The following is a 72089-nucleotide window of genomic DNA, read 5'->3' on the forward strand; positions in this document are numbered from 1 at the left end:
CTTTGATGTATACTATTCTATGCCCTAGCTTACTTCACTATTTTCCAATATTATTGCATTTAAAGTATAATCTGCACATTAAAAGATCTTCACCTAAGTGCTCTCATTCAGACTCATTTTCAGCAGTTGTGTTATTAGTTACTGGAGAAAGGTTGTGGTACTTGCATTCAATCGAAATTTTCCATCTTTGTGAAAATGTCCCTTTTCTCTTTGTAAAACTGTCTTTAGAGAGAATTCTCAGGTTAAAACAGTAGATGTCAGGTATCAAACTGCAGCCTAGATAGTTAGGAAGAAACTCTGGTGGGATCAGAAGAGAGACTCATTTGGTGAAGAAATCCTAGTGTTTAAAAAAATAAATCCACGATGGGGTTCAATTTTGCAAACCTAGACACCAATAAACAAGTATGAGATAAATGTAAGTGCTGTCCTATTCTGCTGACCAAATGAATGTTACATGGCTTATTAACTTCATCATGGCAGCTTGGCACTTGAGGAGAGTGCCATTGTGTCTGTCTTTTCTAGGTATTAACCAAAATGTAATTGAGGATGAACGAAATGCTAGGCAGTCTCCAGATCCCATTTATAAGTAAGGCTACAGAAAAACAGATGACAACAACAAAACAGTTTTTGGCATTCTTAAATTCTTGAGATAGTCAGTTGTCGCTGTTAGATGTGTCATGGTTATTTGGTGCGTGTGTGTGTGTGTGTGTGTGTGTGTGTGTGTGTGTGTGTGTGTGTGTGTGTGTGTTAGAAGGTATTTTTCTTTTCTTGTTGTTGTTGCTAAGTCTCCATGTCAGGAGCAGCATAAACAAACTGAGAAACTCATGAATTTAGTACAGTGGTTCCGTGTGTTAAGCTTACTGCTGTGGCTTGGATTCTGGGGTAATCTTTCTTGGGATGAGGAAAGATACTTCTGTGCATGACATTGACAGTATGGAGCTATTGAACTGATATGTTATGACAATAATAATGATCACTGTTCTACTTTCTAAACATTTTCAATTTATCACTTTCCTTCAACATCATTAAAGATTTTTCAGTTTTAAAACCTATTAAAACTATAGGTGGATGTGAGATTTGCTTTGGACAACCAAGTAATGACCATGCACTTAATACTCATCTTACTTCCAAATAACTGTATTAGGCAAGAGTGTCTTAAGACCTGGGCTGAGTATATAATATAAGCAATCAAAAATGTTGAGTTACTGTTTGGGATACTTAGAATGATTATTATGAATTCTATTTTATTGCAATGCAACCTCCTACCTTCAAGCAAAATTGGATCAGTCTCTATACTTCAGTCTTCGTGACACTCTGTTTGTTACCTCTCCTTACATCCTTCAACATACTCCTGCAGTGTGTGCTTCAGTCTCATGCCTCATGCTTGTGACGGGTGAGTAGGCTTCAGGGTTCCCGAGTAATCAACACATAAATAGTCATTGCTATCTACTCTTAAGGTCAGCTCTGGCAGATGTCATGCTACTCAAAGGGAAATCATACTGACAATATGAATCATCTCTGTGTCATTTGAGAATGACTCATATTAGCTAATGACTAGCCTTCCAAGTACTGGCCATATGTTTTTGTTGTAAATACTATTAACTGATGGACTGCAGCCATTATCTAAATTAGCAGATATTTAAGCCTAGATGAGCAGTATGAAAGCTGGACAGTTGGCAGCGTGCTGTCGTTAGCTGCAGGGAAGGTGAACTGTCAGGGGCTTAGTGGCTTGTCATACTTTGATCTGTGGAATAGACATTTTCTCTTGGAAATCCCTTTGGAGAGTCCCATGCATTATTCACACAAAAAAGTTATCTAGGAAAAGATTAGTATTTCCCATCAGAATTACCAAATATTAGCTTGGTTTTCTTTACTTATTATGCAATATACTAAAATAGACAATGGCAGCTGAGATACCTATATTTTAAAATGAATTTAATTCTCACCATCTATTATGCTGTGGATGATATTGTTTTAGCAATTGTTTGACATAAAATGAAACTTGAACATTCAATAAAAATGAACAACATTTAATCTTATAATTTGTTAGTGAGAAGAAAGTTGAACCTGCAGGGAAAAATCGTTTAATGCCATAGAGTTGACCAAACACCAAGTATTTATTTATTTGTTTGTTTATTGAGAAGGAATTTTTCTGTGTAGCCCTGGCTGTCCTGGAATTCACCTGCAAAGAGAAATCGTTTAATGCCATAGAGTTGACCAAACACCAAGTATTTATTTGTTTGTTTGTTTATTGAGAAGGAATTTTTCTGTGTAGCCCTGGCTGTCCTGGAATTCACCTGCAAAGAGAAATCATTTAATGCCATAGAGTTGACCAAATGTAAAGGTTTTATTTATTTATTTATTTATTTATTTATTGAGACAGAATTTCTCTGTGTAGCACTGGCTGTCTCGGAACTCATCATGTAGACCTGTCTGGTCTCAAACTCACAAATCTGCCTGCTTCTCCCTCCTGAGTACTGAGATTAAAGGTGTGTGCCCCCACCGCTGTTTAAAAACCCCTTTTAAAACACAGGTTTTTTTAAAGTGACAAAAAGTTTTATACATTTAATCTCATATATTTTGAATGAAATAATCCCTGTAGGAGGCTTATTTGGCAATATTTTATTGACTTCAATAGTCTCCTATGATGTAGAAATTCTAGGGATGCTGTCACATAACTCACTAGAAGTCATAAAATGATAATGGCAGTATTCTCTGGACTGGGAGAAAATTGGAAATCCATTAGTGTCCATATGCTGAATGAATGAATGAATGAATGAACGAATGAATGAACTGTATTACATTCATTCAATTAAATGATCAAGAACTAAATATACTTATAGAATCAATATGTGTATGTATTGGGCATATAATATTGTGGTGATATATTGTGCACCCTAATAAAATCTGCCTGAAGATCAGAAAACAGAACAAGCCACTAGATTAAACATAGAAGTCAGGCAGTGATGGCACATACCTTTAATCCTAGCACTCTGGAGGCAGAGATCCATCTGGATCTCTATGAGTTCAAAGCTACCCTGGACTACATGAGATTGACTCAGTCTAGGAGAGAAACAGAGCCAGGCAGTGGTAGCACACACCTTTAATCCTAGCACTCCGGAGGCAGAGATCTTTCTGGATCTCTGTGAGTTCAAAGCTACCCTGGACTACATGAGATTGACTCAGTCTAGGAGAGAAACAGAGCCAGGCAGTGACACACACCTTTAATTCCAGTACTTGGGAATCACACGCCTTTAATTCCAGCTCTTAAGATCTCATGCCTTTGCTTGGGAAGTCACATGCCTTTAATCCCAGCACTAAGAACGAAGTGATATGTTGGGCAGAGAAAGGTATATAAGGCACGAGGAGACAGGAACTAAGGCTTTTTGGCAGAAGTGTCCTTTTCAGCTAGAGGTCTTTTCAGGCTGAGGAGTTGGTGAGGTAAGACATGGTGGCTGATCTTTCAGCTTTCACCCCAATATCTGGTTCAGGGTTTTTATTATAAGTTAACCTTTTAAAATTCAAGTAACATAATATTTCATGGGAAAAGTAAAAGAGGATTACTATAAAAATATCTTAAACATTCTAAATAATCATATTTTATGTAAATGTATTTGCACAGGTAGAGAATAATGCCTGAGAAGATACATAAATTCAAGAACGGCTTTCTCTGGGACAGCATATGGAATCTTAAAAAAGGATTTCAAGTTTATAATATTTTATTATTTTAAGAAAGCTTTAAGTAACAGAACAAAAATAAGGGGTAAATAGTAAAACAATCACTTGATTCAAAAGTAGAAACACAAAAAGTAAATAAAAGGAGAACCACAAATGACTGCTCAGATTTTTGTATAGAACAAGTTAAATTTGTGTTCTTTGTATGTTGCCTGTGTTTTAAACGTATATTTGAGAACTGTTTCCCGTAGTGTTGTGTAAATTTAGCCCTTCAATGGCTGTTGTGTGTTCTATTAAATGTGTGAATCTTCACCAGATTCCTCGACAGACTTGAACTGTCAGATGAAGTGACTCCAAACATCGTAAGAGCCCCAGTCTACGAAAGCCAGACAGCATTCTAGCCCCAAACAACCTGTCTTCCTGAAGCCCACTGTTCTCTTGGTACTGGGTCTACACTTCGCCTGTATCATAGTCTATATATTATAAGCATATAGAATTCTCAGGCTCATTTCTTTTGAAGACCCAATAGCACAGACAGTTAATAAATCAAAGATCAGTTTTTATTTCCGGACATATAGTCAGACTGATCCCTAGGCCCTCTTCTTAGTCTGGTTAGGGGTGTGATGTGATGTACTTTCGCCAGTGGACTCGGAGTGCTACTTGTGGGTAAAGTGTTGAGCATAGCTTCATCTGTGCTCTCTCTCCTTCACTATACCAGATGAAAATGAGGAGGACACAGGGGATGATGCAGCTCCAGAAGCGTAAATCCTGGTATTTGAATCAGTATATTAGAAAATCCACTTGATCAATCCCGTTTCATAGTGAGAAATAAACTTCTATAGCATTTAGATCAACTTATGTATTTGGGTCAGTGACCTAAAACTCTTTAGACTGGCCTGACCTGCACCATAGAGTTCATAATTAAATATTATGGATGCTTTAAAGATTCTTAATATATAATTTCAGGTTGATATATATATATATATATATATATATATATATATATATATATATATATATATATCACCAGAAATAAATGAGAGAATGTCTCATTCATTTATTAACACATATGTTTTAAACTGCTTTAGTATTTGATATGGTGTTGTAATCTGAACACATCTGTACAGCATTCTTAACACCAAATCTGAGCAAAGTAGAGAATGGATTTGGGGCAGTGAAAGAGAATGTGGTTCAGCACAAATAACATCAACCCAGGGAAAGCCATCAGTACAGAGCTGTCAGCAAGAAGCCCCAGCATATGGTGACAGACACAGGCTGTCTGATGAAGTAGTCTGACCTTAGCAAGAATAAGATGCACCGGGCAAAGGTTGGAGGGAATGGATGGCTTAGGGCTCCTCAGTCTAAAAGATGTGGACTTTCTGGTAAGAATTTTAGAAGTTTGGGGTCATAGGCCATGTAGTTTAGAAAATCCTTTTTAGAATCTAGGCCTGGCTAAAGAAGCTTTAAGAGGGCTGAGTATTAGGTTTGTGTTTATAAGTAAAAGCAGATAAAAAAAAACGGCTGCAAAGGCTCATTCACTGCCTGTTGCCAACTGAAACATGGCATGCTTTTGATGGATTGGCTAAAAGTCCATTAGTACTGCAAACACCTCAAGTGATACAGTTTATACAACACACACTTACCCTGCATTACTCTAAAAGCCCTGCACTTAAAGTGATTCTGTGTACAAGTCAGCAATAGAACAAGACGTCCTGCAAACGATGGGAAAGTAGTGGAATTCAATGCCCTCAAAGGATGGTTTAAAGAAGAAATTCTTTTCAGTTGATTTCTATTTTGGTGCAGTGTATGGGAATTCTTCTATCGAAACTAATGTGCTTTTCTTTTAAAAATGTACCCCCAGTGGCAGGTAGCTTTGAAGGTCACAGAGTTTCTGAGCTCAAATACAGACACTGCTGCTTACCAGAGTCATTTGCTCTTGAGTGAGTTTGATGATGATGCTCTGTGTCACTTTCCTCTTCAGCAAATAGGAATAACCACAATACCAATCCAGTGGCTGTTTGATTAACTGAGTTATAGCTATGGAGTACTAAAGCAGGCTGACTCTTATCTCCCCAAGACTGTTGTTTCTATGTGTTACTTCAGATGGCAAGACACATCTTTACAGAACTGGTCAAGTTCTAGATCTTCCAGTGGAGAGAATACTGAGAGAAGCAATTTCCTTTGTGTTAAGTTACCCAGATTGTAACATTGTATTCCAATTATAGAAAACTAATACTAACATGTGGATTTATGCCAGCAAAATCGTAACTGTTTGTTTTCTTCTTTCACTAAAGTGGCCAGAATTTCATTACCTTAAATACTGACATAGAAAAACTCATGGACTGTGTTTTCAGGGGACTTAACTACTAAAATATAGGAAGGTGTCCCAGATAGTTTATTGTGATAAGGGACACGAAAGGAACACACATGCCACTGTGATATTCCATCTTCCATTGGTAGACATTTTCATCAGATTAAGCAAGATCAAAGGACCATGGCAGTGTTAGAGGAACACAACAGCCTCTAAGTCCTTCTCCTCCTGCTTAATTAAGGAGTATGATTTGTAAGACAAACAATAATATCTCCTGGCAAGGTTATGCAAGACATTCTTGAAAACAACAGTACTAAATAGTATCTAGAGCTAGCATTGACTTCCCAAAGAATAGAACGTGAATGGGAGGGAAGGGAGTGTGCAAGAAAAGTCACAACAGCCTTTGGAATCAGGTAGGATGACTCCCGACTGAGTGTCTATAAAGCACTTCATGTTATATAAATGTAACTCCTCATGGGCCATTTTTAGCTTCAATCCATCTCCCTCCTCTTCCTCTTCATCTCCCTTCCTTCCCCTCCCCCCCCCCGTTCTGTGTGTGTGTGTGTGTGTGTGTGTGTGTGTGTGTGTATGCATGCATGCAGATGTATTTAAGATGTCACTATTGCCTCAGATTACTGTATGAATTAAATTGAATAATCCAGGAAGTTACTTAGACTCAAGCCTCCTTACTAGTAGGTCAATAAAGAACTTCCCAAAAAGATGAAACTAGAGGGCTAAGTTAGTTAGAAGCCTAGAGTATTTAGTAGGTAATTGGTTTAAAGGCCAAGGAATGCACAGATTTGTGCACAATGTGTTCTGTTGGGTTTTCTGTCTGCCCTGGCTCCCGAGACTATTTGCTCTTTACAGCTTAAAATCTCCAGCAGCACAAGGTTTGGGGCATCGTGTGATTGGCATGGCAGAGTTAGGGTGATTTCCTGAAACGAAAAATGATGGAGAATCAGGATGTTCCCATTAATTTTCAATAAACTTCAGTTTGGATGAAAAAACCTTGCCTATGAAAGTTAACTTTGGCATCAAAGACATATTAACAACAAGATCTTATTTTGCTAAGTTTAAACATAGAAAGGGAATGATCAGAAATCACTTAAACTCTTCATGGCAAAATTTTAACATTTAAATGAATGTGGCAGAATTAACTATAAAGAGTACCCACAGGGACCATGTGATCACTGGTCCTCCACTACTTCCAAGAACCAGGATGAACAGGTGACCTGCTTCTGGCTAAATGACACATGAGGAAAAGCTTGCAGAGACACTTATGGAAAAGATATTCTCAGTCAGTTCAGCAATGATGTGATGAAGAAAGGGTCTGTCCTGTGTGTTTTCCTGCCTCCAGACACAGAGTTCAGCTGTGTGATTCTTGGAGCTTCAGTGGGTACTGTGGGACTCAGAGAAAGAATGAGCTGCACTAGAGAGCTACTGACTTGGGAGTGTGACAACGCTGAACTGCTACTCTTTCCCCCAGGACACCTCGTTTTCTGGACTCTAATTAGAATCAAAATAACAAAATTTCATTCGCCAGAAATTCTGTTTCTGACAAAGAAATGTATGTGTAATTGATTCAATATGTACAAATAAATTCAGATTGTCAATGATGTTTGTTTACATGGAGGACAGTAAGAAATAACTATATCAGTATTTTATAGGAGTAGATATTATTTCAAATTACTCAACCCAGACACTTAAAACATTTGAAGTTGAAAGAAAAAAATGAACTGACTTTACATATGAATTCATTTGTTCAATGAACATTTGTTACATTCTTATTGGTTAACAGGCATGGTGCTGCTGGGAATACTTGGATGCAAGAGTTGGACAAGTTTTCCTTCCTATCCTGTGTACACACAAACAACTCATGAAAAAAGTTTAATAGTGAATGGCAAGGGCTTAAAGAAAATAAACATACTACTTTTCAGTGAAAGAATCTCCTCCAGAGAGACCTGAAGGCTGAGAAGGAGCCCAGCATAAGAAAATCTTGGGGAATGCCTTTCCGGACTCAGCACAGGGCTTGGGAACGGGGCAGTTCTTTGGGAATCCACTGTGGCTCAGCAATACCAGAGAAGGAGAGGAAGCGGGAGAAGAGGGAACGTGCAGCTGGACCCTGCATCACATTGCAGGTCCAAGATAAGGCAGTAGATTGCTTTCCATTTTAAACACAGTAGGAAGCAAAGGGGGGACCTGAAGGAGAGAAGTGAGATGCTCTCACTTGTGTTATCAACAGCTCGCTCTGCTGCGCTGAGTGTGGATTAAGAGACAGGGGTTCAAAGAGAAAACCTCTTAGCAGTAATCCAGAGGGGACAGCTAACTCGAGGACAGTGGCCACAATGGGTAGATGAAAAGCAATACCCGTGGAAAACTGGTGGGAAAAACAATGGAGTTGGCTGATGTATGGGATTTGAAAGGCATGAATGAAGGCTGACTTAGCACCTTCTAGCTGTTTCACATGTTATGGGCGGTACTATCTTCTAATGTGGAGGAAGACTTTTATGCTAAATATTCACAACTCTGCTTTGAACATGGTACACTCGAGACGTTCTAGAGAGATCCCAGAGGAACTGAAGGGTGAAGTCGGACATATGAGGATATGTGGTTGCTGTGGCAGGTGAGTTATGGGTCTCAGTTGTGTCATGGAAAGTTAGTGGGTTAAGAGAGAGGAAAAGATTCAATGTTGACATGAAAGGCAGACAATGGAAGAGCAGTGAGGTAAGCAAGAAAAGAAAAGCAGGTGAAAATCTTGCCATGGAAACTCAGAAGGCTACATACCGTACCATGGTGGCTGTGGTGTAGCCCATTCACAAAGTGTGAGTGTCCAGAGATGTGCTGGGTACATGTGAAAACCTTAAGAAGCTGGGTAGACAGATAGTCATCAGCCATGGACACGACCCTGAGGTCTGCAACTCAGTTACTCCCAGTTATGCACATGAGTGATGCAAGCGACCCAAAGAAGGCAGAAGTGGGGCTTGAGTGAGTTAATAGAAATAGAAAATGAAGCTGATCACTTTCTGAAAGTTTTCCCTTGAGGAGCTTAGAAATATGCTGAGACTTGTTGGAGAAGAGGACAAGATGCACTGTCACCTCCTCTAATCTAATACGAAGACTTCACTTTACAAGAGGTACCTGATGAGGAAAATCCAGTGGAGAATGAGACATTGGGTACAAAGGGACACAGTGGGGTGAGTGTGGAGCAAAGGCTGTGGGGAGGTGGGTAGTGGTGGTGGTGGTGGTGGGGGGGGGTGGTGATGGTGGTGATGGTGGGTGATGATGATGGTAGTGGTGGTAATGGTGGTGGTGGTGATGGTGGTGGTGGTGGTGGGGGGTGATGGTGGTGGTGGTAGTGGTATGGTGGTGGTAGTGATGGGGATGGTGGTGGTGGTGGTGGTGGTGGTAGTGCTTGTGGTGGTTGTTGCGACCACCCCGACCAGCAAGGAAGACACAACACCGAGCTCTTCTTTCTGCCATTTATTCAGGAACCTTGAACAATCTTCTGATCCCGGGGAAAGCCAGCCCACGCCCTTTATAGCCACTGGGCAACCAACCCCGTAGTGCCACGTGGACAATGCCGATAGGGTCAGACATACGCAAGCAAGCCAGATTCCACGCCCAAGCCAAATAAGGAGTTGTTTATCCCAGAGAACACCTGCCATCGGGAAGGCGGAAGCCGGACGCCGGCGCCATCTTTGAGGCGCGGCCGTGCATGGCTCTCTACAGGTGGTAAAAAGATCCATAGTGCAAATGGATTCTCCCTAGCATCAAGGTTGTTTCCTTTAACTTCTCAGGAGGGGGGATGTGGATATGGAGTGCTGTGCTGACTTCAAAGGCTCTGCCAATCTTGAACGACAAACACAAAATCCATTTGTCAAACGTGGCATGCCCACCCACATCTGAGCAATAACACAGTGACTCAGAATTGCAAGTAACAGCTGAAGCAGCAAAAGAAAGTCAGACATAGTGATTGAGGGGAGGTGTAATTAAACTGCCTGAAGGTGGGCGATTTCAAGATCTTAAGGTAAATTTCATAGACAATAACATGTTCCAGTGTAAGAAAGAGTTTATAAATTTGATTTTTTTTTTCTTCTCGTTCCAGGAGTCCACTTACTAAAAAGTGAACCAGACTCCACGCTGGACAGAAACATCCTGATGCAATACATGGAAATGCTGAAATTCAAAACACAATAAATTATACACATCTTTCTATCCTCAAAGGATGGTCCTGGAGAAGTGAATGTACTAAAATAGAAATGTGTCTCTGAAAGCAAATTCTTTGAAAGGAAAGTATGACAGCTAGGAATAGCAGAACAGGTCAGAATTATAGTCGCCTGAACACAGTGATGGATGACTAGGCCACACTGAGACAGGAGGACAGCTACATTTCAAATTAGTATACAGTTAATGTGTCACAGAAAGATACTAGGAAGTCAACGAACTCCTGTATTTCCTGATTTTAAGATCAGTAACCTGCTCCTATCTTTATGCACAGTCTATTAGTTACTTTTCTGTTGTTGGGACAAAATAGCACGGAGATTACTCACCTGCAGCCCTCCTATGGAGATTAGCTAACCCCTCCCCCATGCTGTGCCTAATAAGCACAAGCACACTAAGGTTCTGGGTCACAGTGAAAGCATAGAGAACCCCATTTTATCCTAGCTTCACTGTACGTGTGTCTGTGTGTCTGTCCGTTCTTCATTCCCTCTCTGCTCCTAGCCAGGGTTTCAGGATCCAAACGGAGCAGGACTCTGCATATATTGTTTTGTCCTCTTACTGTTTTAATGACTGTGAAGTAAAACATTTTGTACGCTTAATTTGTACCTTCCAGATATCTAGTGGTGTTAAGCACTTTTTGTGTGTGCTTTCTAGAAGTTTGTGTTTCTTTCGTCAAGTGTCTGAATCTTTAACTAGTTTCAATGGTATTGTTTGTTTCTACTATTGAATGACACGAGTTAGTCGTATACTCTGATCTTCTGTGGAAATAGTATGTTTTCTCTAGTAGTTTCCCTTTGGGGAGAATCACTTTGAAATATAAAAAAAAAAAAAAAAAAAAGTTGCTGTGTGTTGTGCTCATTCCCATGTGTGCACTCCCGTGCCTCTATTGCAGGTCTCCTTGGTTCCTTTCTGCTCTGGTGTCTGACTAGCTGGCCAAGCCATTTATCAGTGGCTGTATGCATCTCATATTCTCAGCTCAGGAAACCTCTTTCCCTATGAACTATGTGACCAGGTCACTACCCAAAGCCTTATTTACTGGGAGGAATGCCTCTCATTCCCATTTTTCAAGACTTACATAAACATACTGAGCCAATATATTTGTAAACCATGTCACATGTTTCCCATCAACTGGTGATAATACATCCCTTTGGGACCTTTGGGGGAGTGCTGGTGGGACAGTAGTGGTTGGCATGAATGTCTAGGTTACTTACTCATACGCTGCATATAGTCTATTTTTCCCCTGTGCTTGATGTCAAGTATACTACTTCTATTTTTTATGGACTTCTACATGCCTAGTCAACTTCATATCTTCTTGGTGCATCTGATGAAACTATCTCAGGACAGATGGCACCATTTGTTAGGTCATTTGATGGCCTATCAACACAATATAAATACCCTCCAAAGACAGATGACATGGTCTGGTTTCAAAACTAGTGGTACTGGATTGTGATTCATACATTAGGCTTGCCATAGATTTAATGATCTAGCAATACTACTCTTGGTCAAATATTGAAGAGATTAAAATCAGCATACCACAGAGATATTTGTACACCCAAGTCTATTGCTACAATATTCATAGCAGCCAAGCTATGGAACCAACCCAGATTTTTATCAAAAGATGAGCTAGTAGTATCTTATGAGCAGCATATATATATCATGCAGTGTGTGTGCATGCACACACATATACACACACACACACCACAACACACACAAAGCAATTTTATTCAGCTATAAAACAATGAAATTCTGACATCTGTAGGAAAACAAATGAAACTTTAGATCATTATGTTAAGAGAAATGATCGGACTCAGAAAGACAATTATTAAATATTTTCTCTTATGTGTGAACTCCAGAATTAAATTTAAATATACATCTGTGTGAATATATACATGTCTGTGTGGCAATGAAAACAGAGTGGGGACTTTTGGGGAGAGTCTAGACTTTAGAATCTAAAGGACAGGGAGAATGAGAAAGAAGAAAGAAGTACATAAAATGTGAAAGAAGGCGTGACTGTTTGGAAGGAAGGAGATCAGCAGGAGTGGGGAAAGAAGACACAGTGTGTGTGTGTGTGTGTGTGTGTGTGTGTGTGTGTGTGTGTGTGTGTGTGTGTGTAGGGGTGGTGAATAAGAGCTAAGTGTAATGATACACACACACACACACACACACACACACACACACACACATATGAAATGTCCCAGTGAAATCCATTAGCTTGCACGCTGATTTTATAGAATAATAAAATAGGAAAGCAAAGTGGGAGGGGATGGGGCTGGGATGCAGCTCAGTTGTAGAATTCTTACCTAAAGTGTGAAACCTTAGGTTCAATCCCCAGTACAGCCAAAAATAAATCCATTTATAGTAAGGATTTAATCTTTGAAACTCTGCTCCTAGCTGAGTTCCTGAGTTCCGGTCTTCATTCTCAGTTCCTTGTCTTTCCACAGCAGGACTTAGACTCCCAATGCTGCCAAAAAGGCCTCTGGCCCTTGGACTCTGCTTCTAATCACCAGTTTTCTTTTTTCCTAGTACATCAGTCAAGCTTTGAAATTGTCACTCAATTCTTTTAATTACGTGCCCCGTATTTTTCCATGCTTGGTACAACTACCATGGCATTCACTCCTGTTAATATGATCCCTGGGCACTGTTGGTAAAAGTTTGAACACTGCTGGGGCTGCTGGTTGTGCAGTGTTTATTTAGTGTTTGTTTATTGGTGGTGCTGTTCATTATCAGTCTGATGGTAATTCATCTTACTCCAAAACCCTACTGCATGAAAACTGGCAAGCAGAACACTTACTAGGAAGCACTGTTTGTCATTCTGTCTGCTTCTCTCTTGTGACTTCTAATGACACATGGCAAATTATTTCACATTGCCTCATGAGTGACCTAAACTGTCTTTGTACTCTTTAGCCTCTGTTCTTTACTTTAGATAATTTCTACTAGTCTTTTACTATGCCAGTGATCATTTTTCTGCAACCCATAACCTTACATTCAGACTACCCAGGGGCGTTTCATTCTAGACACTGGCTTTTGTTATTTATTTATTTATTTATTTATTTATTTATTTATTTATTTATTTTTTTTTTTTTTGGTTTTTCGAGACAGGGTTTCTCTGTGTAGCTTTGCGCCTTTCCTGGGACTCGCTTGGTAGCCCAGGCTGGCCTCGAACTCACAGAGATCCGCCTGGCTCTGCCTCCCGAGTGCTGGGATTAAAGGCGTGCGCCACCACCGCCCGGCTTATTTATTTATTTTTTTATGACCATTCTTGTTTCTCACATGTTGCTATCACTTTTCTCACGATCATCCTTTGTTGTGGAATAGGCCTTTTGTACACTGTGAAGATTTGTCACTCGGATTGGCTTAATAAAAAAATGGTTGGCTTGTAGCCAGGCAGGACTTATAGGCGGGACAACCAATCTAGGAGAATGATGGGGAAGAAGAAAGGCAGAGTCAGAGGGGACGCCAGCCAGCTGTTGAGGAAGCAGGACAGGCAGAAAATGAGGTAACAGGCCATGATCCACATGGCAAAGCCATAGATAAGAAATATAGGTTAATTGAAACCTAAGAGTTAGCTAGTAACAAGCCTGAGCTATTGGCAGATCATTTATAATTAATATTAAGCCTATGTGTCAACTGGCTGGTGGGACAGAAACTTCGGCCTACAATCCTTCCCTCCAGTTTCCTAAATTTGCTCATGACTTTTTAAAGTTTTGCTTTTTAAAGTTTTGCTCTCTTAATTTCATCTGCATTTCTTGAGGTCTATTTCTGTGTACTAGAGGATTTTGATCAGTGTTGCATGCAAACAAATGAAATGTGGTAACTGACATAAATAGGGCCACACAAGTCAAATAATGTCACCACTCGTGATGAGTTATAGTCAGAAAAGAATGATGATGGTGGTTTGGTCTGGGCCAGCAGCATTAATATGGATACAAAGTCTCGGGATGTGGGGCATCAGGTTTCACTGACAGAGGGGAGAGAAACAGGACAACATTAAATGATAACCTATGATTGAACTCTTTGAATACAACGGAATCGCTATTTTTTAGCTATAACAGGGGAAGGCAAATATTTAAGAAGCAGTAAAATCAAGAGTTCTGCCCATCATGTTCAGTGTGAGATATCTACTCAGTTCCCATCCAAGATGGTCAATAGATACTTTTTCATGAGTTGGAATTCAAGCCTGGGGGCAGGCACGATACTGGTTTAAAATTGCAGGGGTATGGGTGGTATTTAAAGGCTGGGGTCTGAAGAAGACAAGTAAGCCTTTGCGTATTTAAATAGAGCAGTGGTTCTCAACCTGTGGGTCTCAACCCTATGGAACCACATATCAGATATTTACATTACGATTCATAACAGTAGCAAAATTACAGTTATGAAGTAACAACGAAAATAATTTTATGGCTAGGGCGGTCACCACAACATGAGGAACTGTATTAAAGGGTTGCAGCATGAGGAAGGTTAAGGACCACTGGGTTAAGGACTACTGGGTTAGTGTTTTCAAGCAGTAAGAAGAATATAGGAAAAGAGCCTAAAACTAAGTCCGAGGGGAAAATATGAAGAGTATGGTATCTAAGAGACCGAATGGAGATTATGGCTCCAAAGAAAACAGCAATCAGTGCGTCAAGTGTTGTTGATTAATAGGAAAAGCAAGAATCAAGTAGTTAATGTATTAATTCACTGAGGGGGTTGTTTCAGAAGTACATTAACATATTAATCAAGGCCGTACAATCTAATTTCTTGAGTGGCTCAAAATTTGAATTCTGATAAAGTGTTTAACTTTTAATCAGCTATGTTCCCCAAAGTCTATCTGAGATCAGTGTGAGCATTTCCATAATAATGGTTTTGTCAGTTAGGATAATCGATCCTGTGCTGTGTGTCACTTGAGGGTCTGTTTAGTGGTCCCTGTTCACTGGCTCCTTCCAATGCCATTTATTTACGCTGACTTAGTTACTACTCTAACCTCTAACGATAGGTTATTGGGAATAATGTATCAGTGAAATGGGCATTCATGTTCTTTTTCCACGATAGTAAGGTACAGCTGACCACTGCTGCACCTCACTCAAGGTGATTGTGCCCAGTAGATATGGTGTTATTTACGTCATTTGATATATTATTGTTACGGAGACTGGATCACTACATTAGGCTGCCAAAAGCTAGATTCGGCACAATGGATATGAAAACTGATTTCCTTAGGGGGAGAAAAGAAGAAGAAAAGCAAAAGAAAACAAACAAAAACCATCTTATATATTTTATAAATGCACTTTATGTACTTTTTTTTAAATAAATGCCCTTAAGTTTCCTGAACAAACCGAACCAACAGTTCCAAATCAACAGCTGTAGTCGAGAAATCTTGTCAAAAAAAAAAAAAATCAACATATTTTATAAGGATTACTACCTCAAGTCTAATTTTATGCTTATATTCACCAGCCCTTCATCCCTAGGATCTGAGGTCAAGGATCCTGCTCTCAGGCTTGTGATTTGCAGCGACTTGTAGTGCCCACTACAAGTCGTCACTATTGTGAAGGTGATGATTTCTATCTACCTACTGACACAGGGAAACCTTCCGTTTCAGTAAGTTCCGATTTTGCTCTTCCCTTCCCAATTCCAAGCCTTCTCAGAAAACTAGCTGGAGATCCAGAAGGACCTGCTCTCGACCGTAGGTCTGGTCTGGTCCTCCGCGGAGGCCTTGAGACTGCACTCCTGGCTGTAGGGGCCACCCTAGCTGCAGTCCCGGCGCGCTGCACGCCACAGGTGACCACGGTGGCAGCAGCAGCGGCAGCAGCAGCAGCAGCAGCAGCGGCAGCGGCTGCAGGAGCAGCCCCCGGGGGCGGCGCGGGCGGGGTCTCCGGCGTCCAGGGCCCCGCCCCTCGGCCCGGCGCGCGGCGGCGGCGCGCACGCGCGGGGAACATGGCGGCGGCGGAGCCCTCGGTGGCCGCGCTGGCTGGCGGCGGGGTGGGCGCGGGGCCGCCGTCGGGCGGCGTGCCGGTGCTCTTCTGCTTCTCGGTGTTCGCGCGGCCCGCCTCGGTGCCCCACGGCGCCGGCTACGACGTGCTCATCCAGAAGTTCCTGAGCCTGTACGGCGACCAGCTCGACATGCACCGCAAATTCGTGGTGCAGCTCTTCGCCGAGGAGTGGGGCCAGTACGTGGACCTGCCCAAGGGCTTCGCGGTGAGCGAGCGCTGCAAGCTGCGCCTGGTGCCGCTGCAGATCCAGGTGGGTCCCGCCCCCGCCCGCCGAGCCGGGTCCCCGCCGAGCCGCTCACGCCCCCACGTGTGTGGTCCCCAGCTCCCCAGGGCTTCGTGCGGCAGCCTCCTGCGTTGCCGTGCGGCCGCCGCTGCTCTTATTTTTCATGGGTTGGTGCAGATCGTCGTGGTGGTGGTGGTGGTGGTGGTGGTGGTGGTGGTGGTGGTGGTGGTGGTGGTGGTGGTGGTGGGGTGTTAGCGTTAGGGCTTGTTCCGGGAGTTGTGGTAACCAGTTGCAGAAATGCAAACTTTGCCGCGGCTCTCCTCCTCCTTTCCTTTTCATTTTGGTGACAACCGGATCGCCTCCATAGGAAGGGAACTGCATGCAGTAGCCTCTTCAATAGCCAGCGTAACGCTGGCTAGTGAATCCCAGGCTGAGGAAGTTATACCTAAGGATTAGAGTTTATTAATTTCTGTATTGCTAAAAGCTGTCTTGCAATACGGGACAACCTCTTGTCCTAAGATCAGAGGATTCTCTGACAGTGTCTGCTTTTGAGAGGAAAGGCGGTAACTTAGGCACCACACCATCCATAGTTCTTTTGTTTTTGTTTTTGTTTTTTCTCTACGTGTAGAATTGCTAAGTTTTTTCTCTGGAAGATGAACTGAAATGTGACATTGGAGGTTAGAAGGAATGTTCATATCCAAGTGCCATTTTGAGAGGCATATCCCTGATGTTCGTTTCTTATCATCTGTAGTCGGAGACAGGCTGGATGGTGCTGCCCCTCCCCCCACACCTAAGGATCCAAAGGGAGTACTTTAACATGATTAAAGTTCGTGTGTTCAGAGGACAGAGTTCATGGGCTAACTGCCAGAGCTGGAGTGGGTGGAGTGATCTATCCTGCTGCCCAGATGGAGAGCTGCGTTCTTTAATGTCTAAGATTCTCCATTTTTTTTTTTTTATCTCTTTAAGAGTTCTAGATGACGGCTGTCTGCAGCCTTCCATCCATCCGTTTAGATTACCGCTGCCAAACATCCAATATGTTGGATGCACTTTTGACAACTCCATTATAAGGCCAGAATCAAAATACCGAGTGGGTCTGGAGCTATATTGAAGATACAGACTTCTTTGTCAACCATTTCCTGCTATTGAGAGAGAGAGGGGCGCCTACCTGTGACTGCTGAACTAAACTAGGCTTCCGATTTTTACGTATGCTTTTGCTTTTCTGTGTGCTACAATAGGAATTTTTATGTTTTGAAAATTTCAAGACGTGATTCAACATTTAGATTAAAGGGTCTGAAAATCAATTTTGTGTGTGTGTGTGTGTGTGTGTGTGTGTGTGTGTGTGTGAGAGAGAGAGAGAGAGAGAGAGAGAGAGAGAGAGAGAGAGAGAGAGAGAGAGGGAGAGAGACAAGGACAGAGAGAGACAGACAGACATTCATCCTGAAAAGGCAATATATAATTCAGGTCACTCAGGCTTTTGGAATAGTTTATGTATAACTGATTTTTTTGGAATGGTGTTTAAAACAATCATTATAACAATAGCAGTATTTTTTCCTAGCCACTAACAAATAGTATGGTTTTTTTCACTAAATAAACTAGGAATTCTTAAGCTTATCATACATAGGTATCTATATTTTGAAGTACTTGCAAATACTTTCATATTCTCACTTTAGTAATTGTGATACCTTCCTTCCATTGTGTGCCTCTCCCAGCATAGTTATAGATAATCTGAAAGACTTGTTTACATAGTATGTGACATGATATACATGTACACATGTGTATTTATGTGTGGGGATGTATTTTCAGAAAAGATACTTCTTTTCATTGCTGCTATATTTTCTGGAACCTGTCTGTATAACCCTATTGACTATGGGTGTTTTATGTCCAGAAGAGTTCATTCCACACTGAAGTGGCATCTTTGAGTACATGGCATGGTGGATACAAGCCTGGATTCAAGTTCTTGCTGGAGGTAGTAATGACATTCATTTCTCTGAGGAGCAGAGCGTAGAAAGGTAGGAAGGTTAGCAAATTGTCCTGGATTATATGCTCATAATGGCCGAGCTAGCAAAGCATGAACAAATCCTCATCAAATGTCTGGATATCTGCCATAGCTTGGCTGTTTTCTTTTCGTGGTTGATGGGAACATTGAGCAGTCTGGAGAGCAAGCCAGACTTGAGCTTCTGTCTGTCCATTTCTCTGGATGCTGTTCCCTGCTGTTTTACAGGGAACACCTGTCACTCGGGCAGACTCAAGGTGGCTTCTGGGGAGGTAGGAGTGATGGAGGTGGTTGGCCTCTCTGACTCAGGAGCAGGGACTGCTAGTTCTGTGTGCAGTCCTTTGTGTGGGCAGTGACCTTGTGGAAGGGTAGGTGGTTGTGCCACATTGCCCCTGCGGTTGGCAGCAGTTCTTTGGGAACTGATGATCTTGAAGACCTCTGTTGTCAGTACTGGTGTGGTCACTTTTTAGGGACGCCTTTTAAAAAATATCCTGTCAGAGTGACTGGATGTCTGCTTGACAGCTCAGGTAGCTGAAGGCATGGCTCATGTTTCATTCATGGTTTGTGTGCCCAGAGTCTGACAACTAGGAGACAGAATGTAAATGAAGGCATCCTGGGGTAGAAGTTTAGGTCTTTTGATGACGATTCACTTGTACTTTTCCAAAAGGTATTGTCCAAGTCTGCGTGATAGAGACGTGGGATGCTGAAGACCCATGTAAAGCCGGGACAGCGTCTCACACTTTGTCCAGGGCAGGAAGAGCCCAAGCAGAGGACAGGAAGAAATGGATGCTGGCAGGGGGATGCAGGCCAGACAGGAGAGAAGGTTTTGGCAGCTTTTGAGAACAGTAGAAATGAGCTTCCCTAGGCAGGTTATTGTGACATGTTCCTGGGGTGGTTAATTAGGAGAAGATTTCGGTCCAGCTTTCATGTTCTGGTAAGATTTTTTTTTTTGTTATGTGGGTGGAGCACAGGCATTTTACTAGAAGAGACAGTCAAGTTTGTGATCAGAAAGAAGGAAAATGCAGATATAGAAAGAGGAGGAAAGAACTGTGGGCTGCTGGTGGCTTCTGGTTGGAAGGTAGAGATCAGGATTGTTGGACCTTTGCTGTATCCTGTTGGGGCATAGCAGGAAAACGGCATGGATAACTTCACACTCAGACCGAGTGAGGAGACTGCAGGGTGTATCTGAGGTGCAGTGTGCTGTAGGGGGGACACTAAGAAGAGATGCCTAGATCCTGAATTCGGGGTGTTGCCTCCAGCCTGTTGGTTTGATAGACAGAGGGGGTTGTGGGATATGTGGTCATGAGGTATATGGGCCACTTACAAACTTGGAGTATTGCCAGGTAATGCCCAGACATTGTATCTTTTTGTTCCTTGTGAGTAAATTAGCTGCTACCTATAAATAAACTGTATTTGAGAGTGGGAGCTGCATGTGACCTGCATTTGATTTCTTTTCTTTCTTTCTTTCTTTTTTTTTATACATTTGGTTAGTCAAGGGGAATCTTAATGTAGATTTAAATGTCAGTGTGCTCTTGGCTCAGCCCAGCTTCGCTTTCATCCCAGGCTGAGGCACAGTCTCAAGAGATCCCTCAGGTCCTGCCTCTCAGTGGGTAGGCACAGCTGGCCTTCCTTGGAGAGTCAGAGAGCCCAGACTTCATTATAAGTTGCGGGTGTGATATTATACCAGGGACATCAATGCCTGGAGTAGGTACATATGTTCGAAAAGCAAAAGTGAAATATGCCTTTGCCAACTAAATGAACAGACTCAGAATCTGTTTTGCCAAAAATAAATCATGCGACGATGAGCCTTTTGGTGGTGTCTGGAAATGCACTTTATGAATGAGTTTCTTAATTCTGCACACTGAATTAGTACAGTGATGTTTCTAGAGAGAACTTAGTGGTAAATCATCTTTAACCTCATTAGAGAGCTTCCCAGCCTGTGCTGACTCAAATGTTTATTTTGCAGGATATCACCGCAGCCGAAGAAAAATGCTGTTTTTCTTAACTGTGTTAAAGATAAGGAAATTATATTGGAAGATGTTAATGATTTGACTATATTTATGTAACTGAACATAGTGAAGGTGAGATTTGAACTCAGAGTCTAATCCACAGGCCTAGACTGTGCCTGGAATCAATCCTTGAAGGATGTGTGGGTGGGGTGGGGTGGGGTGGGGTAGGGAAGCCTCTGTTTTAAATTAGTTGATACAGGGTTCTTTACCAAAGCTATGCAGTTGGATTGGAAACAGGACTTCAGTGCTGATAACCTAGATCCCCTTTAGACTCTTACTCAAGTAGATCGTGTTTATCTTGTGACTGTAATAGGTTATCGGTTCTCAAAGAAAAATCACCCCACTTAAAACGTTTCCCATCCCTAAGCATGTACAGATTCCTACCTGTGACACAGGGACTGTCATAAGCACTGCTAACCGAGGGGCTGAAACAACGCAGGCATTCTCATAGTTCTGGAGGCTACAGCCGCCCCAGGGTGTGGGCAGGGATGGTTCCTTCTGAGGAAGAGTCTTTTCATGACTTTCTCTACCTCTGGTTTGTAGAAGACTGGGTCTTGTAGGTACCCTCACTCCAGTCTCTGCTTTCATGGCCAAGGCATTCTTGTTGTATGTGTGTCTGTCTGTCCATCTCTCTTTATAAGCATCTCCTTTGCATACAGACACTAGTCATCTGTAGTTACTTACCCACCTTACTTTAGTGGATGACTTTATCTTAAGTCAAGTTATCTATAGTACTCCAGCTCCATGGAAGGTCATTCTCTAAGGTACTGGGGTTAGGAATTTCAAGTGTGACTTTACAGGAGGTGGGGGACACTGTTCAACAGTGTAACTCCATGTCTTACGTCCATTCCAGGAACTGCTATGTGTCATTAAGCTAGACCACCCACCCCTTTTTTGTGTTCCTGAGTGACCTGTGGCCAGTTTGTAAAATGATCAGAGTGCATGGCCAGGGTAGTATTCCAGCTTTTCTGTGAAAAGTTTATAGGTGAGAAATCTGCCACGCTGTGGTGGGTCTAAAGGAAGTGGACAAAGATTTTCCACCTAAATTCTATCTCTCAAACTCTTGTTTGAGGAAGTCGTTGATTAAAATAATCAGTCTTTTATATGTAAATGTGTATGTTCATGTGTAGGCATAGGTGACTTGGTTTTTGCATCTGCACTGATTGGCAAGTGCTACATTTTTGCTTCTGAAGATAATTGGTCAGCCTTGCTTGCTTCATGGCAGCGTTGGTCATCTTGCAGTTGTAAAATGTATATTTGGGGCCATTGGCTATAGTTTTTGGTACCTACAATTTAGTTTTAATTAAAATTTTTTTTGACTTAGGGTAGGGAATTCCTGAATTAGAATTGAATTGAATTGTAACAGCATCTTGTTGGACTCTGTGCATTTAGGGATAGGGAGGAGACAGGATTAGGTGGATAACATGGTTCGAATTTCTTGAGTTTTGTTTTTGTTTTTGTTCTTTTTCTGGCTTCGTGGATCTGGAGGTTATTTCTACAGTCACACCTTATCTTCAGCTACCATGTCCCAGGGAAGTCATTATTTTTATTTTAAATAAGGCTTGCATTTTAGAAGAGGTAGATTTATGCTGCAGTTGCTTAGATAGTACAGACTTTGTGTATTCCTCTGCTCAACTTATTCCTCTGTTGTTCAGATTGTACTTTCTTGTGGTTCATTTGTCACAACCAGTAGAATAGCATGGTGGATCCTTTTAAATTGCTTTTATTATTTTTAAATTTTTTAGTATACATGTACATCTCTAGAGTCACAGAACTTATGGAGTGAATCTCTCTCAATGTATAAAGGAAATTTGTTGGAATAATTTACAAGCTGTGGTCCAATTACTCCAACAATGGCTAGCCCTGAATGGAAAGTCCAAGAATCTAGTAGTTGCTTAGTCCCACAAGGCTAGATGTCTCAGCTGGTCTTCTGAATATGTTGGAATCCCGGACAAGTAGGCTTCAGTGGCAGTGAAGGAATGGACGTGCCGGCGAGGCGAGGGCAAGCAGGCAAAGAAGAAAGAAACCCTTCTTTTTCCCTTGTCCTTATATAGGCTTCCAGCAGAAAGTGTGGCCTACACTAAAGGTGTGTCTTCCCGCCTCAAGATCTGGATCAAAAGCTTGGGTCTTCCAGCCTCAAGATCCACATCAGAGGTGCGCCCTCCATTTCTAGATGGTAGTTTGCTCCAGATATGGTCAAGTTGACAACCAAGATTAGCCATCACTGTGGGATATGCATGTGAGTGCAGGTGCCTTTGGAGTTCAGAAGAGGGTGTCAGATCACCTGGATCTTGAGTTACAGGCAGTTGTGAGCTGCCCAGTGCATGCTGGGAACTAAACCTGGGCTTTTAACCAGTAAGCCATCTCTCCAGCCCCTGCACACTGGTTTTTACTAGCTTTCCCTTCTTGTCTTTTCTCTGTTTTGTGTTTCAGGATGACCTTATCCAAGATCTAGTCCAGGATGCAGTTAAATCCACTTGCCTTGCCCACTCTGTTTCCCCTGTGCTGTGACACTTTCCTCGATTTTAATGGTTATGAATGGCTTTGGCAGTATTGAAAAGCCCCAGTCAGATGTTTCGGTGGGGTGTCCTCAGTTTTTCTTAGGGGTAGACCGAGATTGTAGGACTGCGAGGACCCATGAAGGCCATTCCCATGTCAAGTGCTCAGACAGTTGGTGTGGCGTTGTTGAGTACACGAGTGAGGAGCTTCTAGCTCGTTTGTGTGTCAGCTTTCTCGGTGTGTCAGGGAGTTACTCTCCGGCCTCCACACTCTGCCTCCGGAAGATGTTTGCCAGATGCAGCTACATGCAAGGGTACAGGGAGGATTCACACAATCAGAAACTCCGTCTTTACAACAGAACATGTCACTATTCACTGTAGCAACTTCCTTTGTTTACTGAAAAGAGTTCTGTGGGGTGGAGATGGCTGTAGGGCCGTTTTTCTTCTGACCTCAGAACATATATTTAGATTTCTGGCTAGGTAAGTATTTATTCAAATATAGCTTAATATTTTGACAAATAATTTAACAAAATAACTTAGTATATTTTGACCATTTTTATCTTGTGGTCCCTCTAAAATAGTGTATTATTTGACATACTCTTTTTTTTTTTGACATATTCTTAATGAGTACTAGAATGACATTTTCCTAATTTAGAACAGTGTGTTACTACCTCAGCAGATGCCAGTGGACCTGAGCTTGGCCTGCTTTTCTTGTATTTTGGATCTCTTTTTCCATCTGTTCGTTCCTGACACTGCTAATTTTTCTGCCTCCGGTACTCTATTTCTGATTGTTTATATCTCTCTAATTTTCTGTGAATTTAGAATGTAGACTACCAGTCTTCTGTGGGACCCACAGTGTCAGACTATGTAGACTCCGTTGGTATGGGAGAGCTGCGGCCCTGATCATGTGTGTGAACTGTTGAGTATGTGTGAACTGTTGAGTATGTGTGAATTGTGAATGTGTGTGAACTGTGTGTGTGAACAGTGAGTATGTGTGAATAGTGAGTATGTGTGAATTGTGTGTGTGAACTGTTGAGTGTGTGTGAACTGTGAGTGTATGTGAACAGTGAGTATATGTGAACTGTTGAGTATGTGTGAACTGTATGTGTTAATTGTGAGTATGTGTGAACTGGGAGTATGTATGTGAACTGGGAGTATCTGTGAACAGTGAGTATATATGAACAGTGAGTGTATGTGAACGGTGAGTGAGCATGTCAGGGCTTGACTGTTGGCATACTTACGTACGTGCCAGAGGTGTCCTGTGCAAACTTGTTGGCTAGTGGAACGACAAGCTTGGCTGAGTTGTGTTAGTGTAATTTCAGAGAGGCCACTTGTAAGTAAATTGTTTCATATCATATACCTTAATCACAGTGGCACTGTGATACTACTTCATGTTTAAATTTATGAAAGAGAAACCATCATTTTGAGCATAGTGAACTAAGATTTAATGTTTACTGGGATTTTAAAATACGTGAGTCATTTGTAGTGATTGCTTTTTAAAAATAATATCCTAAGTACACACAAAAAACTGGTCTTCCTGGCTTCTGTGTAGAGGTCACATTCACTGCTTTGGAGATGACTGAAGTACAGGCAATGGGCAGGCACTTTGGCTCAGCTGGTAACCAAGGCTGATGACCTGAGGTCTAACCCCAGAGGCCAGGTGGCGGTAGGAGAGAAGAGTCTCCTGGTTGTCACCTGATTTCCTGGTGTAAATCCTGGAGCTTGCGCATACACAGACACACACACATTGAACAAATAAACGTTAAAACAAACCAACATTCAGGTAAAAGGTACCATTTAAAATCAGAGTGAGGGAACAGCCAAAGCACTTGAGCACTTATTTTAATAATAATGCTTTATTGGTAAAGGTAGAGTCTCTCCATAGGGTTAACTGACACGTGGCTCTCACCGCCTAGTGTAATCTGCTTCTGGATTGCCCATGGTGAATGAGTGTGCACGCTGTAGCCTCAGGCTCAGTGTGAGATGCAAGTACTAGAGTCTCCAGCCTGAACACAGGCAGAAGCCATCACAGAGCAGTTAGAGTAGCCACAGCTTTGGGCATAATAGATTTATTTCAGAGGCTCCTTTAATCCACGTAGGAATTGTTTCCTCTAGAGTCCACTGCATGCAGGGATGGTAAAGGCCGAGTCTAGAGCTGAGCTGCTGCCCCATGCAATCGGGACACAGACTTCTCCAGGGAATTCTTAATAATTGATATCTGTGGGTGGTTTTAGGGGATGCAAAACAGGATAAGTAGAGGGGTTTTAGTGGGTGACTAGGAAGTAATAACATCGGTTTCTTCAGGAGGAACATATTCTTTGCAGAGCTTTCTTTAATTTGCAAAGGTGGAAAGAAATTGGGCTTTTCAGTCTCCCGTGAAGTTGAAGTCCTGTATTCAGTGTGAATTTGACAGTTAGTGGCTCCATCACTGGGCCCTGCCTGTTGGAGTCAGATACCTGCAGCAGATGAGAAGGTTGGAAATTTGGTTCCCGGTTTTCCTCTTAACTCATTAGTTTCTCCACTTGTGATAATGTTTAGGAATTCACCCTCCGGTGTATTCCTTTCCCAGCCCAGGGCAGTTCCCATGTGTCATTTACTGCCCTCCAGAAGTCTCCCTTGCAAGTGGCAGCTTGGTCTTTTTATCTTGAGAACAGTGATTGTGTGTTTGCTGTGAATTGATCTGTTTTCTGCTTGTTGTTAGTTTTGTGTTTCATAGTCTCCAAATACAGACTGTTTTTTAAATTGTTACTTTACATGCAGTAGTTTAAAATTTAATTTCTGTGCCTGTCATACCACTACCAGATTTGTATTTTACTATTGTACATATTTTTTTCTGATTTGAAGATAACATATTCACAATAGCATTCAGCAAATGCTTTTAAATACTCTCAAAAATAGAGTATAAGAAAGATAATATTCAATATATATGTATATATATATAAAAAACTACCTGCTAACTTTTTGATTTTTTTCTTTTTCTTTTTTTTTTTATATTATTCAAATGTGCTGTTGTCAGAATTAACATTATATGGTAACTGTTTCTCCTTAGATGGAAGAAATTCTTTGAAACATGTACATATTTTTAATTGACTAAAATGCTTTTCTCTGAATATATTAAAAAGTTATTTAAACATTCAGATATTGTTAGTATTTGCTTTAATTTCCCCTTCCCTACCAAATGCAGTTTGGAGAATGTCTTTGTGGGTAACACCTTTTTTTTTTTGGTAATTCCTGTAGTATCAGATCTGTTAAGTTTGCTTACTAAGACAGAAAATAGGAACATTTTTCTTCTTGCACTGACCTCCACTGGAGTTAAATGTCATTGTGATACAAGTGCCAGATCATTCTTGTCTCTTTTTTCCACAGCTTACGACCCTGGGAAATCTCACACCTCCGAGCACTGTGTTTTTCTGCTGTGACATGCAGGAAAGGTTCCGACCAGCCATCAAGTACTTTGGAGACATTATTAGTGTGGGACAGAGACTGGTACGCTTGCGTGTTTTTGTCTGTTCCAATTTGCTGAGACACAACATGCGTTCATACTGCTACTCAACACATTTTTTGCACTTTTGTTTGGTACCCTTTTTTTTTTTTCAGTTGCAAGGAGCTCGGATATTAGGAATTCCGGTTATCATAACAGAACAGTACCCCAAAGGCCTTGGCAGCACGGTGCAAGAAATTGACCTAACAGGTGTGAAACTGGTTCTTCCGAAGACCAAGTTTTCTATGGTGTTACCAGAAGTTGAAGCAGCCTTAGCTGAGATTCCTGGCGTCCGGAGTGTTGTATTATTTGGAGTAGAAGTAAGTACCCTCTTGAGTTTGGGGCATGTGTGGTCTTGTTTATAGGATGCTAGTAGGTAAGTGGCACTGAGGGGAAATGGCCAGCACTTGTTACATGTCCTCCACCCTCATGGCACTGATTTAAATGCTACCTTGAGAGCTCACACCAGCCCTGTGAAGTGTGTATCCTTTGTCTCCCAGGATCACAGATGAGAAAGTGAAGTGTAGCGATGTTAGTGCCTTACCCACGGTCAGACACCAGGCAGCATTTGAATCCAGGCCAGTGATCTTCAGCTGTCTTAAAAACCACCTGCTTCCTGCTTTGGAAGACATTTTCCCCAAAGGCATTATTTTTATTTGTGTATTACTGGACTTCACTGGGGGCACATTTTCTGCTGTACCCCACCTCACCCCACCCCCAAGGTTATAGTTCATCATCCTTCAAATAGGTTTGTGTACGTGCTCTTATGAAAGAAAGCATACTCATGGATTCCTAGTGCCAATTTCAGTTGATTTATTACATTTTATTTTATTTATTTTTTGAGATATGACCTTGCTGTGTGGTACGGAGTGCACAATGTAACCTAAGCTGGCATTGAACTTGTAGCAGTCCTCCTGCATCTGCCTCCTAAGTGCAGAAATTACAGGGCTATGCCTCCATACTCAGCTCATTTCTAACTTTTAAACAACTATTATACTGAAATTTAAAAATTTCCCAACAAAATCATTAATGCAATAGAATAGCATTAATTTAACATGGTTATATTTTGATAATGAGGTTTTATCGTAATAGATTTTCAAAGCAGAAAAATATAATCTTAAATTTAGATGCCCATTAAGTATTTTTTATATTTTTAGTTTAGTCGTGACAATAGAGAGGAAGCTTGTTTGTGCAAATATGTACTATAAATGCAGTGGCTTCTGCACATATTTTATTCATCATACTTAACTCTCATGCGCAATGGGAATCTTTTCTGAGCAGTGGAGTGCTTTAGTACTATCTGAAGGAAGTAGTGGCTGGTTGCTCATCAAAGCTTTCTTGTCATGGAAGACAGTCAGTCAGCATTGTGGCAACATTAAAAACATAACTCTCGTTGGTTATGTGATGTAGTTACTGTGAGAGGGAGTTTTTGCTTTCTGTCCTCTGCTGAGGCAGTGCTACAAGTCAATGCCCATGAAGACGGGGTCTGTACAGTATAGTTGTTAGTAATGGACACTGGGTAAATCCTAGTTTTTTCAAATGAATAAACCGAAGCTAGATACTGCTGATTTACGCTCAAAACTACCTGGCTAGCTGGAGCCTAAACTAAATGGGAAAAGGGTCATTTGATTTTCAGTCCTTTCTGTTCTGCCCTAATGTATATTTGTAAAATGTTTTCATGGTTTTTGGCCTGTATTATAAATTATTTACCTTCGCCTGTCTTTACTTCTGTGTGACTCCATTTCCCCGGTGCTTTCTCGGTAATGTGACCTCATTCTTTTGAGTTATGTACCTGATGTGAATGTAGACATAAGCCCAAATACCAGTGGCCCCACAGCTGAGTGATAATAGTGAGCTTTCTCAAGGCCGCTCCTAGGACTTAGATGAAAGTCATTAGAAATTGCACAGAATTCTGAGAGTATGTTCAATGTGACCATGAGAAACATTGCTAAAAGCCAGTTCTTGGTCTGTAGAAATGCTGATGTGTTTGGAGCTTGCCTAGCTCAGGAGAGCCAGAACAGTGCTGTTAAATGTTACAGTGGCCTCTTTCATCCTTTTGAACATATATAAAGCACCAACAGTTTCCTGCATTCTTACATGTAATGCTTTGCTTTCCTGCAAGACACACGTATGTATTCAGCAAACTGCCCTGGAGCTGGTTGGCCGAGGCATTGAAGTTCACATCGTTGCGGATGCCACCTCCTCAAGAAGCATGATGGACAGGATGTTTGCTCTTGAGGTACTTGTTTTACTTAAAAATAAGTTGTTCATTGAGTTTTCTGAAAAATTAGAGTATTGGGTATTTAACAGTCCCTAAAACTTTGCCAAACTTAAACTTGCTCTCAGCATATCAGGACCATTTCTTTTCCGAGAAACAACTGTACCTACTTTTCCTATTTCACATTTTCCCCTTGGGATTAGAGTTCTAGAGATGCCAAAAATCCCTTGATAGTTTTGTGGTCACTTTACTGTAGTGTTCAACATGAACTGGACACTCCTCAAGTAGCCGGGACTGAATTTTACAGAACTGCACAGTAAAAACGGTTCACAGAGATTCAACGCACGTAATATGTAGCCCCAAACTCTGGCAGAATGGATCTAAGTCCGAGTCAGCCTTGTGTAGGTGACTGTAGACATGACCCACGTGCTGCGTCCTGGCTGACACGGGAGTTTGTGCTGTCAGACCAAGTCAGGGACTCAGCCAGTCTTTCTCAGTGTTGTCCTAATAATCATCTGAACTAAGTCCCTTCTGTTCCAGGACTGTTGAGGCTAGCAGGTCATCCTGGGGAAGTTTTACTCCAGAAGATTGTATGTGTGTGTATGTGTGTGGGTGTGTGTGTGTGTGTGTCCCTCTCATACTTAATTCTAATTCACCAGTAATTTGGAGTGTACATGTGGATTTAATTTCTGAATTGTTAAACTACTTATTTTTATTAAGACTGACAAATACCGGGGCTTGCAAGGTGACTCAGAGGGTGACGGACTTGCTGAAGAAGGCTGGTGACCTGAGTTCAGTTCCCGAATCCCACAGTGAAAGGGAAGAAGTGACTGCTGAATGGCATCCTCTGACCTCTACATGCACACCTAACACAGGAGAGGGCGTGCGTGTGTGTGTGTGTGTGTGTGCGCGCACACACGCACATATACACATACACACACACACACACACACACACACACACACACACACACACACATTGATAATAAATAAAAACTCGAAGCAATTTTAAAGAAATGCTGGAGGGTTTGTCGTTGCGAGATTATCCAGTACTGTGGGTACAGACTGGCTTGTGCATTGTTCTTTGTTGGGACTGTGTCAGCTCTGTAGCCTAGAGTGCCCTCAAGTGTGAGAAGGAATGGATGGAAGAGGAAAGGCCATGGGGAACAGGTCACAGGTAGTAAGAACTGGTTGGCCTCCCTTCTTGGCTTTCCCGTAAAGAGTGGAACCCCTGTTGTGATTACAGATAGAAGTCTGCTGTTTATTTATTGCAGTATTTATACTTACGCTTCTTTTTTTAAGTCCTTTCCTGTCTCAAGTCCAGTTTGTGTCGCTCCACTGGTCTTGGGTTTGAGTCCAGCCCTGCCGTGTGGTTGGTTAGCCTATCAGGCCTCATATTCTTAAGAAACCGACTCACCTTTCTCCTGGTAACTATCAATGCCAGTGGCTCCTCAGCTAGTTATGGAATGATGTGTCGACCTTCCCCTCTCGGGGCTGGGATTTTGTCTGTCTTGGGCATACACAGGTCTTGTGTGTGCTATTAAAATCGCTGAATTCGAATGTGCATTTGCCCTGTTGTGCCTCGAAAATGCTGCTTCCTGATGGTATCCACTACTTCCCACTCTTACAGTCTTTCCATCCCTTTTTCCTCAAAGACCCCAGAGCCTTGGGGTGGGGAGCATGAAACCGTTGTCCAATAGGTAGAAGTTTCTTTTGTTAAACCGCCCCATGCTCATTGAAAATGTTTGTTTTTCTGACTTGTAATAAATGGTGCTGCTTCTCATGCAGCAAAGATCTGTAAGCTCTTCTTCAGCCTTGAGTTCATTCCGATCCGCTCTTCAAGCTTCCTTCTAAACCAAGGCTTTACAGCTCCAGTCAGGTCAGTCTCCTCTCAGCCAGCAACTGTCTTCATGTACCTTCACGTGGAAACTTCATCGCCATGGTAATGCTCAGACTTTGAAGTATTTAAAAGGAACCAAGTGGTTGAAAGCCGTGCAAACAAAATAAAACCTTGTTCGCTGGGAAGATAGGTCAGGACCTTCCTTCTACATTCATATAAATTTTATTTTTTTATTTTTTCTTCTCTCATACGTTATATCCGACCAGAGTTTCCCCTCCCTCCATTCTTTCCAGTCCCTCCCCACCCCCTCCACTCTCCCAGACCTACTGCTCTTCCTGTTTTCTTTCAGAAAAGAGTAAGGCCTCCCAGGGTTATCAACTGAAAACAGCATAACAAGTTACAGTAAGACTAGGCGCAAGCACTCATGTCAAGGCTGGATGAGGCAACCCAGTAGGAAGAAAAGGGTCCCCAACAGAAAAAGGCAAAAGAATCAGAGACCTCCCCACTCCCACTGTTAGGACCAACGAAAGCCCCAAGCTAAACAACCACAGCATGTATGCAGAGGGCCTAGTGCGGATCCCAGCAGGCTCTGTGGTTGCGCTTCAGTCTGTGAGCCACCACGAGTCCTGTTTAGTTGATTCTGCCAGCCCTGAGACCTTCTAAAAAGGGACAGCAGAAGCCTGATCATTTGCATGAACACAGAAGAGTCAGAGTCTGCCTGGGTTAAAACATCAAGGTCGAAAGTGGGAAAGTGACCACAGCAGGTGAGGTGATGGTGTGCAGTGTCTGTAGGTGAGGTGAGGTGATGGTGTGCAGTGTCTGCAGGTGAGGTCAGGTGATGGTGTGCAGTGTCTGCAGGTGAGGTCAGGTGATGGTGTGCAGTGTCTGCAGGTGAGGTCAGGTGATGGTGTGCAGTGTCTGCAGGTGAGGTGAGGTGATGGTGTGCAGTGTCTGCAGGTGAGGTCAGGTGATGGTGTGCAGTGCCTGCAGGTGAGATGAGGTGATGGTGTGCAGTGTCTGCAGGTGAGGTCAGGTGATGGTGTGCAGTGTCTGCAGGTGAGGTCAGGTGATGGTGTGCAGTGTCTGCAGGTGAGGTCAGGTGATGGTGTGCAGTGTCTGCAGGTGAGGTCAGGTGATGGTGTGCAGTGTCTGCAGGTGAGGTGAGGTGATGGTGTGCAGTGTCTGCAGGTGAGGTCAGGTGATAGTGTGCAGTGCCTGCAGGTGAGATGAGGTGATGGTGTGCAGTGTCTGCAGGTGAGGTCAGGTGATGGTGTGCAGTGTCTGCAGGTGAGGTCAGGTGATGGTGTGCAGTGTCTGCAGGTGAGGTCAGGTGATGGTGTGCAGTGTCTGCAGGTGAGGTCAGGTGATGGTGTGCAGTGTCTGCAGGTGAGGTCAGGTGATGGTGTGCAGTGTCTGCAGGTGAGGTCAGGTGATGATGTACAGTGCCTTCCAGTTTGTAGGCTGCTCCTCTCTTTTGTATCTTGCTATAGAGATCATGCAGTTTGTCTCTAAAGATTTTGGGGAAATACTTTTGTGTTCTGTGAACTAGAAGTTAGCAGCAGCATGGCCAGCTCCTTTTCTTTTTATTCCCTCAGAGCAGAACTACTTCAGATCATCCTTATTCATATTGCCTGTTAAATTTATTTCACCTGCAAGATGTATGGTTAGTACACAAAAGGCCCGTGACCTGTACTTTATTCACTGGATGTTTCCTTGTATGTACTGGCCATCTTTTGAGCAGTGTCACCTTGAAGTAAATTATTGTTCATAATCGCATAATAAATTGCCGTGCCACCGTACACCTGCCTGATTTTGTCTGACCTCAGAAGAATTGCAGAATGGATGGAGTAAATCTTCTCTTGAACTTGATGCCCCTATAGCTTTTGGTGGTGTTTGGATATGAAGTGCATCAAGGAATCTTCCTTTATCATTGACCCAGTTGGACTGACTGTGCAGGTGTAAGGAGGAGCCTTCCATAGCCTAATGCCCCATTTTACCTCTGGAGAGAAAGTGGGCTGAGACTAAGCATGATCAGGATGTGGGCAGGAGCACCCACAGCTGTTGCTATTGTCTGCTCAGCTTCCTCCCGGATTGGGGAGGGCAGGCTCTATGCACACACCTAGAAGCCTATTCTAAAAGCTTTGCATTTTCTGTGCCACACCTTCCTTCTCACTTGGGTTCTTTGCTTGGTTATGTTTAAACCCCCAGTCTTGAGGTAAGTGGCACTGTACACCCCAGTGTGACCCAGCTTCCAGCACCACCAAAGATTATTAGGGTAGACAGACAAGACTCGGGTCCATACAGCACAAGAAAAAGCCCTGCCCTATTCCAAGGTTCCTGTAGCAGATGCTTCTTGGGATAGCCATTTGCCCTTTACCCTGGAGTTTGTGACTACTGACTGCTACAGAGAGTGAACCTCTGCTGTGGGATTCTCTCCTGGAGTCGGACACCCCCCACTCCCCTGCCTCCTTGAGAACAGTCCTGTTGGGGACCTTTACATAGTTACTGATTTTATAACCTTGTTTAATCATTCAAAAAAGTTTATAATGGCAGAGGAGGTGGTGGCTCCATTATTCCCTGGGGCAGATTCCCAAACCTTACATGAGGCCCTTCACTTCTGCCAATTGTAGCCGGAAGATTTCTCTGGTCCCACCAAGCCCCCACAGTTCCGTGACCCACTTATAAAATAATCACTCAGAAGCTTATATTAATTATAACTGCTTGGCCGTTAGCTCAGGCTTATTACTGACTAGCTCTTACACTTAAATTAACCCATAATTCTTGTTTATGTTTAGACACGTGGCTTGGTACCTTTTCTCAGTTCTGCCTTGTCATCTTGCTTCCTCTGTGTCTGGCTGGTGACTCCTGACTCAGCCCTTCCTCTTCCCAGAATTCTCCTCATCTCTGGCCCAGCCTATACTTCCTGCCTGGCTACTGGCCAATCAGCGTTTTATTAAACCAGTGTACAAGGGCATTATCCCACAGCACTCTAATATCAATCTTTAATCAAGAAAATGGCCTGCAGACTTGCCTAGAGACCAGTCTGATGGAAGCAACTTTCTTAATTAAGTTTTCTTCTTCTCAGAAGACCTCAGCTTGAGTGTCAAGTAGACAGAAATTTACGGGCTCAGATGGGGACAAAACTTATCCCACTCTCCTCTCTCTTTGGTCATGTTTTACATGATTAGCCTGGAAATCTAGCACCTACAGATCTTGACACCAACTCCCTGTCTCCCTTTATTTATTTCTAAACCATTATTAATATGGAGAAATACCCATGATGGGTTTGTGCTACATCTGGTTTTGAAACCTTTCTCTATCACTGAATTTATTGCTATGGCTGAGAACCATTGTTATAGATGAGGGCCCTAATTATTGCCCTGGCCCACTTCTGTTGTTTTTTAAATAATCTCCATTTTCTTGTTCACTTCTTGCTGTTTCTATTTTCTAGCGCCTTGCTCGAACTGGGATCATCGTAACCACTAGCGAGGCTGTTCTGCTACAGCTGGTGGCTGACAAAGACCATCCGAAATTCAAGGAAATTCAGAACCTAATTAAGGCGAGTGCCCCAGAGTCTGGTCTGCTCTCCAAAGTATAGAATACTTGAAGGATTGGGATCGTCGATGACGGGACTGCAAACCAGACAAGCTCTTGTCTCTACTAAAACTAAAATGTTAAGTCAATAGTAGTTCCTTCTTTGCAGCTCTTAGTAACTCTTAACTGGCTAGACCATTGGGTACAAGCATTTAGTTACGATGTCAAGGCTTCAGGTGCTGCTTATCTTCTTTGTTTCTTAATGGGCTTCTATTTATTAAGACAAATTACAATGGAGGTGCCTGTTTTGTCTACACCATATACTTCGACCGTATCTTTCCAAAGTGCACCCTCTGGTGAAGTTTTCTTAAATTGTGCACTTTACAGAAAAAAAAAAAAATCAAAAAAATCAAAAAAAATCTACCATAATGATTTGAGTTTTCTATTGTCGTGAAACATCCGTTGTAATGTCAGTGTAGACCCAATGTTTTCCCTTCACTGGTGAACGATTCCTGGGTGAGAATTGACACACAGGACTCTGTATTGTCGCCTACTTCTGTCACAGTATGGAATTGTTGACTGAGTGAGGTGCATTGATTTAACCAGAGCAAATTACCTTATATATTGTTGTATCTGTCTCGATTGTCCTGCTTTGCTTATTCCTGGTACCATCTTTGTGGATTTTCTTCCTCTGGCTAGTGGTCTGCGCTTATGTTTTTCCACTGAATGTTTTACATCCTCGTTGGTTGTTTTAATTTTGTGAAGAAGTGGGAGTGATTTGCTGTGCTGGGTGACTGACAGTGTTACCCTAACATAATGCCTTTACAGTCTTTTTGAGTGCATCTTTGGGTATACACGAGTGTTAGTGGAGAAGTAAACACTGTAAAATGTAGTTTTAAAATGCCCTATTGCCCTTTGCGTTTTCTCTCTCTGCCGTTCAAACATTGTTATTGCTGACGTCATCAACAGTGACTTGGTAGGGGTAATACTATGGTCATTGTCAACCCATCCATGAGTTTATTTTTCATTTAATACTTATTAGTGCTTAAAAATCTTTTTAAAGAGTGTTGTGATTTGTGCAACATTACTCTCTTTGTATTAAATTAAAGGAAATGTATTACCTGGGTGAAACTGTTTTTTTCCCCCATGGCTCCATGAGTACTAGTTAAGGAATTCTAATGACTTTTCAGAGGTAACAGATTTAATATTTATAATTTTAAAAGTCATGGGAACTTTCAAAGGAGGAGAATCCTTTGTAGTCTCAGACTGATGGAGTTGTTACAGGGCCTCCCTGTTGGAGCTGTAGAAATGTGTTTTGTTCTTTGAGCCTTGGTAAGACACCACAGCCTTGGTAAGACACCACAGCCTAGTGTTCTTGGTGTGCTCAGATGTTTGCTTTAGAATAATGGCTCTCAGTGTGTGGGTTGCCACCCCTTTGGGGGTCAAATGACCCTTTCACAGGGTTCACTTATCAGATATCCTGCATATCAGATATTTACATTACGATTCATAACAGTACCAAAATTACAGTTATGAAATAGCAACAAAAGTAATTTTTGGTTGAGGGTCACCCCAACATGAGGAACCAAAGGGTCGCAGCCTTAGGAAGGTTGAGAACCACTGCTCTAGAAAATGAGACTAGAAAGAAGCATCATATAGTTATCTACATTTTAAAATAATTTCTAACAAATGAAATCTAGTGCATTTCATACTTTTATTATTCGGAGAGCTTGTTAAAATACTGATTCTAGCTTTTTTCTTAATTTAAATAAAAAAAAGGCATTGCCACCAGTGACGCAAGGATTTAATTTAGAATGGTCTCCTTCCCTTGGACACACACACCTCTCCCATCTCAGTGAAACACCATGCCAGTGAACGCGTCTCACGGCTGAAGCCAGCCACGTGACCCTGGATTAGTGTCCTGAGGCTGCCCTAACAAAATGCCACAGACGCCATGTCTGAAAACAACAGACTGTTTTCTTCTCAATTCTGGAGCGGTCTGAGGCTCACTGTGCTGAGATCAAAGCGTGTATTGCAAAGCTGTGATCTTTTCTGGAGTCCACAAAAGGCCATATCTAACAGCTCCATGCTTCTAGAACCCACTCATGGCTTTTTGGGTTTGTTTTTAGGCTTTCTGTTTTGTTTTGTTTTATTTGTTTGTTTTGTCCCATTACTACCATCTTCTCAGTCCTTAGGTCCTGTCTGACTTTTCTTCCTTCTTCTGCCTGGCCTAAGATCTCATGTGATTTAAGGTCCCTAACTAGCAACCTTATTCCACCTGCAGCCTTAACACCCTTTGGCCATGTAGCAAGGTTCCAGGCTCCAGGGATAAAGACGTGGGTATCTTCAAAGACGGTTCTCATCACACAGATATCAGCTAGGAAATGTGAATTTAATTAATTGAATTGTATCAGGTCCAGGATTGGAAATACATGGAGACTCAGATTAATTGTGAACTCTGCCTTTTCTGTTTTGTGAATCATGCCAAGGTGGCAAGGCTTTTACTTTATGATTATAGGAAAACTGAACTGATTGTAATACATTAACTTTTGGAATGGAAGTGTCCATGACTCTGTAGGATACTAAAATCCTTTTCATTGACATAAATAAAGAACTTAAGGATGTAAGTAAGATGAGTCTGGTGTATTGAATCTCAAGGGGCCTGGGAGCAGCAAGAGGTTCCTTATGGAAATGCTCAACATATGTGCAAACTTAATCTAAAATTAAGCTGGTAACTTATTCCAGCCAGGAAACTGAATACTCTGTTATGTCCATTGAAATACCACATTTCTCTTCTTAAAGTGGATTACTTTCACTCTTTCAAAATTGATATTTGGGCAAGTATGACTTTATAACCGGGGAGAACGATAAAGATCCCACTCAGAAGTTCATTTTGGTTCTGTAACTGCAGATTTATAGAGACACGAGGTGTGGGCCACAGAGATGGCTTTTCCAAATTTGTACAGTAAGAGGAGAGTGTCTCCATGCCCTGTGCTTTTCATTCATTAGCAACACTGGGAGTTATGACTCGGCAATGGTGGGGGTTACCAGGGTGGATAACAATAGACAGGCACAGGAAGGGCCCACACTCCTCTGTGTAACCTCCTGTTTTGATGAGCAAAGCTCCTAGGATATGCTTGCCCGCTGAGAGCTTTGGGCAGGGGGATGCTCTCCCTCTAATGCTGTTTCTGCACTATGTATCCAGCAGTCTGTTCTCCATAGCTTTCTCTAAAGCATATTTTCCTAACTCATTCAAGGAAAAGAATAACAAATGGTCTGAAAATAGTGATTGTTTTCTTCATCAAATAATTGAATAGATTTCCCCATGAGTAAAACGATGATGACTGGTGTAGCCCTCACTGAACACTGCTGTTGCTGTTAAACTCTTGATTCGAAACAAAAAATCAACCCACTAGTTACCACAACATACAGCAGTTACATAGATAGAATTAAGATGAATTTTTACATACTTGGAATTGACTCCTAAAATTCTTACCTTTGTGTTATCTTTTATATTAATTAGTTTTATTTGCTATGTATGGCGAATAAAAAACTGTCTTAACAAGAATGTTTAGTTTTAGATCACAGAGGCTTGAAATTTGCTGAGAATAGATGGTAAATGAACTTACCACATGTACAAATGTGAGAAACACTGGGTATTCTATTTATTTTTCTTGCATGTGTATTTTGTCTGCCATGGGGCAGAGACTCCAAGGACCATTTGCAAAATCAGAGTCCAAATTTGAGAGTTTTTATTAAGCCAGCTGGAGACTGCCTGGAGAGCCAACTGTTCTCACAGAGGAATCCTGGCTGCTTTCTGAAGGGAGCTTTTAAAGGCAAAACCCATATCCTGGTTGGCAGTTGCAGGGGGACGTAAAGTAAGCAAGCTGTTTAACAGAAGCAAAAAGCAGCAGTTAGTTGGGGCTTCTTGACCTCGAGTCCCTGATATAGGGTTGGGTAATTTTGTAAGGGACTCTCCCATAAGAGAGAGTATAAGTGCGGTGGGAATTCAGCTCTGAGTCAGTCCTTAGATGGCGGCAGCAGGGACAAGATGGAGGAACCTAGTCCCTGTCACAGTGTCTGTGGTATGCACGCCTGTGTAAATGTGTTCAAATATGTGTCCATGCATGTGTGAAAGGGTGTATGTTGCTGTGTGTGTATGTGGAAGCCTGACATAGATTCCTGTCGTTTTCCTCTTGCTCAGTCATTGTCTGCTTTATCCTCTAAGGCAGAACCCTCCAGTTGTCCCCAGACCTCACTGATCGGACTGTTCTAGCTAGCTAGTTTACTCCTGGAATCCCACTCTGCCTTTCAAGAGCTGGAATTACAGGCAAGCCACTATGTCCGCCTAGAGTTTACTCAACTCAAAAGGCAAGCACTTTATCAACTGAACCATCTCCCCAGACCTGATGATCAATATATTAATCGCTTTGTGGTTTTATTTTACAGTGTAAACATTGATGAGGGAAGCATTAAATAAATCCTGCCTTTATTTGCCAACTGCAGCTCCCAATTGGAAAAACTCAGCATGCATTCAGCATGTATATGATGAAAGCTTCTTTTGACCTGAAGTGTATAACTGACCTGTTAATCCTTATGAAAAAGATAATTCCAATTTACTTGCTGTAGGGAACAGAATCCTGAAATAGCCCTTCAAATTTCCACTCTTGGTCTCTCAATTGCCAATGTAGGTTACTAAATACAGCTGAGGTTATTAAGCTCTCAGAGCCATTTAATGTGTGGACTTTGCCTTGCTGCTGCTCTCTTGATCCAATGAGACCTTGGTTTTTAAAAAGGAGCGGGCAGATCCTGCATTTCTATCTGGGCATTAGCTCAGTGTGTCTGCCTTCCATGTACCCTTCCCCAACCCACCAGATCTTGTCCAGATCCCATATCCAGTGCCCCTACCTAATTTGGCCACCCTTGCTGATGCCACAACCAAACTCTAGGAATCAACCAAGACCCATCCTGACTGCCCTGACCCACAGGCCCTTTTCATACCAAAAATCTATCCCTACACTCCAGGCTTGGAGCAGGCAAATATCTTGCCCAGCAGCCCAGTCCCCTCTGTCCACATGACATCATCTGATCTCAGCCATTTTCCAATCTCTAGACCTAAGACACCCACACATCCTTTCTTCTGCCCCACCCTCTGTCCATATCACACACACAAATAAGACGTTGTCAAATGCCTGGATCTCATTGCCAAAATACAGACAATATGAAAGATCAAGCCAGTATCTCCCCTTCCAAACCTACCAATCCTGTAGAAAGGTTTGCCAGTAAAAATTGCCTAGCTGAACCCCAGGGCACAGAATTTAAATTTCATCAAAGAATCCAAGGAGTTTAGAGGAAACACAAACAGCTTTGGGAAATTAATGAGAAAGAACTTAAGGAGTATAAATATGCTGATGAAAACGAAGACAGTACAGGACTTGAAAACAGAATTCAAGGAAGAGATAAACATGGAAGAACTCAAGCTGAAATGAAGATGGAATTGAAAAACCCAGTAACCCAACAAGAGAACTCAAAGCCTTATAAGTAGAGTGAATTAAGCAGAAGATAGAATATCAGGACTCACAGATAAAGTAGAGGATCTAGACAAAGCAATCAAGGAATGTGAAAAATTAAAAAAAAAAAAAAACAAAGGAAAGGAACGTACAAAAATGGAAGGACAGCATAAAAAGACCAAACTCTGAATTATAGGGAGAAGAATCTCAAGTCAGTGGCTTAGACAAGATCTTCAACAAGATCATGTTGGAAAAAATTAGCGAAAAACAAAGATATACATATGCAAAAAAAAAAATACACAGAACACCAAACAGACAAGATCAGAAAACAAAATCCCAAAGTATATAATAGTGAAGACACTTTAGTATACATAACAAAGAAAGTGTATTGAAAGCTGAAAGAGGAAAAAACACAAGTCACATATAAAGGAAAACCAATCAGAATAACAGCTGCTGACTTCTCAAGGAAACTTGGAGAGCCTGGAGCAATACAGTCACTCCTAAAAGACCCTGAATACCAACCCATGTTAATGTATGTGGTGAAACAGTTCATCATAGTTGAATGAGAAAGGAAATTTTTCCATGTTATAAAAAGCCTAAAAGTTTTATATCCAGCAAACAAAACCTAAAGTAAATACAGGAAGCAATTATTTCAGGCTGAAGAGAGTAGTGAACACAGCCAAGAGACTGGAAAGAAATATGGAACCATAATTAAAACACAAAGGACCTGTGAGAACATGGCCCAAAATCAACAGCACAATGACCACAATTCTCATTCTCTCTCTCTCTCTCTCTCTCTCTCTCTCTCTCTCTCTCTCTCTCTCTGTCTCTGTCTCTCTCTCTCTCACACACACACACACACACACCTTTTTTTTTAACCAACATAATAGTTTTACTGATTATTTGGGAATTTCACATAAAGCACCCATTTCCCAATCCTCTCAGGTCCAACCCACTCCCCACCCCTTGGGATCTCCCTCAAAAAAAAAAAAAAGAAAAGAAAAAGAAAGTACCAAGTTACCATGTAGAAGAATGCAAATAGATCCTTATTTATTGCCCTGCACAAAACTCAAGTCAAAGTGAATCAAAGACCTCAACAAATCCAGTTACATGGAAGCTAATAGAAGAGAAAGTGAGAAGTAGCCTTGAATGCATTGGCACAGGAGACAACTTCATGAATAGAACATCAGTAGCACAGACAGAGATTGATAGTTAATAAATGGGACCTCCTGAAATTGAAAAGCTTCTGTAAGGCAAAGGACACTGTCAATAAGACAAAATGGCAGCCTACAAAATGGGAAAAGATCTTCACCAACCCCACATCCGAAAGAGGGCTTTCAGATTCCAAAATATATAAAGAACTTAAGAACTAGACATCAAAATACCAAATATTCCAATTAAAAGAATGGGGTACAGATTTAAACAGAATTCTCAACAGAAGAATCTCAAATGGCCAAAAGATATTTAAGGAATTGCTCAATATCCTTATTCATCAGGGAAATACAAATCAAAATGACTCTGAGATACCATCTTACACTTTTCAGAATGGCTAAGATCAAAAACACTGATGATAGCTTATATTGGAGAGGATGTGGAGTAAGGGGAACACTCCTCCACTGCTGGTTGGAGTGCAAACTTGTATGGCCACTTTGGAAACCAATATGGCAGTTTTTCAGAAAATTGGGAATCAATCTTCCTCAAGACCCAGCTATACCACTCTTGGGCATATACCCAAAGGATGCTCAATGATACCACAAGGATACTTGCTCAACTATGTTCATAGCAGCAGCATTCATAATAGCCAGAACCTAGAACAGCCTAGATGCCCCCTCAACCAAAGAATGGATAAAGAAAATGTGGTATATTTACACAATGGAATATTACTCACCTGTAAAAGACAGACATGAAATTTGCAGGAAAATAGATGGAACTAGGAAAAAAAAAATCCTGAGTAACCCAGACCCAGAAAGACAAACATGGTATGTACTCACTCATAAGTGGATATTAGGTGTAAAGTAAAGGAGAATCAGGCTACAGTCCACAGCCCCAGAGAGGCTAGGTAACAAGGAGAGCCCACAAAGGGATGCATAGATTTCCCTGGGAAGGGGAGATAGAAAAGATCTCCTTGGTAAACTGGGGGTGGTGAGGGGGGATAGGAACTTGAGAGGTTAGGTTGGGTGGGTTGGGATCAGGACAGAAGCAGAGAGTTATGAAAGAGATGTCTTGATGGGGGGGAGTCGTTTTGGGATTAGGGAGAAACCAGGTGCCAGGGAAACTCCTAGGAATCCACAGGATGATTCCAGCTGAGACTCCTAGCAACAGTGGAGAGGATGCTTGAACTGGCCCTCTCTGTAATCAGATTGGTGAGACTACCCTAATTTTCATGAGAGAGTCTTCATTCAGTAATTGATGGAAGCAGATGCAGAGATCCCCAGCCAATGATTGGGGCTGAGTTCCGGGAGTCCTATTGAAGAGAAGGAGGAGGGATTATACGAGCCAGGGGGTCAAGGTCATAACAGAGGAACCCACAGAGACAACTGACCTGGGCTCATGGGAGCTTATGGACTCTGGACCCACAGCTAGGGAGCCTGCATGGGACCCACCTAGGCCCTCTACATGTGTGTGACAGTTGCATAGCTTGGTCTGTTTGTAGGGCAGTGGGATCAGGACCTGTCTCTGGCACTTTAACTGGCTTTTGGGAACCTATTCTCTATGCTGGGTTGCCTCACCCAGCCTTGATGCAGGGAGAGGAGCTTGGTCCTGCCTCACCTTGATGTGCCATGCTTTGTTGATGACCATGGGAGGCCTGCCCCTTTCTGATGGGAGAAGGAGGAGGAGTGGGGGTTGTAGGGATAGGGGGTGGGTGGGTGGGGGGTGGAATAGGAGGAGAGGAGGGAGGGAAAACTTTGGTCAGAATGTAAAATAAATGAAAAAAAATTAATAAATGTAACATAAAAAAGAAAAATCAAAAGAAATTTTTACTGATTATTTAGGAATTTAACATAAAGCAGCCTGATCACACTTACTTCCCAGTCCTCTTAGGTCCAACCCCTGACCCTTGTGGGCTCCTTCAAAAACAGAAAAAGAAAAAAAAAAGAAAATTCCAAGTCCTTTTGATGTTGCCCATGTACTCACTAGAGCATGATCAAACTCTCAGTGGCTAGCTCCTTAAAGAAAACTGAGTCCACCCCCGCCCCCATCAGAAGCCATCAACTATGGAGAGCTACACTTCAGCATCCGTGTCACAATTTTAAAGAATTCTCTTCATTGATTTCCTGACTGTATCATTCCTTTTTATTTGTAGGAGATGAGAGGGTAAGGGGGTTGGGTTTCGGGAGAGGTTGTCTCAGAAGCCTTCACATTCTCAACTGTGAGTCTGCAGTCATCAATACCACTGCAGAAGAAGCTTCCTTGCCCTTTACAGTCAGTGGCAGCATGGGTCATGGACTTCCACATGACCTCCAGCGTCAGCATGTGCCATGGACCTCAGTATGTTCTCCGGTGGCTGTACAGACCATAGACGTCAACATGGCCCTCAACATCAACATAGTCTCTGGCAGCAGCACAAGCCATGGACATTGACATGGCTTCAGGTGGCAGCACACATTTCAAAATGTCAAAAGACACACAAGCTAACTAGCAAGAAACAATCTGTCTCTATCTTGTCTACCAGAAACACATCTTAGCTTTAAAGATAGGCACTGTCCCAGTAGACGAAGTACTCCATTCAAAAAGGACCAGGAAGCAAGCTGACATTGACCTCAATATCTAACAAAATAGACTTCAAACTAAAGCTAATCAGAAGAGATAAAGAGAGACATTTCATTCTAGTTAAAGGAACAATTAACCAAGAAGACATTACCATCCTGAACATATATGCATCAAATTCTAGTGAACCCAGTTTCATAAAAAGTATACTACTAGACATAAAGATGACTTTGACACTCCACTTTTCAATAGACAGGTCACCTGTCAGAATTAAATGGCATCATATATCAAATGTACTTAACAGATACCTATAGAATATCCCTCCCAGACACCAAATAATAATATACCTTCTACTCAGCAGCATATAGAAGGTTCTCTAAAATAGACCACATCCTGATACACCAGAGAAATCTTTACAAATTCAGATTGAAATAGCTGCCTGTATTCTGTCTGAACACAATGTAATAAAACTTAAAGTTGATAGCAAACAAATCTCTAATAAGTTCACAAACTCATGGAAAGTAAACAATTCATTACTGTATAATGAGTGTCAAAGAGGAATTTCAGAAAGAAAAAAAAAGTCTCTTGGAACTGAACGAAAAGGAAAACAACACAACAAAACCCTCTAAGACGTATTGAAAGCATTTATGCCTCTCAGTGTCTGCATTGAAATTCAGAAAGAGCACAAATAAATGTAATGATGCAACTGAAAATTTGGAAAACAAATTGAAGCCCAGTTAACAACCGGGAAATAACAAAACCAGAACAGAAATTAATAAAATAGGGAAAAAAATCAATGAATCTAAGTGCTTGTTCTATGAGAAGATAAACATTATTCACAGACCCTTGGCCCAACTAAGCAAAAGAGAGAGAGGACCCACATGAACAGATTCAGAAATCAAGAGGAAACATTACAACAAACACCAGAGTAATTTAGAACATTATAAGGGAATAGTTTATAAATCCATGTAGCTGGAGTTTTCCTGCCTGGCTCATAGTCAGGATAAATCTCTCTCACCTGCCAGTCCCACAGCCGCTCAAGACCCGACCAAGTAAACACAGAGACTTATACTGGTTACAAACTGTATGGCCGTGGCAGGCTTCTTGCTAACTGTTCTTACAGCTTAAATTAATCCATTTCCATTAATCTATACCTTCCCACGTGGCTCGTGGCTTACCGGCATCTTCACATGCTGTTTCTCATCATGGCGGCTGGCACTGTCTCTCTGACTCAGCCTTCCACTTCCCAGCTTTATTCTCCTCCTTGTCCCACCTACACTTCCTGCCTAGCCAATGGCCAATCAGTGTTTTATTTATTGACTAATCAGCAACACATTTGCCATACAGAACATCCCACAGCAAATCCATACTCCCTTACGTTGGAAAACCTAAAAGAAATGGATGAATTTCTAATTCAGCCACACCATCAAAATTAAATCAAGAAAAGATCAACAATCTAAACAGCTCAATAAATGAGGATATTAAAATAGTAATAAAATGTCTTCTAACTAAAGAAATTCTGGGCCAGATGGACTCAGCAGAATTGTACAAAACTTTCAAAGAATATCTACAGCCAATCTTCATTAAACTATTCAGAAGCAGAAGGAGAAAAACAGAACTCCTTCCATGAAGCTGCTATTACTTTAATACCAAAACCAGGTAGTGACCCACATTAAAAAAAAAAAAAAAAAAAAAAAAAAAAAAACCCTACAGGTTAGTATCCCTGATGAACATAAATTCAAAATTGCTCAATAAAATACTTGTAAAAGATACAAACATACATCAACAAATATACACTGAGATGCAGGGGTAGTTCAATATACCATCAGTCAAGTCAATAAATGTAATAAACATATTTGGACTTAAAGACATAAGTTGACATAAGCACAAAAGTCACATGATGATCTTAATAGATGCAAAAAAAAGTCCTTTGACAAAATTCAACATACACTTATGATAATGGTCCTAGAAAATGTAGCACTAGAGAGAGCATACCTCAATAAAAATCTAGATAGGAGAAACTCATAACCAGCATCATTCTAAATGGGGAAAAACCTGAAGCAACCCCACTGAAATTAGAAAGAGACATTATCCACTCTCTTGACTCCTTTTCAATATTGTGCTGGAAGCACAGCTAGAGCAATAAAGTAAATGAAAAGAAAGAGAAACAGATAGGAAAAGATGTAAAACTATCCCTATTTACAGATGACATACTATACATTAGATATCCCCAAAATTTTAACAGAAAACTTCTAGAAATGATACTTCTCATAGTATTGGCACAAAACCAGACATGTGCATCAATGGAACATAATTGAAGACTTAAACATGAATGCACCTAACTTCAGTCAGTTAATATTTGACAAAGATGCCAAATTCATACTCTGGAGAAAAGAAAACATCTTCAACAAATGATGCTGGGATAGCTGGATGTTCACATTCTGGAGAATGAAATGATTCATATGTATCATATTGCATAAAATCTAAATCTAAACTGATCAAAGAGGTAAATGTGAAACCCTAGCCACTGAAACTGCTAGAGGAAAGCATATGCGGTTATATATATATATATATATATATATATATATATATATATATATATATATATATATATGTAGGAAAGGACTTCCTGAAAAGGGTTTGATTGCCCAAGAATTAAGGCCAACAGTTGACAAGTGGGGCTTCATAAAATTAAAAATTAAAAAGCTTCTCCACAGCTGATGAAACATTGGAGCAAACAGAAAGTCCACAGAATGGGAGAGAATGTTTTGTCATCTATACACCTGACAAATAAGTAACATCCAGAACATATAAACAATTAGAAAACAAAAAAATTAAACCAACCAAACAACAGCAACAAAAAAAAAAAATCAACAAAGACTCAAAAAAATGGCCTATTTAAAAAAAAATATGGGCCTCAGACCTCAGCAGAATTCTCAAAGGGGAAAAAATGGCTAAGAAATATCTGAAAAATGTCCATTAACCTTAGCTGTGATATTGTGACTCCTAGGAATAGCAGAAGCTTTATCTGCAAAGCCTCAGCAGCATGACTGCTTAAACATGAGCAGAAGAAGGACAACAATACACACGATGAAGTACACGAGGGGAATCCCATGATCCTTCTGCCCCATACAAAGAATTATAGCCAACGAAGGAATTCTGAAAGTGGTAGAAATAAAGGCTTCCTCGGAGAAGAAGACACCAATTGGTTATCCCATACTAAACTGTCAGCTTCGAAAACATACACGTAACATTATACCGACTTAGCAGGTTGTACTTACGTATTTAGGAATATGTATACTATGTATGTAAAGGCAGTTAATTAAAAAAAGAGGCCATGAATTTTAAAGAGCAAGGGGGCATATATGGAAGGCTTTGGAGGGAGGAAACGGAAGGACAAAATGATGTAATTATGATATAATTTCAAAAAAATAAATAATTTTAAAAGGGAGCAGCTGCGCCTTTCCTGATAGTTGGAGCAAAAGTGTGAAAAGGCTTCTACTATGAAGGAGAGTGTTGCTGACTTTGAAGATGGATGAGGAAAAGCAAAATGTGGTCCTTGGGTTTGGTGACCCAGGCCTTTAACGTTTAGCAGAGACAGATAGACCTCCACGCTTAAAGTCAACCTGGTCTACATAGTGAGTTCCAGGATGAGGGGGAAAAGGTGGGTGGTTGTCCTGGTGGGCTAGCAGCCTTCAAGGTAACAACCTCTAAGGAGTCTGGGCCCTCCACTGAACCCCACAGAATATTTCCCTGAAGAAACTCAGAAGGAAGTTTGTTCTTGGAGACTAGAAAGGAGGCGTGTCTGCTTGGTTCCTGGATTTCCCTTTCTGAGACCTGAGCAGATAATCCAGCCTTTCTCAGTCAGATTCAATTTGGGAGCTTGGGAAGATCTGCAGTTATCCCTGAGTCAACCTTTATACACTAGGCCCTCTCTGAGGCCTTGTGCAGTGAAGGCATGGTGGCATAAAACAGGCAGTAGGAAGAGGCTAGAGGATAGGGAAGACTAGGGGAGGTGGGGCGCCTTCTATGTGGTTACAGAGAAGCCCTGAACAAATTCTGCTGGGAAAAGGATTTCCAGGTATAGCCTGATGGTGGAAAGGAGTGTCTATACCCCTGGAAGTAACCCCTCACCTGTGCTCTATAAGGAGACCCAATTAACTCATTCATTCCCTGAAGTAAACTTTGGGTAGACTTGTGCCTCAGTTTGGCATTGGGACTTTAGGAAGAGGAGTAGACATCGCGTCATCTCCCTCTGGGAAGGATTTTTAGCAACAGTGAGTATGCACACATGTGTATGCTGGTGTGCTGGTGCCAGGGGAGTCTCCTGGTGTTGGGAGTTCCAGGTGGGTATAAGCTGCTCCATAAAGGAACCAAACTCAGGGTCTCTGTAAGAACATGACATACTCTTAATCACTGCGCCATCTCTCCAGCCCCCGGAAGGAACGTTTTGTGTTTTTAGTTTTTCTTCAAGTATCTTGTGTCTCATAATAGATATCTGCACTCTTTGCCAGCAATACATTGATTTGGATTGTCCCCTTAGTGTCATTCTGTTTTGATACCAGTCATATTTATTAAGTTCAATAAACTCATGCAGTCTTGGTTTATTTCGTGACAGTGATGTCTGCATTATTCTAAGACCATCTGCCCTGTTAGTCATGTGATCATTGACATAAAGAAAAGCCTAGCAGATAGTATGGTAACAGTGTTCTTTGGATGTTTTTATTATCATCATAATAGAGAAGGAGGAGGAGGGAAACAAGAAGCATTGTTTCAGCAGAAGAAAATAAGCTGCTTTCTTCTCAATTAACTACCAGTTTGTTTCCAGGAGTCCCACCCCCCCATTCTGTTAATAATACAGCACTTTGCCCTGTTAAGCTAGCTATCTGTATTTTTCATCACGTGAAACAGTCAGCTTGGAGCACACCTGTCATAGATGACACTTCCTGTCTTGAGGTAATTGTTAGCTGCACTGTGTATTTTACTGGCTTCAGATTTGTTCATTGTTCTTACAGCGGTTTCCTTGATAACTGTTCCTCCCACCTCAGACAGTAAGTGCAAGAAATGAGGTGATGTGTTTCAGAACCTATAGTTAATACACAGGCATCCATCGCTAACATATATTGAATGTGTGCAACTTTGAATTGAGTCTCTGCAAAATGCAAATTTTGTTTTTGAAATAGCCCATTAGGCAGCCCTGACTAAAAATATGAATTGTACATAAATTAAAATATTGGAACTCTGGAGGCTTTTTCCCTAAAAACAAAGACCCTAGATACATGAGATAGATGAATTAAGAATGCAGACATGTTTGCTATTATTCAGCTTTTAGTGTTTGTTGCATATATGTATGTCTTTATCCTTTTGGATACTTTGGTAAAACACACAAGTACTCTTTGCCCTGTGATGTCAACGATTATTCCTCCAGCTAGACGGGGGCATCTTAAGTAGAAGACTGAATAACAAACAGGAGTGTGTTTCAAAGGTGAGTGACACCCTTTGTCTCCAAAATCAAAAATAGAACCACTGAAGGAATTGATAGGGAAGACAAGGAAGATAGATTTACCTTCTCATGCAAGACAATAAAAAGATTTTCCTTCTCATGCAAGACAATAAAAAGAGATATTCTTTTTTATGCTTTAGGAAATGCCAGAGGTCCTTTGAAGGATTTTTAAGTGGAAGCTTTAAACTTGCTGATCATTTTCAATAGCATTTAACACTTGGAAATTTCTTTTTCTATTGAGAATAGAATTTTTTCATACAATGTATTCTGATTACTATTCCCCTCCCTCAACTCCTCCCAGATCTATCTTGACTTAACTCCCCATCCACTCAAATCTACACCTTTCATTCTCTCTAATTAGAATACAGACGGTATCTAAAAAATGACAATACAATAAGATAAAATAAAAACAAACAAGAATGTGATGAAGCAAGCAAACTAGTAGGCAAAAAAAAACAGCCAAAGAAAAAGCACAAGAAAAAAACACATGGACACAAAGACACACACAATCACACAGGTGAAATCTCATAAAAACTAGCACTGGAAACTATAATATCTGTACATACACAAAAAAAAACATGTAAGGGAAAAAAACTAAATAAATAAACAAAAATAATGCTCAAACAAAGCATTATGAGACAAGAAACCTTCAAAAATGCCACTGAGTTCATTTTGTGTTGGCCACCTACTGCTGGGTATGGGGTCTATTTCTAAGTGTGGTTTGTATACTCAATGAGACTTCATTGGAGAAAACTAATTTTTCCTTTGCGAGTGTTTATCCATTGGAGATAGCTTCTGGGTTAGGGATGGGGGTTTGTGTCCACTTCTCCTCTAGCACTGGGATTTCATCTGGCTTGAAACTGTGCAGACCCTATGCATCCTGCCACAGTCTTAGTGACTTATACGTGTATCAATCCTACTCTATTTGAAAGGCCTTGTCTCTTTGGTGGTGTCCGTCTGCCACTGGCTCTTACCATCTTTCCACCTCCTCTTATGTAGAGTGCCCTGAGCTCTGCGGGGAGAAATTTGATGCAAACATCTCATTTAGGACTGAGTGTTACACTTGGAAATTTCTTATCCTCAAGTTGAAAAACCGGGTTAAATTCTATCATGTCAAAATTCCATTGCGGTTCTAATTCCCATGCATCAAACTGTAAACAATAAAATTTACTTTAACAGATGTCTAACAAATGGCTCTCCTATTAGGAAATGTTTTCTGGGTACCTGGCACTTAGTAAAGCATGAAAGTGGTGACCCACACCCCTGTGATATCTGAAGGACAAAGAGAATGAATAACGTGGCCAACAACCTGTCCACCCGCTGGCTGGAAGTGAAAAAGTTAAAATGTTAGCCCCAGATTTTCAGCTGGAATTTAGGAAGTGGGTCTGTCGTTGTTACAGGATGCTATTTTCCCCCCCGGGAGCTACACAGCTTGTCAGGTGTTGGGGGACCTTTGAGCAAGTCTTGATGGTGCTAGGGGCAGGGGCAGGCAACTTAGAAGCTTATTACTTCCAATATTTTTCTTGTTCAACTGGACAATCCCTCTGTAATCTCAGATAAATTGTAGTTTGGTTGTTTTCTCAAGACTTACATTTTTCACATTCATTTCTTGAGCAAATTCATTGAGAAAATTGCAAAAGGCTAAACAAATATGCTAAATTCTAAGTTTGTCACTATTTTTTTTTAGAATTGCATTCAAACATGTAATTTTCTTAACAAGAAACAGTGCCTGCAACTCATCCAACTTCTGATTTCAATTCTTCCAGTGCTGAAAGCTCATTTTATCTGTGTTGAATAGTCACTGACTTTGACAAATTACTTTATACATATTTTATCTTTTAATAGCTCCATGCTTATCTAAAACTGAAAGCCTTTAGTTCTTCAGAGTATCTGAATATATTATATATTAGCTTAAGGTCAGTGAGCTTATTTAGTGACATACATGATTCTGACCAAAATTAGAATGGGTTTATTGACTTAACAGTAGTGGGGGTGTGCACTGTGCCCCTTCCCTGTTTTCTTCTCATACCGAGTAGTGTGATTTGTTTTGAGTAATTAAAATAAAATCAGTTGCTATAATGATAAACTTGGTGAACTTTAAAGTTAATGTGAGACATTCATATCTGGGATTTAATTTTTTTCTCTTACGAAGTCATCACTTTGCCTGCCACTGTTTTGTGTGAACTAACAGCATTCCTGGATCAGAAACAAAGGACCTTGTTACTCCTGTCTCTGCAAGCAGAATAGGCAGCTCTCTGCTGGCTTGCTTTGCTCCCATATCCACTGGGGTGAAGTTGTGGGCCAGATGGATGCCCTTTGGGGACTAGGTTGATAGTGAATTTTTCTACCACAGAATAAGCAAGCCTTCTCTATTCTCAAAGTAGTTGTTACCTACTTTGATGATGGTCCCTCATCAGCCCTGAGAAATGGCCTGGGTAGAACATGTTCAGAGCCTTGAAGTCTTGGTATTCCCATCAAAAGAAGCATCCGGATCTCGGATCTTCAGGGTCCTCTCTTGGCCCGCCTTGTAGGCATGACAGTTACTGAAGCCTCAATGGGAGTTGGAACTTCCAGATCAAAGCTGGAATGGCTACCCACTACAGTCTGTGGTTAATTGGCTTCCTTGTTTTTGGTCTCATGGTGAGGCTGTATGTCACACAGGAGTGTGTGGTAAAGGGAAGTAGTCACCTCACAGCCATGATGTAGAAGAGACGGATAGTCTGCAACCCTTGGTGAGGTCATGTCCTGAATGACCTCTGACTTCCTACCAGGTCACAGTAGTGAAATTCAGATGAACAAGACTTCAACACATGACCTTTTCAAAAAGGCCACACTGCATCACAAGTATAGAAGGATTCCTTAGTCCAGCACATCTTTATTGCATTTGTCTGAATTTACTAGCTTAATATAACAATTATTTCTTATTATTGTCTTTGATAGGATAGAAAATTTACCCTAGTTCATAATTGTTTATTACATTTATTTATTCTCTCTATGTCTATGTTCATGTCCACATGTGTGTGCGCATGTATGTGGGAACACATACAATTGAGAGCGTGAGAAGGTCAAAAGACACCTTGCTCAAGTTGGTTCTCTCCTTCCACCACATAGGTTCCAAGGATCAAACGCAGGAGGTCAGGCTTGGTGACAGATGCCTTTACCCACAGAGCTGCTGCTTTGCTGGCCCCACATTTATAGTTTCGAAGGCGTTTGTAATATGGTTACATGAAGAGCTACATCAGCGCTGGGAATGCCCAGCTTCTATGCAGGTGAAGGGCATGGATGTAAAATGTTTACCACATGGCATAAATCTGACATCTGACTGGAAACTGGAAACTTCTCTTTCTTCTCTTATCTGATTTAGTTTGCCCAACCTGTCACAGAGTATTTTATCCTCAAACTTGGAGTTAAGTACCTGATATTATGTATGTGCTGGGACTTGCAATATGTAAGTTCTGTTTTATGAGCAGCATGGCTTAGTGTTGGGCCTTGAAAATCACTCTCAGTTGTTAAAGGACCACCTGTTACACCAGAGGGCTGTCTAAAAAGTCTACTGGGAAGGCTAATGATTTTTTTTTCAGGTACAGTCATCTTTGATGAATGACAACATCCCTCATCATGAAGTGACCTGAAGTTCCTATGCTGCTGGGCATTGCTGAACCTAGAGCCCATAGGGGAGTTTTGAAACATGAATACTTGAAACAGAGCAGGTCCTGCACAGCACAGAAGAATGTCCTCATACTTTTTAGTGGTCAGCCAGGCACCACTTGGCTCCCCATTTTGCCACAGGAGCTCCAGATCCAGAGCAAATGAAAGTCCTGGCTGTCAGGCCCATGGTCCATAAGACTATTATGTAGATTCATTTAACAGCTGTAAAAGATGTCTTATTCTAATTCTTCCTCAATTATAGTTTGCCAGCTGATCTTCAGTATTTCCCTCTCTAAGCTCTCAGAGGCAGCAGCCAAGAGTTTTGCTATTTTTAAGAATCACTTGGAGAATTTCTTTTAAAAATTCTAAAGCCCCCATTCTACATGTATGAAGCCCAGATCTCCACGTCTGAGATCAAGATCTGCTTGGCCTGTGTTTGTAAATGCTTTGTGAATCTCGAGCCTTACCCCAGAACCTGGCTCTCCAGGACAGGGAAAGACTCTTGGCTCTGGATTATAAGTCATGCTAGAGTTGGAGGCATGGTAGTGATTTTTCGTAAGTATATAATTGAAAGGCATGCTTCATTTAAAAAGTGAAATACCACAGCCCTGCTGAAGTTTAACACAACCCTCAGATGGCTGCCATGCTTGAGAAGCACTGTTTAATTCTCCAGTAGGATAGAGATTGAGGTCTGAGTCTGAAGATGGTGCCGTTGCTGGTGCTCATAGCCCTTTTACATGTGTGAATGTATTCCATTCGTGTGAGTGTCTGTGGAGGTCAGAAGAGGGCAGTGAATCCCCTGAAGCTGGAGTTCTAGGCAGTTGGAAGCTGTGTGATATGGGATGTGGGAACCCAATTCAGGTTCTCCAGAAGAACAGCAAGTGCCCTTACCCACAGACGCATCCCTTCAATACAGGATAGTCGTTCTTACCCACTGTTGTACATTAGCATCATGAGAGCCCTTAAAAATGTGTTCACACCTAGGCCTACCCAAGATACCATGACTTAACTGTGGCTTGTCCTTGACACGCATGCTTGAAAGAACTGCCCCAAAGGGAAGTCTAGTATATAGGCAGAATTGAAAACAATGATCACTACTGGCTCAGTTTTCCTCATTCTGTATTCTATGAAGTCATCTTCATCCAACAAAGCTTTCCCCTGTGGAGTCATCTGGTCATTGTTTCGTATTGGAACAACTCACTGGAGGCCAGAGAGCATGTTAGAGCTCATATTTAGCGATGTTTTGTGATCTGTACTAGTTCACTCCAGCTCCCACTCTCTAAGGTGTACTTACAAGTTAGTCAATGCTTGTCTTTAAGCAGGTAGTCCTTCATTCTGGTTTTCAAGCTAGCTATACTACAGAGCACCTGCAGTCCTGGTTTTAAAATGAGGTCAGGATGCAGACACCTACACTGGCTGGATTTTCAGAGCTCAAGAGACAATTCTGATCAAGGGAAGGTGCTGTGGGATACTCTGTATGGCAAATGTGTTGCTGATTGGTCAATAAATAAAACACTGATTGGCCATTGGCTAGGCAGGAAGTATAGGTGGGACAAGGAGGAGAATAAAGCTGGCAAGTGGAAGGCTGAGTCAGAGAGACACTGCCAGCCGCCATGATGACAAACAGCATGTGAAGATGCCGGTAAGCCTCGAGCCATGTGGCAAGGTATAGATTTATAGAAATGGATTAATTTAAGCTGTAAGAACAGTTAGCAAGAAGCCTGCCACGGCCATACAGTTTGTAAGCAATATAAGTCTCTGTGTTTACTTGGTCGGGTCTGAGCGGCTGTGGGACTGGCAGATGAGAGAGATTTGTCCTGACTGTGGGCCAGGCAGGAAAACTCAAGCTACAGGAAGGGAATCCACTGTTTCTTCCCCAGAAGGTTAGAGAAATGTGTCTGTTAGCCAAGTGTTTTAGAAGGAACTTCTCTGGGCCTAGGGACCGTAGAAAAGGGGCAGAATAAATCACACTTTATAAATTAGTCCTACAAACTCCAGCTGCTTCTATCCCTTGTACATCTCTTTGTGAGATGAGTCCACAGAATGTTTATAAAATATTGAGAACTGTACCCGTTCTCTGACCTCACCTTAATCTTGGAAGGTACGTTTTTCCCCAAGGGAAGACAGTAATTTCACATGGTGTATGCCAAAGGTCTCAGCTTCCTTCTCTTCAAATCTAGCCAAACTGCAAAGATTTCTTATTGCTTTGTGTTTTTTATATATAGAGTGCATTATTTTCAGTCACATATATGAAGGAAAAAGGAAAAGAAAGAAAGAGAGAAGAAAGAAAGAAAGAAAGGAAGGAAGGAAGGAAGGAAGGAAGAAAGAAAGAAAGAAAGAAAGAAAGAAAGAAAGAAAGAAAGAAAGAAAGAAAGAAAGAAAGAAAGAAAGAAAAGAAAGAAAGAAAGAAAAGAAAGAGGGACAGGGAGCAAGGGAGGGAAGAAGGGAGGGAGCAAATACTATTTCTGTGAAGTTAGCCTGGCATATAATAAGAACCGAAGGGTCTCTCCTCTGTATAAACCCAGTGATCCTTACCATCATGAAAGTTAGGGTTTGTTTGTTTCTCTCCCCAACAGCTACAAACTTCTGTTACTCAGCTTTGTGGTACATCGCAGAAAGCCAGGTCATGTGTTCTAATGTGCATAGTAGATTCATGGGAAAGTTCTTTTGTCAAAGAAACTAACAAATTACTCCTATCTCTGAAATTTGCAGGTATGTTTATGTATATGATATACATTGTTTCTAAGCTTTTTTTGCCACAGCAGAGGTTAAAAAAAAAGTAAAGTTAACAGTTCTGGAAGACTCTTTGGGAAAAACATAAGTAGGTCTAGGAGAGTGCCAATGTCTGGTGCCCCAAGAGAGCAATATCTCAGTCTTTATAATCACGTCTATCCAGATGCACTTACAGTGTGTTCACAGTCCACTGTCAGTGCTGGGAGCTCTATGGCGCCCCCTCTGGGCCTGCTGTGGGAATAAGACTCTCATACATAGCCCCTTATGGTTGTCTTAAACAGCCCTATAGGAAATTTAAATGTAATTATGAAGTGCAGTATGATAATTTGATACTGAATTTCTGTTTTATTATCTTCTGTATAAATCTTTATTTAAAGAGAAGTTCCTTTCCATATGGCACTTCCATTTTGGTAGGATCTCAGCTTTCATCTTATAAAAATGGGTTGGATGGCTTAGGAACCATTTGAAAAGAATGAAAACATTCCATCTCCCATGACTAAATTAGTTCTACCATCTGCAGCCTATTTAATGATAGATCATTAGAACTGTTTATTTCCAGTTTTCTATTATCCTACTGTTTCTAGGTTTCTTACAGTAAACATTAGATACTGAGGTATATTGACCTGTTGTACATGCTTAACTAGAAATCTACACTAAATTTCCCTGCTGAATGCAACCTTCTATGTTACAATCTCATTTATCTTAATGAGATACAGAGTTAAAGATTTGACCTTCTTACCTAGTGGTAATTCAGCTGGCTTTAGTGTCGAGCTGACCAGAGTCCACCAAAGCGTCTCAGATTCTCCTCAGGTTTTAAGATGATAACATTTGGTAACAGAATCTGTAAGTTCTCAGAACCTCTAGTAAGAAAGAGCCAGGACAACACAGAGAATGAAGTTAGGCTATTTGTCATTTATAGAAATGTGAATTTTGATCAGGATTATTTACTTTTTTTTTTTTTTGGTTTTTCGAGACAAGGTTTCTCTGTGTAGCTTTGCGCCTGTCCTGGAACTCACTCAGTAGCCCAGCCTGGCCTTGAACTCACAGAGATCCACCTGGCTCTGCCTCCCGAGTGCTGGGACTAAAGGCATGAGCCACCACTGCCCGGCTGTTAAAGGCTAGGCTCACAACCAAAAATATTTACTTATTTTTTAATAGAAAAATTATATTCTGATCACACTTGCCCCTCTTTCAGCTCCTCCTATAGCCTCCCCACCCCTCCCTCATCCAACTCCATGCCCTTTCGTTATCTGTTCAGAAAACAAATATACAGGCCAACATTAAACCCCAAACAAAAAACCCAAACAAACAAAACACAACACACACACAGAACACACAATCATAAATCATAATATACAAGCAAAAGACCAATAAGACAAAAAACAATGCTAAAACAGAGCAACACAAGACAGAAAGTTTACAAAAATACCCTTGAGTTCATTTTGTGTCAGCCATCTACTGCTAGGCACGGGTCTTACCATGAAGTGTGGTTAATATAGCAATGATAAACTATTGGAGAAAATTAGTTTTTCCTTTGCAGGCAGGTTCCAATTGGAGATAGCTTCTTGGTTAGTGGTGGCCGATCTTACCTATTCCCCTCTCTCATACTGGAACTCCATCTGGCTTAAACCAGTGCAGGACCTGTATGTCATGCCACAGTCTCTATGAACTTAATATGTTTATCAGTTCTGTTATGTCTGGAAGATAGTTTCCTTAGAATCATCCATCATCTCAGACTCTTACAGTTTCTCAGCTTCCTCTTCCACCGTTGTTTCCTGAGCCCTGTTCAATGAGATATGTAAAAGTTGTCTTCAACAACAGGGCCTTACCCTCAGTTTGTAGAGAGAAACCAATAGTCATGGCAAAAGGCTAAGATGTTTGGGGTTCTCCATAAGGTCCCTTTGGCCAATGACTTGGCCAATGACTCAACTAGATATGACCCATTCCTGGCACTGGAGGATTTTACTTTGTGGCAAAAGATATCTCGATGTAGCATTGTCTCCTCCAATATTTGATGACTCCCTTTGTATTTATTTCATATATGTATATATTCTAGGAAGCTTCTAGAGTAGGTTTCCATACGGCTCCCCAAATGGCCCTTAGTGTTAGTTGTCCCTCCCCCAAATCTCTCCTTTACCTCTCTCTTCTATTCCCCTCTGCATTTAACCCTCTCATTCCCTTCTCTCCCACTCCCATCTCCCCACAATCATCTATTCTATTTCTTCTTCTTTGGGGTATTTTCCCTTCTCTCCTAGTCCCTTACTAGGTACCTAATCTCTGTGGTTATATGGATACTGAAATGGGTATCATGCACACCAAAGGCTTAAAAGCTAACCCTGATGAGCATCCCTTTCTTTAGATTGTGAATATTTTCTTGTATAATTTTGTTAAAAATATTTTCTGTGATTTTTATCTGGGTTCTTCTCCTTCCTCTATACCTATTATTAGTAGATTTGGTGTTTTCATAGTCTCAGATTTACTGGATGTTTTGTGCCTAGATTCTTTTAGGCTTAACTTTTTTTTTTTTTTTGAGTGAGTTATCCATTTCTTCTACTTGGTTTTCAAGACCAGAACTTCTTTCTTCCATGCCTTTTCATTTGGTGGTGAGGATTACCTCTGTGGTCTTTGTTTGACTTGCTAAATTTTTCACTTCCAGTTTTACTTCAGTTTGGGTTTTCTCTAGTGATTTGGCTCCTTTTAAAAAATTCTAGTTTTATGTCTTAAATTGTTGTCATTGCTTCATTCGACTGTTTGTGTTTTCATGACTTTCATGGGGGTGTTTATTCGTATACTTTTAAGGTCATTGAACATACTCAGAATTGCTATTTTGACGTTCTTGTCTTGTGCTTCATTCGGCTAAACTGCTTTTATCAGAGCCTATTCCAATAGGGTTACCAACTTCTGGAGGGGACGTATTGACTTTGTTTTTCACGTTTGTGTGTTTCCCCAGGATCTAAGCATTTGAAGTGTTTCTTGGTATAGATACCTGGTCCTGTCTTTGTCGGGTGGGTCTTCCATACTTTGGTTACCATTTTTTACTCTAGGTCCCAGCCAAGTGTGGTGGCTGTGGGGTCCTTAATTCCCAGCCAAGTGTGGCACACATAAAATCCCTAGTAGAGAGCAGTATTTAGTCCCAGCCAAGTGCTGTGGGGGTGAGGTCCCTGGTAAGAGCTCTATGCAGGTTGACAAAGAGTCACAAAGGAAAGAAGATGGGCTAAAATGATTTGCTCAGAGATGCAGCTGGAAGGACTAGGGGGTCTTTGACTCTGACCATGAGGCTGGGTCTCTAGAGGATGGGTGTGGGCTATGAGAAGGGGCTCCTGCTGGTAGTCCACAGCAGGACTAATGGTAAATCTGGAGAAACTGGAATGAAGGACGGGAAGGAACATGAAGAAACATGAACTTGAGTTCCAATCTGTGTGGCAGCTGTGGGTCCTTGATGGAGAGATGTCCTGTGGGTCAGTTGAGTCAAAGAGGGTTGGAGATAGGCCAGAAAGAAATACTGCAAGTGCTGCTGGGAAGAACTAGTGGGCCCCTGGAGCCTCACTAAGAGGCCCAGTACCTAAGGGATGAGGATGGTTTTGGAGCAGGGAATCAGGCAGGCAGGCTGCAGCAGAACTAAGAATAAGTCTACAATATGACTCATATGTGCACAAGCTTATAGATTATTTATTTGCAGTATTAGTTGATTCAAATCTATTATCATATTGTATATTTAGAAATTAGTAAAATGTTTTCTCAGATACAGACAGTTTAGAAGGTAAACAAACTTCTTAGGAGAAATAAAATGTTTAGACTTGTACGTGACAGGATCAAGTTATCTATACTAATAATTGCCTATTACATAATTCATATGGCAGTTTCAAAAGTCTGTGTACCTAGATAATGCACACAAAAAAATTAGAAACTATGGATGATGAATATTGTTGCAATGATACATTTTACTGAGTAATACTTTGATATTTTAGGATCTGTTATAATATGAATTATGGGAAAACTTACCAGCAGGTGGTAGCACCAGTTAACAAATATGCCTCTAGTTCACAAAACAAGCGGTTCTGAATAGGTTACTAGCTGCCAGATCAGTCATATTCTACTATATCAGAATATTGAGTTGGAACTTGACAGACCTGATTCCTGTCCCCAGCTGTGTTACATATAGTCTCCATCATTTTAGGAAATGTATTTAATCATGTAGTGCTTAGATGTAAGTAAACTTTAGACAGCGACTCTTCTGGCTTGCATTATTTTAAGAATAGGAAGCACAAATTGTTGATAGATGGTATGAGAAAGGGATAGTGCTATCTAGAGCAGACTGTTTTCTCTCTCTTCTTACCCTCTCCCTAGCCTATTTACTTCTTTGTATTTAGACATATGTTTTCATATATAGTCCCATTAGGGACAAGGTAATCACCATGTTGCCTTTTAAAGAGTATACTTAGAACTACCAAATGATTTTTTTATTGCTCACATATTAACATTTCTGAGTACTTTTAAATTCTGTTTCTTTCCATATGTTGTAAGCTGCTAAGAATGCTGGTATCATTTGGCCTGAGGGAAAGTAGTTCCATGCTCTGAGTACTTTATGTTGTAACCATTTTTGCCTAATATGTATGTATTTGTATACTAAAGCAGAAAATCTTCAGTATACAGGAGGAGAATTCAAATGCTATCCTTAAGGTATTTTTGCAGAAGAAAACACCATCTCTGTATACCACCATATCGAGAATATAGGAACATAGCGAACTGCACTTACTTAGTGAGAAGAAGACAACTAGTCAGATAATTAAAAACCATCATTACCTGGGTCCCCCCAAAAATGAGAGACTTTTTTCTTCAATCCACAGATTTTATTGATCATATACAGTAGACGAAGCACAGTGCTAGGGGTACAAGTCAAGCCGGACACACACAATTTCTAAAGCTGGCAAGGAGTCACAAAGGAAAGAAGACAGGCTAAAATGATTTGCTCAGAGACGCAGCTGGAAGAACTGGGGAGGGGGGGGTCTTTGACTCTGACCAAGAGGCTGAGTCACTAGAGGATGAGTGTGGGCTACGAGAAGGGGCTCCTGCTGGTAGTCCACAGCAAGACTAATGGTAAATCTGGAAAAAAAACGGAATGAAGGACAGGAAGGAACATGAAGGTCCCCTACTTAAGTTCCAACCTGTGTGGCAGCTGTGGGTCCTTGATAGAGAGATGTCCTGTGGGTCAGTGGAGTCATAGAGGGTTGGAGATGGACCGGAAAGAAATACTGCAAGTGCCGCTGAGAAGAACTAGTGGGCAATAGAGCTATAAGCTCTAGTAAATGTGAATAAAACATCAGGCCAGAAAAGGGAGCCTTCAGAGGGAAAGAACCGGTAGGTGGCTGCTTGGGTTGTACCCCAACTGAAGGAAATCAGCTGTGAGGTGTGACTAGCAGAGTCCTACACCAACAGAGCAGACATTTGAAGTTGAGGAGGGAGGTGGAAGGCAGAGTCCTGAAGGTTCTAGGTTTTGCATAACCACTGACAAGTTACTTCGATTGGGTGTGCTTCTTGCTTGCCTTATCCAGCCAATGCACATGACGGTAATCTAGTTTTTAGAGTTATACCGAGAACTAAATGTGAAATTTAGTGCACAACAAACTCTTAAAAGGGGCACTAGCAAGCTGATTTTGCGAGATATGTGTGAAATATAGGAAAGCGGCTCTAGGACACCAAGGTCTGGATGTTGAGTGTTGGATTTATTACAGTAGGATGGGACGCAGCACAGATTCTCACAGAGAGGTGTCAGTGAAACGACACATCGATGGTGTCGTAGCAGCTGTTCCCAGGCTGTTTCAAAACAGAGTGAATGGAGGCATGAGAAGGATGATATCTCAAGAGGACAGATATGAGGTAATGCAAGCTTGGGCTTGGGTAAGGGATTTGGAAAGACTTGATGATTATAAATTGGATGAGAACAAGAGGGGGAAAAGATTAAAGTTCTTCTAGCAACATGAGCCTGGGGAACTAGGAGAAAGGTTGTACGTTTGGCCAAAGGATTTTGTTGTTGTTGTTGTTACTCTTATTGTTTTTTAACACGCTGGAGGAAAGCAGATGCATTTATATTTTATGGGAAAGAGACGGGAAGAAGACACAAAGCACCGGGCAGCAGGGTCCAAGACCAAGGCTGGACATTTCTGTTGGGGATAATCTGTTGACTTTCAAAATGTTCATTGAAACCAGCTGCTCCTACAAAAGGTAGTAGGGGGAAGTGGAACATTTAAAAAAAAAAAAACATATAAAAAGATTCCGAGAAAGAATATCCTGAGGGCTGATAGGAACATTTGGAGAGTGAAACCCTTCCAAGTGTCACAGTAAGCCAAACTCTGTGTACATGAACTTGGAAGAGTAGCTTCCTCTTCCTGTACAGAGATTTTCCCACGTCCTTAAAGTTCCATCCTTATTTGAAATGTCATGGGTGAAATCAAAAGAAAATGCCTGTTGCCAGCATGTAATAAATTAATATCTGGCTGAAGACACGTGGAGTAAGGACTAAAGCAGGCACCTCGCTCTCTGTTAAATGGGGTTTGTAATGTAAAATCAGTGGACTCTTTTTCAAGATCAAGTTGACCACCCATAAAACACGGGGGGAAGAAAGGAGGGGCAGTCCCTCTCAGAGCCTCTGGGAAGACTTCCTGAGCTCTGTGAGTTATGATGTTGGAACAATATGCCACACTTATTTCTATCACATGTTGTCAACATCACCTTATTATACTTTCAGATTGGGCTGTGATCCTTAAATAATTTAAAGACAACCATTTTAAAGGCAGCATTACTGGTATCCAAAGAACATATAAAAATCACCAATTATCCAAATATATTTATTCTAATAAACACTGTTGTCACACTATAGAACATTTCTATGTCTATAAAAAGTTGCCTACACTGCTTTTTTGCCCTCTAACATTTCTCTCTTACTCTGGTCTCTGGCAATCGCTATCATCTTCTCATTCAACTAGGTTAAACTTTTCTAGAACTTCATATCAATAGCACTGTGTAGTTCTGTGCCTGGTTGGTTTTTTTTTTTTGCCTACAATCTGCTCTTAAAATTCATCTGTGTGGTCCATTGTAGTGATTGTGTGTCTACCATCCTGGCATTCAGTAGGCTCAGGCATGAGGACCATGATATTGAGGGCAGGCTAAACTGTGTAGTGAGTAGAGACCAGCTTGGCCTACATAGGGAGACCCTTGTCTAAAATCTAAAATAGAATTCACCTGTAATACATATATAAGCAGTCTTATTCCCATCACCCCCTTTTGATTAATCACCATACTTCATTAATAATTTTAGTATATCCCTGATATCTTCTTCCATGATCCATTCCAGGATGCCATATTATATTTAGTTGGTATATCATTTTAATTTCCCATAGGCTGTAATTGTTTCTCAGACTTTTTTTTGGTTTTGGTAACATTGACAAGTTAGAGGGAATTTGACAAGAATTTTTGGAGAATGCTCATGAGATTAATTTGCTAATAGTTTTCATTTGATTGGAGCTAAGGGTCTTTAAGGGTACTTACTGTATGTAACTACAGGATTGAGTTAATTAGTCTCTTTATCACTGGGCCCAAAATACACAAGACCACTTAATGGAGGACTTGTCTAGGCTCATGGTTTCAGAGGTTTCAACCTTTATTTTCTTGGCCCTATGCACTTGGTTGGAACATCATGGCTGTGGCTGTATGTGGTCAAAGTTTTCACATCATGGCAAACAGGAAATAAGGAAAGACATAGGGGAGGGGTTGGAAACAAGACACCTTCAAATAACTCCAACTTCGGTGCTTTACTTTTAGAATAAAATCTCACTTCCTGAAGTTTCTAGAGCTTTTTAAAGCCCCCCTCATTGGGGGACCAAGCATTGCACATACAGGTCTGTGGAAGACATTTCATACTCAAGTAACATCCTCAAGCCCTCAGCCCAGAAAGTCTCACTGAAAATTGCCTGTAGTCCAAGAGTTCCCAATGTTTACAGTTCCAGTGTTTTTCAAAAGCTTAAGTTCAAAGTTTCTTCTGAGACTTAAGGCAAATTTTGCTTGTGAAGCCCTGTAAAATGACCAAGTCACACACTTCCAAGACAGAAGGCCCAGCATACACATACTCTGTAATCTGTCTAGACTATTGTTCTGTGTAGTCTTGAAAATGATGTGTTTTGTAGATGTTTAAGGGACTGTTGTGTTATGTCTGTTAGGTCTAAGGAGTCTGCCAAACAGTTTAACTCTGCTAGTCACTCTGGGGTGTTTTTCCATTGCTGAAAGTAGGGGGTTAAAGTCTCCGACTATGACTGTATTTAGACTTTTACCTCATTTCATGTTTATCATACTTTATATATTTAGGCACTCTAATAATGCATACATACAAACTTAAAATTGTTATTTATTCTTGACAAAGTAGCTATTTTTTCATGATATAATGTCTTCCCTGTAGCTGGAGAATTTTTCTCCAGCTCCCACCACCAAGTCCCGCCAGTCCCAGAGCCCACTTATAAAACAAACACACAGACTCTTACATTATTTAAACTGCTTGGCCATAGCTCAGGCCTATCATTGTCTAGCTCTCACTCTTATATTCAGCCCATTTCTATTAATCTTTACTTTGCCACGTGGCTCGTGGCTTACCAGTACTTTACATCTTCCTTGTCTTGGCAGTGGCTCCAGCTGGTCTCCCTTTCCTTCCTCCTTCCTCAATTCTCCTCTCTCCTTGTCCCGCCTATACTTCCTGCCTGATCACTGGCCAATCAGTGCTTTATTTATATCGAGCGATATCCACAGCACTTCCCTGTCTCCTTTCATAGTTCATTTTATGTTTTACTTTATAGTACCCTTTCAGTATTACTTATTTGTATCTTGTGTTTTCATCCCTTGCCTTTCAGGGGTTTTTTAAATTAATTTTTATGTGCATGGGTGTTTTGTCTGCATGTACATCTGGGCACTATGTCCATACTTGATGCTCTTTGAGGCAAGAAGAGTGTGTCAGAGCTCCTGGAATTGGAGTTACAGTTATGAGCTGCCATGTAGTGCATGGCATCAAACCTGAGTCCTCTGGAAGAACAGTGCTCTTAACTACTGAGCCATCTCTCCAGCCTCCTTTATGGTTTTTGATATATTTTATGAATGTTTGTAGATAGCATTGAGTTTGTAAAGGAAATCTTCTGATTATGAGAAGCTATTTTGAAATGATAGCAACTTCACATTAATTATAAAGGAAGCATGCAATAAGTGCTGATAAAAACACTTTATAAGTGTACTCCATTCCCTTGCATATTTTGAATTGTTTACATTTTATATATATGTACGTTAAGTACATCTTAGCTTATTATTCTATTTTTATCTTCACATTAAGAATACAAGTGACTACAGAACATTTTGAATTTTGAAGCCTTTTTAATTTCTACAGTTACTACTGGGATTATAGAATATATTTTCTTTCCTTTTCAAACAATATTTTTATTCTTTGAGAATTTGATATACTGTATTTGAACATAGTCACCTTCCTCCCCAAGCTCTTCCCATATCCAGCATCTCTATCTTTCCCTCCTTACTTCCAACCCAACTTTGAGTTTTCTTCTTCTCCCCCACCCCCATCAAGTTTAATTTGTATTCCCAACTAGTATTGAGAGTGGGGGTCTGCCTTGGTGTGTGGTTGACCTAAGAGGAGTCACGTCATTAAAGAAAAGTGACTACCACTCTCCCAGCAGCTGTCATGGGTCAATAGCGCCTCAATTAGTGATGGGATTTCATGCCCACATCTCCTGCTCTGTGCTAGGGTTTTGTCTTACTTGGGCTTTCATGGGTCTTGTGCATGTCGTCACAATCACTGAGTTCGTATCTGCAACTGCCCCGTTATGTCCAGAGAACACTGCTTTCTTAATGTTATCCACCACTGCTGGCACTTGCAATCATTCTGGCGACTATTACACCAGTGGGCATATCTTGTCAGGCCAGGTGTTGTAATTTGCAGAGTTCACAGCTGGATGAGAATGAGGACTGCTTTACTCCTTCAATAGCATGTATAGCAGTTTCCAGCACCAGGAAATCTAGCCAGTGGGGCTGAAGCTTCCAGGTCAGTACCAATTTGATTTCTCCATGTTCTGTGACTCAAATATGTTCTGTCTTCAGCAATATGATCTTATCATCAAGTTCTGGAGTGTAACCAAGAGTATTGGTGATAACCTGTAATGCTGTGTATGACCTCATTCTTCAACATCTCAGAAAGAGGTATAACCTATTCCTGGCACTGGGGAGTTGGGCTGGGTGTGTGGAGGGAAGGATCAGGCCAACAAACTGAAATTGACCCTGGAGAAGGATGTGTGGGGTATGGCTGGATGGAGAGATTGCATATAGTCTGGGAGAGACTTATGATCTGTGATGGGCAGAATGGGTCCTGGGGGAAGACTACAAATTGGTTGCAGCACAGGCAGAGATAGCTAGACTAAACTGGGGAACTGGATGTGGGACCTGGATCCGAGGGTCGTGAAAGGCATGGAGAGGGGGAAGGTCAGGCAGACTCAGAGGGCTAGACCTCAGAGAAGAATGTTCAGGACCTGGCTGTGTAGAGAGGCTGACTGTGGTGTAGACACAGTTCTTATATAACAATGTTATGTTAATAATCTGCCTTTCCAGAAAACAAAACTCTAATGTATAGTGTTGGATGATTTCAGTCATGTAAGTTCTCCCACTGTGGCTGATCTCAACATGATGCCCTCATGGCTTGGTGACAGTCAGTCCTTGTGAGTCTGCACAAGCTGACTCGCTCATCTTGAGACAGACACTTTGACATTCAAGCCTAGGTGGGTGAAGCACCTCCATCTGTCCGCAGGACACTAGATTTAAGTAGCCCGTGTCCTCTGATTTAATTAGCATTATCAGCTGACAGATTGGATAGCAGCTATCGCATACTCTACCTTTGGCTACATATAAGTTGGTAATTATTTTTGGAGATAGTATGATTATTTGTGCCTCTATAGGTGCATTTTTGATGCCATAATTAGACTGAAATATATTGTAACATAAAATTACAATTTAAAGTTAATATTTTAGTGGCATTGTCTACAAAACAAATGTGTATTTTATCTGATATTTTTGAAAACAGACAAAACACAAAAGTAATTAAACATTGTCCTCACTGCATGTCCCCGAGATAAACACTATTCACATTGTAGTGTTTCAAATTTACATTTTCCTTCCAAAGCTTGTCAAAGTAGTTTGATAATCCTGAAAATATGTCCACATGACTTGTTGTAGAATATTAAGGTGTGTTACTTTTGTTTATGTTGCATTTGTTTAACTCTGTGAAGTTGTGTTACTGTGCCTGTCTAAAACCCCTGATGGTCTAATAAAGAACTGAATGGCCAACAGCAGTGCAGGAGAAAGGATAGGTGGGGTTGACAGGCAGAGAGAATATATAGGAGGAGAAATCTGGGAGAAGAGGAGATCTAGGAGCCAGAGAAGGAGGAGGACTCCAGGGTCTAGCCACCCAGCTCCACAGCAAGCCACAGAGTAAGAGTAAGATTTACAGAAGTAAGAGAATGGGAAAAGCCCAGAGGCAAAAACTAGCAGGGGATAATTTAAGTTAAGACAAGCTGACAAGAAATAAGCCAAGTTAAGGCTGCAGCATTCATAATTAAGAATAAGCCTCTGTACGTGATTTATTTGGAAGCTGGGTGGCAGGCCCCCCAAAAGAGTTAAAACAAACAACACTGTTACTGATATTTGTGTACAAGTCTTTGTGTAAACAGGCTTTTAATTCTCTTTGATGATATATATGGGAATGAAATAGCTTATATTTACCTTTTTGAAGGGCATCTAAGCTATTTTCCAAAGTGGCTGTAACACTTTATTTTCTGACCAGCAACAGATACAGGTTCCAATTTTTCCAGGTTTACCAACGCTTGTCATTCTAGTGGGTGTGGTGTCTCACTGCTTCATTTGTATTTCCTGGTTACCAATCATGTGAAATACTTTTATGTGCTTATTGGCCACCTGTATGTTCTCTTTGGAGAAAAATCTGTTCATAATCCTTTGTCTGTCTTTAGATTGAATGTTTACCACTTTAGTATTGAGTTGTGTATTTTATATGTTTGGGGTATAAGTTCCTGAATGCATACATCTTATAAATATTTTCCACCATTCCCTGGGCTGTCTCTTTTCTCTCTTGACGATGTTCATTGAGGCACAAAAGCTTTTCATTTGGACAAAGTCCCACTTATTCAAGTTCTCTCCTTTACTTGTCGTCTTGGTGTTATACCTAAGAAATCATGGCTCAACACAAGGTCATGATTTATCACTATGTTTTTTCTAAATATCGTTTAATAATAATTTCAGCTAATCAGTAAGTATAAAGTCTTAATCCCTTAGAGTTATTTATGAGTATGTTGTGAGTTGGAGTTCCCAGATTCCTTTTGTTGTAGTTTGTACATGCACTTTCATTGAGAAGACTGTTTCCACATTGGATTGTCCTGGTCACTAGGTTGAAAATTAATTAACTGTATATGTTAGTTATTGTTTATTCCTAGTGTGGTGATTTGAAAGAAAATAACCCCCAAAGGGAGTGGCAGTATTAGGAGGTATGACATTGTTGGAGTAGGTATGGCCTTGTTGGAGGCAGTGTGTCACTATGGGAGTGACTTTGAGGTCTCATATATGCTCAAGCCATGCCCAGTGAGATAAACTTTTTCCTGTTGCCTGTGCAAGATATAGACTCTCAGCTACCTCTCCAACACCATGTCTGCCTCCACACTGCCGTGTCTCATCATGATGATAATGGACTAAACCCCTGAAACTTTAAGTCACCCCATTAAATGTTTTTCTTTATGAGAGTTGCCATGGTATTGTCTCTGCACAATAATAGAAACCCTAACTAATACACCTGGGTAACCAATTCTTTTCAGCAATATAAGTGGAAACATACTCAGAATTGGTGAGTTCTCTATTACGTTTGAAGTAAATGACAACAGAACTATAATTCAAATGCATGTCTGTGGGATCAGAAACCCAGCATCCTTCCTTTCCTCTTTAAAAGGAAATACAGCCCCTGTTCTCCTAACCCATTAACATTTTATAATGTGCTTTCTGTTCCCATCATCCTGCACAGTCAGTGTTTGTCTTTACAATGTTTCCTGTGACCATGGTGGCTCCTTGTTTATCTGGACTTGTTCTCTTCATTCACCTACTTCTGGGTAGTTAAAACTCCCTATAAGCCCCCAATAAAGATATTTAATGTTTGAAGATATTGTAGCTGGAATAATAGAGAATTAAAAAATACATCCACCTATCTGCTAGTAGTTTTACAAAACTTAAACTAGAAAACAAAGATAAATCCCCACACCTAAAAGCCTAACTCATGGTCCCTGGTTTAAAAACAGTATTTTATATGTATGTGTGAGAGAGAGGGGGAGTGTTTGTGTGTGTGTGTGTGTGTGTGAGAGAGAGAGAGAGAGAGAGAGAGAGAGAGAGCATGCACCTGAGGAGGCCAGTTGTGTAGTGCTGGGAACTGAAATCAGCTTCTTTGCAGGAACAATGCATGCTCCTAACACCTGAGTCACCTCTTGATCCCCACATAGTCCCTCCTTACAAGGAACTCAGCAAATATACTATAAAACCAAATCTATCTTTATGGATTAAAAGGCACTTTAAGCCAAATCCTGCAGAGCGGACGCACTGAAGAGGGAAACACAGCACTCTCCCAAGCACACTGAGTTTTAAGCTGAAGCCATACCTGCATCACTCACTTGCCTTTTCTGTCTGAGTTCTTCAACTTGAAGTACAAGAAGTACATGCCTTCTCTGTTTGAGTTCTTCAACTTGAAGTACACAGGAAACTTGCCTTAGTCTGCTTGCTGTGCAATGACTATATAAGCCAAATGCTCTTGTTCAGAAGTTCCTGAGTGCATTCAAGTCTGCAGGACCATGCTCACTTTTGCTCAAGGCTCTAAAGATGAACAACGAAAGTACCTCAATGAGCAACTGAAGACTTTCTCCATGCAGAGAAAAAGACTTTTCACATAGCAAAGCATCTGCACGCCACTCTCTATGGTTTGTTTTTCCAGGCCTGAGACCTGTCACTTACAATTCCATGTCCCTCTCTTCTGGTTTCAAATCTCTCCAGGGGAGCAAATTCTTCCAGGGAATGAACTGAGCTTGCAGTGTTTGCTGGATGCTCCTCTTTGGTGACAGGGGCTGCTGTGTTCCCTTCATTGGAGTTTATGTTCCACTCCCAACCCCCTCAGCCAATGACAGCCCTGGCTCCTGTGTCCTGCTCTTCCTTTATAACTATTAGACCACAGTTTCTATTTCAGAGGCTGCTTAGACAGATGGGATCAGCTACACTTTAAAAAGTCCACCTGTAGTTTTGACAGTAACCACAGGGAATTTGTGCTGCCACTGTGGAGATCAGCGATGGAGATTCCTTAAAACTAAAAATAGATCAACCATGTGATCCAACCATGCCTCTCCTGAGCATAGACCAGAGGACTCTGAGTCAGCAGACCACAGGGAGACTTGCACATCCATGTTTATTGTAGCATTATTTATAAGAGCCAAGATAGGGAACCAGATTAGATGCCAGTGAGATGATGAATAAAGAAAATGTGGTATACATACACAAGGTGTTTAATTCAGCCATAAAGAATGAAATGACAACATTTTTTTCCAGGAAAATGGATGGAACTGGAGATCATGTTAAGTGAAATAAGAAGGGCTGAAGAGTCAATTATCACACATTTTCTCTCATATGAGGAATCTAAATTTAAATGCATATGTACATGCATGTGAGCACACCCAACACAAACACACACAGATGCTCACTGTGAAAGCACAGGTATGCTATTTGAGAGGAAGGAAGTGGCCAGTGGGAGGTAGGAGGAGGGAAAAGTTAGGGTTACATTGGATGACCCCTCACTCATGGCACTAGTTCCTACACCAGTCCTGATGTAGCCCGTTCTCACTAGAAGGCAGTGAGTGTATGCAAATTTTCAAATTATCCTCAGTTTATTCAAGTTCAGGACTATACATTATATGAATCAAGTCTCTCCTATGCAAGTTCGATGATCACTATTAGATTTCATCACCCCTGTTTCAACTGGAATTTCTGTAATCAGAACGGAACATGCTTTTGCTGAATGTGTCCGGTGCCAGGTCCGCCGTGGTTCATCCCTCACTGTGGAGAGTCTAGGAATATTCACCGAGTAACAAAACCTGCCACGGGAGGAAGGGATTCATGGGAGCTGCTCTTGTCTATTCTCTGTAAGTGGTTCCGTCGTGTCAACAAGGCTGACACTATCACTGCTTATTAATTAGAAAAAAGACAGGTTCTACCAGCATTTTTTTTTTCTGCTGCGTCAAACAAAATCTCAGTTGTTGAACTCAAATGTTTGAACGTGTTTTATGCACCTAATGTAGGATCACTGCAGAACAAAGGGCGCATGGGAAGCTGATTTATTTGCCCAGGAAGTTCTAAGATAAAGACGTTCAAACAGAAGAGCACAGCATGTTTGAGTTTAAGGCGAGATGGAACCAGAAGTTCCCATGAACAAGACGATGGGGAGCATCAATGACTTTTACTCTCTGGTCTCCACCCTCTTTCCTCCTCTTTGATGAGAACTTGTCTGAGATGCTAGGGAAGATTAGAGGCACTACTGCCTGTGTTTCTCAGCTTCCTGCCACCGTGACACCTGAGAAAAACCACTTAACAGGGAAAAAGATTCATTTTGGCTAATGGCGTGAGAGATTTCAGTCCATGGTCAGTTGGCTCCATTGCCTTGTGCCTGAGGCTAGGCAGAATATCATGACAACTAGAGAATGTGGCCACCATGGCTCTGTTTAAATTAATAACCTCTATGTCCCCATGCAGGACCCTTTTTAGCTTCTGCCCACTTTAACTTGGGCATGTGATTTGCTTTGGTGGGTAGAATATGGTAGATGTGAAGTTGTGACGGTTGGAAGCTTAGACCTCAAAAAGTGTGAGCGCTTCTTCTCTGTGGTTCTCATGGTAACATGCCTGAATTACAGGCTTCCTCCCTGAGAGGCCACCTGAGCAGACCTGGGTCATTCCAGCTATGGTAGATCACCTAACTCGCAGCTCACCTGCCATTCACCACAGCCACATGAATGAGCCTGGTCCAAATCTAATCGATTTGTATGTGCAATACTTTTGCCAACTTGTAGGCTTATGAAAAAAAAGTCATATTCAGACTCATGTTTTAAGATCCTGTGTTAGACAGCAATGGTAACTGCTTCTGACCATTATTCATACTATGAATGGGGTAAACTGAGAATAGCTTTTCCCAGGTACAATCACAATTTAAATATTAAGTGTTTTAAGCAAATTAAGTTAAATCTGAGGCAGCATCTGGGTTTGGGAAGATTGTAATTCTAGGTGCTGATATCTAGCTTTGTCTTTGTTGGGTGGTGTTTTGTTCCTTGGTTTATGTTGCCCTCTCTGGTTCTTAGGAGAGTATGGTGGCTGTTTGTTATCTATAGGAAATTCTTTTGGGATGCTGCTAGGTGTAGCCACTGGAGGTTCTGGGTAAAGTGTGTTTCTAGGTATTGGGAGCTGAATGGGGATGGGCTAAGAGGGAATGGGGGCTGAGGGATCCACAGGGAAGAAGGAAAGCAAGGTGTTCCACTAGAATCTACTTAGTCCCCTGAGAATGGTGGCAAAGAGTGAGGAGAAGCCACAAGGTAGTCTGCTACAGAGCTAGGGATAAATGCTCTGTCATTGGATTCGGAGGAAAAAATGGAGGGTGAAGATCCAAAGCTTGCCTACTTGCTTGGTTGGCTTACTTGTTTTCTGGCAGGCTGGGCTGGTGGGTTTCCTATAAATGCTTACTAGAGTTGGGATTAGGGAAAATGGGATGAATTGGAGAGAAGTTTGGAGAAAATATTCATGATCTGCTAGAGATGGGGTCGAAGAAGAGGGAGGGCCCATGGCAGGTGGACTGGTACAGAGCTGGGGGTGAGACTGGGCATTGGATTTGGAAGAGAAGGAGAGGGGAAGTTAGCCTAC

The 72089-nt window shown here is 41.3% G+C and overlaps 1 protein-coding gene across 1 annotated transcript; it reads left to right on the top strand.

The window, feature by feature from the left end:
• Positions 1–16099: 16099 nt before the first annotated feature.
• Positions 16100–36593, top strand: Isoc1 (isochorismatase domain containing 1). Its single transcript, XM_052742226.1, has 5 exons — positions 16100–16417; positions 26257–26376; positions 26488–26691; positions 28494–28610; positions 33880–36593. Exons 1-5 carry the CDS (start codon positions 16112–16114, stop codon positions 34024–34026), a joined length of 894 nt encoding a protein of 297 aa, XP_052598186.1. The 5' UTR covers positions 16100–16111; the 3' UTR covers positions 34027–36593.
• Positions 36594–72089: the final 35496 nt, after the last annotated feature.

This window comes from Peromyscus californicus, unplaced genomic scaffold, assembly GCF_007827085.1.
Source record: "Peromyscus californicus insignis strain IS unplaced genomic scaffold, ASM782708v3 Scaffold_17__1_contigs__length_78620276, whole genome shotgun sequence".
NCBI lineage: Eukaryota > Metazoa > Chordata > Mammalia > Rodentia > Cricetidae > Peromyscus > Peromyscus californicus.

Excerpts from the sequence above, each read along its gene's own strand:
- Isoc1 (XM_052742226.1), top strand. The coding sequence starts at position 16,112 with ATGGCGGCGGCGGAGCCCTCGGTGGCCGCGCTGGCTGGCGGCGGGGTG. Across the intron at positions 26,377-26,487 it reads TTAGTGTGGGACAGAGACTG|TTGCAAGGAGCTCGGATATT; the intron begins GTACGCTTGCGT and ends TTTTTTTTTCAG. Across the intron at positions 28,611-33,879 it reads ACAGGATGTTTGCTCTTGAG|CGCCTTGCTCGAACTGGGAT; the intron begins GTACTTGTTTTA and ends TCTATTTTCTAG.